Consider the following 72,089-nt stretch of genomic DNA (forward strand, 5'->3'; position numbering starts at 1 on the left):
TTAGTTAACACCCTTCCATTTTCCTCCAGAATGGGAAGTCTTCTTGTGAGGACATTGTGTCTCACCTCTGCTCTCATCAAGCTATTTCTACACTTGTAGTTTCCAAATACTCTATATTCCTTTAGAGACCCCCCCCCCATCACATGCTGTGTCATCAAGCTCACGTCAAAGGTACTTCTCTGAGACACCACCCTGACAAATCTCTGAACTAGATTCTCCTCTGTACTCTGTTTTAACTCACTTCCCGATCTAAGGCTGGGATTCTAAAGGGGAGAGCAGGCCTATCTTTTGAGTATGTTTTGAGTACCTCGGGCTTAGCACAACTTCAAACACAATGATCAGACCTGTGAATATCAGTAGGCAGTGAATAAAGGGGAGCTTTTCAACAAAGCCACCTCCCATGTGTTCTGTTCAGCCAAATGAAGACTGCCTAGAGGCCATGACAAGTCTTCCCTTGATGCCTCTATATAACAAACAGCCCCTCTTTCCTGTTTAATCATTCAACCAACTGTTGCACAGAATCAATCAATGGTGGGGGAACAATATTTGGAAAAAATTTGCATTTGTAGTAAACACATGAAGAAGCTTTGTCAGTATTTCTTAAACCATCCTATAATAACTATTTACAAACCACTTATTTTACAGTAGATAGTATAGGTAATCCAGAGAGCATTTATAGAATGATGCAATGCAAATCCTGTACCGTGTACATAAAGGATTTGAGTGCTATGAGTTTTGATGTCCTCAGAGGGTCCTGGAACCAGATCTCTAGTAAAAACCAAGGAGTGACTATATCGGAAATCCCTTAGCTATATGGGAAGTGTAGTTCTGTGATAGAGCCTATGCTTATCATGCACAAAACCCTGGGTTCATTCTTCAGCATGTGCACACCACACACACACACACACACACACACACACACACACACACACACACACACACACACATTCAACTTCACTCCATGCTTTCCTTTAAGGTAAATTCAAAGATGTATGAGCAGAGATGGTGCATAGAGTTCAGGAAAATGGTAGGAGGGAAAGAAGGGAGGGAAAAAAAGAGGGAGGGAGAGCTTTTCTTTCATACATCTACTTCAGTTAAAAGGATAGAGAGTATCCGTACTTTGTTCTGAGGCTTGTTCCACAGACAAAAAAAATGAGAAAAAGCTACTGAAACATATTGAGTTCCATGTATGAATTTAAAAGAGGAACATCTTTAGTTTCCAGTCTGACTGAAAGACACAGCTATTCTGGAGGCTCACGGGCATAGGAGAGTTGCATTAGGCAATGGAAAACAGACAAAATCGAATGCAAAGGGCCTGGTTAATTAGGCAGTTAGTTTCCCAATGCCTGCCCTAACATTGCTTGCAACACGTTAGAAATGATTAAGCTTTATTATTCACCTCACACGGACTCACATGCCTCACAGGTAGAGAAGCCTCCCATGGCAGGCGGGGAATCACTTCTCTGCTTCTCTCACTGTGGAAAGACTCATGGAAACAGTGAGGACCAGTATCCCCTCCCAGGATGTGGGGAAGACAGCAGGTGAGTGGCAGGTGGAGGGCTCAGCCAGGGCCCCACTGCCTGGAGAACATTTTCCCTCCCTGCAGGCAGGCTGTCTCTACTTGCTTTTCTCTCAGATTGCTCATCAGGTATGACTGGGGATTTTGAAAGCCTGCAGCTGTGTTTAGGAGTTCATGCACTGCCATCCCCCATATCCTTGGAGGATTTCATTGCAGGCCATTTAATCCACACTAATGAATGCTCTGGCAGTGTCTGAGCATGGGCTGGGTTTGTATGCCCTGATTCTTAATTACTGTCACCACTGTGAAGATAGGATAGGACGTATGTTCATCATCCTGTGTGTGTGTGTGTGTGTGTGTGTGTGTGTGTGTGTGTGTGTGTGTGTGTCTGTGTGTGTGTGTGTGTGTGGACTACTTCTGGAGCTTGAAGCCAGAGCTTGGTGCTATCCCATAGCTTTTTTCCACTCAAGGCTAAGTGCTCTACTACTTGAGCTACATCTCTATTTCCAGCTTTTTTGGTGACTAACTGGAGATAGGATTCTTAATTTCCTTCGCTGGTTGGCTTTGAACCACGATCCTAAGATCTCAGCTTTCTGAATAAGGATTACAGGTATGAGCCACTGGAGCTAGTCCTTACTTACTTTCTTTTTTGCCATATCCTTTCCATAGGACACATCCTATGCTCTGCTCAAACATGGAGAAACCCAGAAGGAGAATTACTGTTTTAATCCCCAAAATACACATTGCCTAGTTTTCTTCCTTTCCCTCCAACGACATGAACAAATCAATTCTTACTGCTAGTCATTATTTTTTTTAACAATTTTCTGATCTGTGCCCAGAAAATCAATTGAAATCAAGTTTCAAGGGGTTTCTGAACAGAACAGAGAATTATGGTATATGAAGTAAAAGAGCTGGTTATAAAACAGTATGAGTAAATGAGTTACATATGTACCTGTCTGTGATTTTGAAAATAATTTAATACATACATACATGTAATAAAGCTTATGTGACAGAATTTGGAATATTTTTCTATTTTCTTCTTTACATGTTTAAAATTTTCTATGTGGTTTAATAATTAAAAAATTAAGAAAATGAAATGTATATGTGTAAATAGGGAAAATAAATATCTCTGATATTTTTATCCTTGTCATCACTAACATTCTTTATTTTCTTGTTCTTTTAGGTATTTCTTTCCTGTGTTACCCATTTCCTACCCAGTGCTCTTTATTTCATTATTAGTTTTCTCTCTCTCTCCCTTTCTTCTTCCTCTCTCTCTCCCTCCCTCCCTCTCTCTCTTTCTTTCTTCCTTTCTTTCTGCTACTCAGCGTTGTTACACATGGTTTAAACTCGAGGAAAGCTGGTATTCTTCATGGTCTATACAATTTTCTCTCAAGCAGAGCAGCTTATGTTTGATACAAATCCAAACCATCCTGGCTCAATAGGTTGTTTCCTTACACATTACCTCTACAATGTGAAGGAGCTTGCAGGAATCTTTGAGTAGCAGATCATGGCCCAAGTAAAGATCCAAAGTGAATCCAGCTTCAGAGGAAGAATTCTTACACAATAAGCTATCTACATTTCAGTGAGTCATCCCAAGCTCTAGGAAACGGATTACAAAGCCAGCCAAGCATCCTGAATAATGTAGAAATTTAATAAATCTGAAAGTATAGTTAATAATAATGTCCATGGCTTTCTAACCCAGGTTTTGGCTTTTGTCCTTTGGGGTTATTTTCAACAACCAATGTGATCTTGTTAAATCCCAATTCCGCTCTTGAGCTAATGTTTTCTTATAGGATCTCAAAAGTCTGAGTTCTTCTAGTGACCTGTAAAACTGGGTGGTATAGTTGGGCACAGTGGCTCATGCCTAGCTACTCAGGAGGCTGAGATCTGAGGATCAAGGTTCAAAGCCAGCCCAGGCACAAAAGGACCTGAGACTCTTATCTCCAATTAACCACTAGAAAATGGAAAGTGGAGTTTGGCTCAAGGGTAGGGTGGTAGCCTTGAGCTGAAGAGCTCAGGGACAAGGCCCAGGCTGAATTCAGGCCCCGTGACCCACAAAAACCAACAGACCTACCAACAAACGAACCAAACAAAAAGGGTGCTATCTTCTTCTGCCTTCATACCTCTCCAAACTTCAGGACTACCTCTCTTCCTTGCTTACTGTACTTTAGCCAGGTTTTCTACTGGCTGCCCTAACAAGCCAGGCGTGCTGCTTTTCCCTCTGAGTCTTTTTTCTCTGTTCAAAGACCAATTCCTGCAGATAATCCCTACATTGTTCCTCAGATTGTCAGAGAAACTTTCCCAGGCTGCTGTCAACAATGGAGTCTCTAGTGTCAGATCAGCATATCCCTTAGAAATAACTAGAAAACTAGATAAGACATGTGACATTTATTTAAAAATATTAAAACTCTGGCTTCTGGAAACCATCTTGGGTAGGTGTACAAGGGAAGTGTCACTTAACAAAGCTTGAGCTGTGTCACTCCCTCCAAAAATCTCATTCCCCTTTGATCCAAACAGGATCCTTTAAAGACAATGGAAAGTAGAGACTACAAGATATGGATACTTGTCAGAAGCACATGTGAGGGGAGCAGAAACTTCTACATTCTTTAGGATGTAATATTCATAATGTCCTGCATTTTTTCATAAATCACCAGTCAGGCAAACTAATAACAAACTAGCCCATTTAATGTAGTGCCTAGTGACAAAAGCCATCAGAAAACTGATACTATGGTGGAGTACATGCTGGATTTAGAGAGAAAAAGGACATTGAGCCAAGTATCAGAGGCTTATGCCTATAATCCTGACTATTCAGGAGACTGAGATCTGAAGATGTGGTTTGAAGCCCACAAGGGCAAGGAAGTCTGAAACTCCAATCTCAACTAACCAGCAAAATGCTGGAAGTGAGGCTGCAGTTCACTAAGGGACAGTGTTCAGGACTTGAATTCAAGCTCTAGTACAGGCAAGCATCTATGTGCACACACAGAGAGAAACACACAGAGTGGACCTATATGTTTTAAGTGGTATATTATAGATTCATTAATTAAAGAACATTGACCCCCCCCACAGTATGAACAGATAGAAACTTTTAGCAAATCAAAGTCATCACAAGAAACAAATGGACATTGTAGAATGGCATGCTGACTGAAGGAAATCTCCCAGCGGGAGTTTACCAATGGGCTGAAGACGGCAGGAGTGAGGCTCACAAAACCTGGAGAGAAGCTGGGCACTAGTGGGTCACACCTGTCATTCTAGCTACTCAAGAGGCTGAGATCTGAGGATTGCGGTTCAAAGCCAGCCTGGGCACTGAAGACCATGAGACTCTTATCTCCAATTAACCACTAGAAAAGTGGAAGTGGCGCTGTGGCTCAAGGGGTAGGGCGGTAGCCTTGAACTGAGGAGCTCAGGGACAGAGTCCAGGCCCAGAGTTCAAGCCTCATGTCCGACCAAAGCAACAACAACAACAACAACAAAAAGTGGAGATAGATCAGCAGAAATGACCAAAGCTGAAAAGCAGAGAGAAAAGTTATTAGGAAAAATGACAGTGGCTTAGAACTCTATGGAATAACCCCAGAGTCTAACATTATGTGATGACTTGCAGGAGGAGTGAGTGAAAGGGAAAAGACCCGAAGAAACTATAGCCAATAATGTGCTAGATTCTTTGGAAGACAGCTTAAAAATCCACACATAAGCAGAGAAAAAAAAATAAACCTGATTTAGATGTAGCATGAAAAACTGCTGATATTAAAACATAAAGCCCAAAACTTGAAAGCAGCCAGAAAAGACACAGAGGAGGCTGTGAGCCAATGGAACATCATTCAAATGTTGAGTTTTAAAGCCTTTCATAGTGGGCTAGAATGTAACTAGTCAGAGAGTTGATGCTTAGCGTGTGTAAAGCCTGGGATTCAATCCCCAACAGCCTCCCCCACACCAAAGAATCATGTCCACAGAGAATGTTATATAGAATAAAAGTCAAGTGTTCAAATTTAAGGGCAAAATAAGGATGTTTTCAGATGAGTGAAATGTAAGATTTCTCCCCAGAATATGTGACCTAGAAGCAATTTTAAATTATTCTCTTCAGTCTAAAGGGAAATGATTCTCAAAAGAAAGTGCAGAAAGAATGAAGAAAAGTAAACACAAGACATTCTAGCATATTCATACAATAGACTACTATTCAGTAATAGAAACTAGTAACTACAGAGAAGTATGAGTATTGTTTATGTTGACCAAAAAAGATCAATTTATTCTGATCTTTCTACAGTCTGGGTAGCAAAAACCCAAACCAAAACAAAACCACACACACACACACACACACACACACACACACACACACGTGCAAACTAGCCAGGTGTGGTGGTGGGTCCTGCCTTATAATCACAGCTACTAGGGAGATTGACATTGGGAGAATTGTAGTTCATGGCCAACTTAGACAAAAGGTTCTGGAGAAACTCATCTCAAAAAACATGTCAGGCTTGTAGTGTAAGCATGTTCTCATAGCTCGGCATGGGCCATAGTAGAAGGAACTGTGGTTCCAGCAGACTCTGGCAAAACCATGAGATCTTATACATGGAAAAGGCCAAGGGCATGGCTCAAGGGGAGAGTAAGTGTAAGACCTTGACTTCAAACACCAATATCATAAAAAAATAAGCTATACCCAACACTGAAGAAACTAGCTGATCTTCCATTTTATCCTAGCATGTGCCTTTTTAAAAACACATTGGACATTTATCTTCCATGAGATGGCTTTCATGAGAGCCATGTACTTCTGCCTGGCATGCTCATAGCTATGATCCATCCTATATGCTTGCCACATAATACACACTCTGTAAATCTCACATGACTAAATGAGTGAAGGAATAAATACATTTACATTTTATTTTCTTTCCTACTATTAAATGTAAGCCTGAGTGGACAGGTTAAGGTTATGGAATCCAGAGCACTAGAGTTGAGTTTAAAATGTTAGAAGGCAAGAAAGTTGAGTAAAAAGAAATATATTTATATCTCTCTATATACTTATATGTATTTGTATATATATATTTATATAAAATAGCTAAGTACTAATGGCTCACACATGTAATGCTAGCTACTCAGAAGGTTGAGGTCCAGAGGATGGAGGTTCAAAGCCAGTCCAAGTTAAAAAAAAAAGTCTATGGGACTCCATCCAAAGTAAACAGCAGAAAGCTGGGATGGAGGCATGGTTCAAATTGTAACACCACCTGAACAAACAAGATGAGTGATTGTGAGATCTTGAGTGGAAATCATAATATCACCCCTCCATAAAAAGATATTACATGTAGATGGTAGGCCAGTAGTTGTCATATTGAGTTAGATACTTCAAGTAGACTGGGAGATGAATCATAGATATTTACACTAAATGTAACCAGAGATCGCCTGTGATTTTTCTTATCAGAAGAATAAACTGCACTGTAAGTGAATTAGAGTAATAAAAAGGAGAGAGAGCAGGGTTTAGCACAGCAACCTACTTGCTCCAGGGCCTGTTTTGCCTCATTCAGGCAATTAGTAAGTGTAAATTTGTTTCAAGTGTAGTGTCTCGAGACACTTGAGTCTGGCAAGTATCTGGTTACAAAAATAAACTGAGAAGCACTTGTAATAGATATAATATTGGATGCTGAATATGACCCCAGAGTTAGGCATATCATTTAGCATTGAATTCCAGATAGCTGAGAAAAACAATTCACCTGGCTCAAGGTGCTAAAGGTCCACCTTACTGGAAATGTTTATCCTGGAGAGAGAGGGGACTCGGGAGTGTAGACAAAATACCAACACATGGAAACACATTCCTGCCTTGAGTGTCACACACTTACAAAGAAAAGGGCAAATAGATGCCAGGCAAGGCAGGGCCATTCCAGGCAAATCATTGACAAAATAAGAATCTGAATGACAAAGCCCAGTGGGACCAGTTGTAGAACCCCAGTGCCTTTTCATCCAAGGTGACATATCTCCCATATCTCAGGCACTTAGAGGGCTTGTCCTACATTCCAACACAAGACCTGCGTGGCCCTGTGCCCAGCTGTTAACCAGTGCTGTACCATCTCCCAGCCCTGTCATGAACATCAGCTCTTCTTAGCTCTGAGGCCCCCTGTTCTCTTAGACTCTTTTTTTGTCTGCCCCATTTTCGAACAGTATTATAAGGATTTTCATTGTGTTATCTCTCTCTCTCTCTCTCTCTCTCTCCCTCTCTCTCTCTCTCTCTCTCTCTCTCTCTCTCTCTCTCTCTCTCTCTCTCTCTCTCTCTCTCTCTCCCTCCCTCCACAGACATTTTTTCTTGAATTTTGTTTTAATCATGACTGAAAACCTTCCTTTGCTTTCTTTATCATCTTTTCCTCTTTTCCGTACTTCTGCTTCTCCCAGTTAGAAATCCAATTTTTAAGGGAAAACATGAGAACTGGGACACGAGGTGGGAGAGGAAGGGACCCCCAGTATTCTCATTTTTCACTTATCAAGCCCTGCAGACTTCTAGAGTTCTAAGTACCAGCCCTCAGCCGCCCTTTCTATACAAAAGAGAGGAATCTGGGGGGGAATTCTTGGGAAATTAGAGACATTGAGAATGAGAAATTAGCAGACATTAAGATACAGAGGTGTTTCATTGTGATGATTTGAACAACTTCACTCCCTTTGTTCTCTTAGAATCTTTCTTGTTTGCCCCATTTCCAAGCACTATTTTGTAGATTTTATTGTGTTATCTCTCTCCCTACACACACACACACACACACACACACACACACACACACACACACACACATACAGGGCAGAGAGATAGATGTATATGTCATATATGTATTCCATGTGTAGTGGACTGAGAAGAAAAAGGTCTTTGTGTTTGAAATAGGATGACTGGGTGCCTACCCAAGCTTGGAAAGAGGGGCCGTGGTGAGAGGCGATGAAAGGGGCTGAAAGTGAGGATAAATATAAACCTGCAGGTAGGTTCTGAGGGAAGAAAGAGGAGAAGAAATCCACTGGAAGAACACTTAAGACTTCACAGGGGGCACTGGGAGGCGGCTGAGGGGAGAAGACAAGCTGATTGTTGCTTTAAACTTGAGCCAAGAAAACAGTAATGACAGACCAGGGTTACTTGTGAGTTGTTTTGACAGTATGCAGTTTTGGATAGTGGGGGGAATTTCAGGTTTGTGTTGAGGACAATAGCAGGTGACCTGGAAAGTTGAACACAGGGAGGTGTGTGTGTGGTGGTGGTGGTGGGGTCTGTGTGCAGGTGTACATGCTGCATTCGAAGATCTCAAAGGAGAAAGTCTCCTCTTGCCAACTTGAGCTCCCATGTGGAGCAGATAAGCACATGGCCACTGAGGACCGGGGTTGTATTTCCTTGAGAACCTCTGCTTGCCTAGCTCTTCTTTGTTCTATCCTCTGCCCCTAATTTCCAAGGAGATTTCCTGAATGAGGGATTGCTTTTGATCCCTTAAGCGTCTATAGTGGGCATTTGTCCGAATAGAAAGTTGCAAACATCAATAGAATATGAAGCAAGTGCGTTAGTGAGAAGTACACACATCTGAGATCAAAAGGCCATGTGTAGATGACAAATGAAGCAGAAACAACATGGAACCACTTTCCCTTGGCTCACAACCTGTGAGTCTGCTGGCCTACTTCCTGTTCCTCAAGTTCAACTTCTGCCCCTGTTCTGTTGACTTTTGGGCTCTGCCTCTCCATCCCCTCCCCCAAGTCCACTAAGATTTCCATTTCTAAAGGTTGCCCTACTGCATCTTCCAAAGGGTGATTCAGATCTTCTGTATCTATGCATTACTTTGACTAACCTGTATCTTATCTTATCCAACTTTCAAGACATCAGAGGGCTGATCTCTTTTCTTTCTGCACTTAGGACTGTGTCTGGCACATGGAAAATGTTTAATTAATGTTCACTGAAGGAATTAACCACACCTGTTAATGTCGTCTTGGTTTCTCTTACGTTACACAGAAGGAAGTTGTCTCTACTAGCTATCAACACAGCCTTCTCCCAGCCTTGCCACTCTATAGTATGACAGTAAAGTCTGCTTTTAAAAAACAAAGGAATGAAGGAGACCAAGGTGAGCAGTTAAAGAGCCACCCAATAGAGCAAAGCTCTAGGCTAAGGAAAACAGTGGAGACTTACTTTTGCTGTGTGGTTGTAAAAAGGCTCAAAGGCTCCCAGGTGAGTTCAAAGTCCCCTCTGTTTACTGGGCAGAATAAATCTTATTATAATGGACACACTAGAATTCACAGGCAAAGTGGATCTGGCTCTCTCTTTGACCACAGAGATGGGTATCTCTTGGAGGCTGTCCTGCACTGTCATGGGGAAGAAAGGGTTGAGCAGAGTGCTGGCTTTTCAGAGGTCAGCTTTTCAATCCTTTTTGACTTGCTTTGATCACTGTAGATGGCAGACCTGCACCTGGGCTCAGCAGGATCCCAGCTTTTGGGTGTTCATATGAAAACTCTTCACTGTGGGAGCACAAGATCAGCCAACCTCAGCCCAGAGATACGTCCTCAGGGCCAGCCTGACAGCTACTCTGTCAAGGGTGTGATTGATTTCCTGTTCCCCATCCTCACTTTGAGCTGAATTTCCATATTCCAATCCCTTCCCATTGCCTTTCCTGGGTGTCTCTACTGGACTCTGCTCATTCTCCACCTCACCTCATCTAGGGTCTCCTGTGTTTCTACCAGAAGACTAGGGGGCCGGAAACAGTAGGGCCAGGCAATCTATTTTCATCTTTATCTGCTGCAATGTTGAACAAGAATAGCATTTCTTTTCTTTTTTTTTTTTTTTGCCAGTCCTGGGCTTGAGCTCAGGGTCTGAGCACTGTCCTTGGACTTTCTCAAGGCTAGAGCTCTACCACTTGAGCCTCTGCTCCACTTCCGGCTTTTTTCTATGTATGTGGTACCGAGGAATCGAACCCAGGTCTTCATGCATGCTAGGCCAGCACTTTAACCACTAGGCCAAACTCCCGGCCTCAAGAATAGCATTTCTTTATTTGAAACTCTGGGATTAAAAAAAAAATAACACAACCCTGTCTAGATCAGAATATCCATTTGTTCCAAAGAGACAATGGATGTGTACAAAATGAAAGTCTTTCTTCTAGACTGTATTTCCAGTTTTTTAGAAGCTAGTTCAAGCAATAGTTTGATCTAATTGGTAATATACTAATTGCGACGACTTTTCATGAGCAATGGTTTCAAGGGTTTTGTCACATAGGCAACATGATTTCATTTATATCCAGCCTTCCTGTCTAAAACATGGTTGAAGATGAGGATGACAGCTGGCAGGCTGATCTACAGCACCATTTTGACAGTTGTGCTTTTGACCTGTGCACCAGGCTAATTCATACACACAAGGTCTCACCACCACTCAGCCTTCAGACCGGACCAAAGGTAGCTGCCACGACCTCCGTCATTGTTAAACAAGCCATTATTTTGCAATGCTTGCCTCATCACCATTGTTTTTCTCTTGGTCTAGTTTCTCTTTCAAATACTGATTACACGTTGCAGACCTGGGACAACCCCAAACTGAAGTCTCATCATCTGGGTTTGGCAACTTCCTCTGTGACTAACTGCGGGAACAGAAACTAGGCGTATAGGCCGGCAGAGTGAAGAGGATCTTAGATGTGGGGTCTGGCCTCTCTCAACATCTTCAATCAGTGCCACCTGATTAATGAGTCCCTATTCTGTGCCAGATGCTCTAGTAGGAACTGGAGAGGCTGTGACCTGTCACTAATCTCACAGGAAGGAGCTAATTAACAAATATTTGTGATGCCCTAATCATTATAGTGCAGCTGTGAGCTCAGATTTAGAGAAGGGAATGTCACTCCAGAGTTGAAAGGATCAGAAAGGCTTGTTGGGTAATAGGCAGAATCTTTTTTTCCATTCTCTTCTTTCTTGAGATGTACTTGACAAAAATCATGCACATTTAAGACCTAAACTTGATGTAGTGATATACATATATTACCAAACAATCTACACAATTGCTCCTGCCAGGCTCATTAATGCTCATTAATCCATCATGTCCCAAGGTAATCATTTGCTTTTGAGAAACTGAGCCTCGGAGGAAAAAGAGGAGTGAGTCAGGAGATCCAAAGATAGAAGGAAACATTTGTAACATGTGCATAAAAGCCATGGAGGGAAGGAAAGAGAAATAATGGGAAGATGGAGAGAGAGAAAGAGAGAGAGACAGAGACAGAGAGATACAGATAGACAGAGACAGACAGACAGACAGACAGACAGACACACACACACACACACACACACACACACACACACACACACAATGAACTTGAACCAAGTAAGGGGCTAAGAGATGACCAGAGTCAGGGGAATGTACTTGAGCTCCATAAATACTCAGAGAAGTGCCGGGAATATCCCGGCTGGAGTGTGAAGTTAAAGTAAGAAACAGCCTTCCAACACTAACTTACAATGTAATACAAGAAATACCAGGGAGATGAAACATATGTTTCCAGAGGATGATCAAGTCAAGAGGAGGAAAGGCAGACAAAGTGAGAGAAATATGGTGGGCAGATATAGTCATAATATTCCATGAACATATATGAAAATGGAACCAGGTAACTTAAGAAGGGTAGGGTTGGGAGAGCAGGGAGGATTATAGAAGGGATGACACTGGTCAAGCTGCACTGTACTCATAAACTTACATGCTGAATTAAAACTCTTTGTACAATGACTTAAAGATCATAATTTAAAAAACTTTAGAAGACACAAAGTAAGAAGTGGTAGATAGGCTGGAATGAGAACAGGAGCCAGATACAGAGCCTTGTACTCCTTGTTAAGAATTTAGGATTTCAGGAATTCTATGCTGCTGTCAGAGAGAACGACATTGCCCCATTTGTAAGGAAATGGAAAGACTTAGAAAAAATCATATTAAGTGAAGTAAGCCAGACTCAAAGGAACATAGGCCCAATAGTCTCCCTCATTTGTCATAATCAGTAGAAACCTTGGGCTCTCCTAGCAGAGATTTATAATAGAACAAAATCTAGAGACATTAGGCCAAACAGTTCGACACTAAATGAAAGGACCTCCAGGAGAAGGAAACAAAAAGCCATATAATGAGTGATTGTTGTCCTTAATGTACTGTTATCTCTCATCTCTTTTGCCATCCCTTGGTTATCTCATATTGTTACAATATTTCACCTTGTTATCTGATATATTTTATATGTGCTCAATTGGTTATTAGAAATTGGATAGGGAAGCGGGGAAATCAAGATAAGTGGGGGGGGGGAAGAAATGGGGACCATGTCATAAGAAAGGGTATCAATGTTTGTGAAGTTATGCACCTTCTATCTCGTGAATATAATGTAACCCTCCTATTAATCACAATAAAAAATAATTTAAAAAAAGAATTTAGGATTTCAGGGGCTGGAAATATGGCCTAGTGGTAGAGTGCTTGCCTAGCATGTACAAAGCCCTGGGTTCAATTCCTCAGTACCACATACACAGAAAATGCTGGAAGTGGTGCTATGGCTTAAGTGGTAAAGAGCTAGCCTTGAGAAAACTCAAGGACAGTGCTCAGGCCCTGAGTTCAAGCCCAGGACTGGCAAAAGAAAAAAAAAGAATGTAGGACTTCATCTTGGTGGGGTTCAGGACACGCTACTCCAAAAGGTAGGAACTTGGCACTTCAGAAAATAGCAGCAGCAAGGAGTTCACTTTTATCCCCTCCAAGTCTGAAGCAGGTCAGAGACCCTCATGTGAGGGATGCCCTTCCTGTACCTGGGGGAAAGCAATGTCCCCAATTTGAAAGTCATAGAGACCCAGAGAAGAATGTGTACAAGCAAGCTTTGCTAAATATCCTCAGGTCTTGTCATCTGGTCCCACCTCTGTCCAATCATATTTCCCCGCCACTGTCTATTTCATCAAGCTAAGGAATAGAAAAATATAGGTTCTTTTTTCTTTCCAGGCCAGGGGTTTGAATTCAGGGCCTGAGCACTGTCCTTGGACTTTCTCAAGGCTTGAGCTCTACCACTTGAGCCACGGCACCACTTCTGGCTTTTTTCTATCTATGTGGTACTGAGGAATTGAACCCCTGTCTTTGTGCCTGCTAGGCAAGCACTCTAACACTAGGCCAAATCCCAGCCTAGTTGCTTTGTTTTTCAGGTCCTCATTTCCTTTGGGAGGGTCCATGTCACATAAAACTTATATTAAATAAGTCGATACGATTTTCTTATGGTAGTCTATTTTCTGTTACGTTATTGCCATTAACTAGGTAATAAAAGAAGAAATGAACTCTTTCCTATTCCTATAATCTCAAAGACAATAAGGAAACTGCTCACTAGAGGATGGCAGGTGAGTCCTACCGTTTCTTCAGTGTTTCCAGTGGTACATAGTTATTTTTCCCCTATGAAGATAGAGCAGATCCAGTAGTGAAGAAAATGTATGTCTACACTAAGCCCAAAGTTGTCACTATAAGAAGATGAGAATGGCCTCTGCTCTTTCTCTAGCAATGTTCTTAACATTTGAAGATTCTAGGTTGCTTACTCTACCCCAATTTGCCTTTCTCTCATCTTTGATCAATCACCTTTACTACTCCTCTCAAGATACAGAGAAGTTAGATGACCAAAGGACAGCAAAAGAGATGAGAGATAACATAGCACATTAAGGACAACAATCACTCGTTATATGGCTTTTGTTTCTATATCCTGGAGGTCCTTTCATTTAGTGTCATACTATGTGGCCTTATGGATCTAGGTTTTGCTCTATTGTAAATCTCTGCTAGGAGAGCCCAATTGTTACAGTATTTTACCTTGTTATCTGATATATTGTACATATGCTTATTTGGTTATTTGAAATCCGATAGGGATGGGGGAAAACAAGATGAGGGGTGGGGGTGGGGGAGGCAAATAGGGACCAAGACATGAAAAAAGGTATCAATGTTTGTGAAGTAATGCACCTTCTATCTGGTGAATATAATGTAACCCTTCTATTAATTACAATACAAAATATATGAAAAAAAAAAGTTTTATGGTTGGATTTGAGGAAGAAGTCTATGGCCTGCCTAGGGGAAATCAGAAGGGTGACAGAGGGGAGGACAGGAAAATGGTCAGATAGAGACCACTTCTGAGGCTTCTTCCAAGACCTTCACTTTGGAGTAACATTCTCTGAGCCCTGACAGTGAACAGACAAGAAGTGGCAGCCATTAAAATATGAGCCTAATTACTCAGAGGCTCCATTTTCTCAGTGAGCATCGCACTAATTAGTTGGTAGTTATTTGAGGATCTGGTGTGATAAAGCATGAAAAGCACTCGGTAAGATCTTGACACATAAGCGTGTCCTTGCCTGTTTTCCTTGCAGAAGGCTGCCTTCCTCATTAGCGGAGGCCTTCCTGTTCTGCCCTTTCCTTCTATGCCAGATGCTTTCCCTGGGGGCTCAAGATTCTTCTGGGTAAACATCACCTGAGAATACTAGGATATCCCTTTTGGCTGTCCAAGATCCAGAAATCATTATTCTGTCCCTTGCTTTTTTCTTAGTCATTTTTTTCTCCTGGACATTATGAGGTAAACTGTGTTCAATGTCCACAACTGAAAGTATATGTGGTAGTTCTAATCTACAGTTGCTGTGAACGCAGCTTTACTAGGCATCAAGGGCTTTGCAAATTGCAGCAATGTAAGATGATGGAGTGACGGGGTCTTGTCTAATGCAGTGGGATTATTGTCCCTCCCAAGACCAGGAAAGAATGCAGTGTGGAGACAGAAATACCCAGGAAGAAGATGGCTGTGTGAAGGAGGCAAATTTTAAGGAGGTGCTAACACAAACCAAGGACTACCTCCAGCCATCAGGAGGTGGGCGACGAAGAAAGGCTCTTTTCCTAGAAGTTTCCGAGGGAGGATAGCCCTGCCTACAAACGGGCCTTTGCTCCCAGCCTCCACAATGGGAGGCTTTAGTCACAGCACTCTAGGTAACTAATGTTATAGTTCCATTACTAAAATACATGTGACTCAAAGGTCTATTTCTTTGTGAAATACACACTTCCAAAGCCCACCTTTATAATGGGCCGGCTGGTTGTCCCAAGTAGGAATATATTTTGTTAGTATGTGAGAAATAAAATAGGTAGGAGTTGGTGCAGCCTAGTATGGTGAGGCCCTGGGTTTAATTCCAGCATCAAGGAGTTGGGGATTGGTAAATAAAATAGGATGGAATAGGGCCAAATGATGAGTAGAAAGAAAATGGCTTCAAAAGACTGAAAACACATCATCTTCCTAATGGATAAGAGAACGCAACTTGTAAAGGTTGAAAAGGCCTTAATGAATGTTGGGGTGGGAAGAATCGCACAGGCCCATAATTCAAGGGTCTCAGAGGAGCCAGTAGGTTCATGCTGATTTAATCTAAGATTTCAGCTTTAACAAGGGATAAGGTTTATGGACTGAAAATTAGCCACAAGGTATAACTTTACTTGTGGCTTCACAGAAGGCTAGAAGAATAAAGTAAGCAGCTCTGTCAGAACTTGCCCAGCAAATACAAATGCTGTGGTTCGAACAAAGCAGAGTTGGCTTCTGTATGAATTACAGGAAGAAAAGAAGAAAAAGAAAGCGGCTTAGGGCTATTTATTCTTTTTTTCCCTGTGGGATGCATTGAAGAAAAGTCCAGATCACATGTCACATCCCCAGCTGGAAATCCCAGAGCCAACTAAAGACAAGGAGCATGAGTCACCTACCCCAACTTTCAGGAGCTTTCTGGGAGTTGTTCAAAGACCTATATCCTTACGCTGAGGGAGTCTCACTGCTTGTGTGACTTCTGACGGCTTCAGATAACTGTTTCATAGGTCTTAAAAATTAGACTTGACGATGGCCTTGAAGTCAGGCAGCTTGCTGGTTCAGGTTTCACTTGGCTGGGAATGGAGCAAGACAGGGGGCCATGCACTGTGAATCTGGGGTTGAGGCTCCACTTAAGTCCAAGTGAAAGTACCAGAATATCTGCTGTTTTCACTCACCCAGCATCTGTCTTGCTTTGCTGTCTAACTTTCTTCTGAGGACTCAATTTTCTCTTAATTCTCACTTCCTTTTTGTAGTTTAGGCAGATGGCCTAAGGACTGGCTAATCAAGGCAGCAGGAATTGATTTGGGGATGGGAACATGGTAGAAGTTAGCCCAAATATGGTTTGACATGGAAAACAAAAATCGAAATGGATGGCGCTTGAAATAGAGTTAGGAGGTCATTGTTAATCTGATCTCGTTCACTTTCTCAGCTGAACTTTTGTACTTGGCTGCACAGACTTGTTCACCTCTGGATCCCAATTAAGTTTAGCTTTCTGCATAACAAACCCCTTCCTTAAAACTGTAAATATTGAGATGTATCTAATCCCTTCTTATAAGACAATGTTCACTAGTACCAATCATAATTCCTGATGAATGGAGAGATTTCCAACTCCTTTTAAGATTCAAAGCCATAAACACAGCTGTCTTTCAAAACCTTGAAACATTTTTTAAGGCCACTCAAATCTTTATCTTCTCCAAGATTCCTCCATTCTAAGTAGCACCCACCCCAATAAATGTGCTTTTCTGTTTTTGTTGTTCTTGTTTTGATTAGGTTGATTTGTATCCCAGGTTAACAGGTTGGTCCTAGAAAGTTTTACAAGAGTTCTTTGGAATGGGAAAAGCCAGCTAGGCTGCTAAGCAGGAAGGGGTGTGCTGGGCCACTGGCAGCCATCTCGATAGCACCTAGAATCATGAATGATCTGAGGAAGGGGCAGATTATGCATCGATGGAACTGAGCCTCTGTATCTAGTTGTACCTGAATATACATTCTCCCTTTGTTTACAAAGGCCACTGGAAGCTAGGTTGTAATACTCAGATCTTGGTACGGATAAATACAATCACAAATAGCAGGGGAAAAAAACACATAGCAGCTAGAGAAAAGCTGTGATTTGTATGTGGGTAGCATATTGGGCATGAAGAGTTATAAGATAGAGACGACATGATCTCTAGGAAAGTCAGAGACCTGAAAACGAGATGGTGATATTATTCCTTTAAGTCCTGGAGTTAGGGAATTGGAACAAATTTTAAGAATAAGAGGAATCTGAAATGTTTATGCAGTAATATGCACAATGAAGAATGGTCCCTAGGTCTCTGAAAGCAAACTCTGAATCTGGGAAATGTCTGTTTTAAAACTGAACATCCTGTGTCCCAGGAATTCTGGATGGCTGGGTGTGTGCTATGCCAGCTTAGTTAGCTCGTTTTACTCTTTGGAGCCTCAGATTCTTCCTCAGTAAGTAGGAAACATGGGGCAAGAAGAGCATGCAGTGGTTTAGAGGAGCTCCAGATTGTCAGGAAAAGTTGTAATAGCCACTGCAGAAGGAGAATGGCTCTGAGCACCCTTTCTCTTCTGCAACAGCCAAGCGGGGTTTGGGAAGGGACACTTTCTTCCCTGTGTTTGAACAACTGGGCTTCGCTTGCGATTTGCTAGTGGCAACCCTGCTCTCAGAAGGACCTCCCTCTAGAATTGCATGGTTTCTTTTCTTTGTTAAGAGGCAAAAAAGACTCTTATAGACCCTTGGTTTCACACCTGGCTGATCCTAAGAGCTGCCTGGGGAACTTAAAACATGTACAGTCCTGGCTAACACACCTGCAAATTTGGGCTCCACCCAATTCTTGAGAAGTTAGGGATCTGTACTATACAAAAAAAAATCTTTGCAGGTGACATGCATATAAATTATTCACAAACGTTGTATGTTAACTATCATTAATAATACATTGCTTTTCCACACACCTCACAAATGCAAGGCACACCATTGTGTGAAACATCTTGTTCCAGCACCTCCAAACTTTCCATTGAAAAGAGCTTTCTATGGAAGAGAGTTAACAAGCTCTCTGCTTGTTAAAATGCAGAACTCAGGGGCCTACCTAAAGGGTTTATGTTACAGTAGGACTGTTACAGGTGGGTTCAGAAATTGGCACTTCTAAAATGCTATCTTTAGTGATATCATTCCTCTAAAATTTAAACCATAAAATCAATTTAGAGGTGTGTCTGGTTTCTCTAATCTGTGGTATGATTATAACATGCCCCCCCACCTTTTATATTCTAGTACTCAACACAGTACCAGCATAGTCCTAATAGAGGTACTAAGTATTCAGTATTGTATTTGTATATTAATAGTATTTACTCAATCTAGTATTTAGTACAATACTAGGATGTGCATTATTGCAATACACTCTTCTACTACACAGTAAATTACTGGTGAGTAAATGAATAGAGCTCAGTGGCAGACCCCTTGCCTATTACAAAGACAACTCTGAGTTGAACCTCAGCATCACCAATAAATAACTAAGAGTAGATAAATGTTTCGTTGGCCTCAATGACTGCCAAGTTTCTTTGTCATTAAATATTTTAAGATTCTCAATTGTCGAGCAATGGCTGTACATATTTATGAGGTATCTGTATACATCTTGTCAGGTCAGATTAAGATAACCTTTCTCATTCTGTTTGCAGCTGTTGACCTACTCCGTTTAGCCTAGGAGAAAGATAGAAATTGGCTGAGACACAACTGTCCCATGGGACCTTGTTTAAGGACATGGGTGGAAACAACAGGATTTCCTGCCCTTTGCTTTTGGGACTTTGTGCTAAACACAGTGTAGCCCCAGTAGATTTCTTTCCCCAAGGCGGTCAGCCAAGCCTGCTGGACTTTCTCAAAGACTCCATTTTGCTCTATTTTTCATTTCTTTAATGCAGGGAAGATTTACTTTTCAACCATTTCTGGCTTTATTTTTGTTTAGTTTGTTGTATTTACATTTTTAATTCATTTGCTAGGGTATTATGCGAATATTTGCTTGCTATAATTCCTTCATCTCCCCCCTCCCAAGGACAATCTTGTTGTTACCCTTCTGGAAGCCTGAAATGACCACTCTAATTTCTACTTGAACATTCTGGCATCCCCTTGGCTGGTTTTGTTCTCTGTCAGGGCTGGGACAGCTGGAGGCAGCTTGGCATTGGCTTCCCACCTCTTCATTAGTACAAGAAATGCTTCTTAGACTACAGAGAACTACTCATGGCCACAGCCCAGACCTCAAGGCCAGACACACCCCAAATAAAGTTAGAAAGGAAGAGAAACCACCGACCATTATTAGCCACTAAGTACGGAGTTCTTAGTCCAAGTTCTGGAGGAACACTCAAACAGCATTTAAGTGGCTTGGTGACTTTTATGTAACTATTTGAAACAGCATCCTGAAAATAAACCCAGAGAACAATAACAGGATTTTAAAAGAGATTCCTCCTCTTTATTGGAAATCCTGCTTCTGTCATGGTGACACAGATGGTCTGCTGTTTATACAAGAGAAAACAAAATGCATGTTGATTAGGCGGGGAAACAGAGGGCCTTCCTAATTCCTCTCTGGACGGTGGATTTGGTTCTGCCCAGAGCCAATGCTGATCCCTAAATGATCTCTTCTATAAGGTCTGCCTAAACCGAAATCAGTAGCAATGAGCAAAAGCAGCCATCTCTGCCCTTTTACCCAGAAGGGGCTTTCCTCTGGAAGTGATGTTTCAACAACTTAAGAGCAGTTGCATGGCTGTTATCTAACAATGGCCAAACACCCCTGTGCCCTAAATAGCAGGAATGCTGCCCTTACAAAACTATCCTCTAGTGCAAGGTAGACCAGAAGGCTTGGATATCTGCGCTTTAGAAAGTTCCAGAATCAGCCCGATGCAGGTGGCTCACACCTGTAATCCTAGTTACTCAGGAGGCAGAGATCTGAGAATAGGGGTTCAAAGCCAGTCCAGGCATGAAAGTCAGTGAAACTCTTATCTCCAATTAATCACTGGAAAACCAGAAATGGCTCTGTGGCTCAAAGTGGTAGAGCACTAGCCTTGAGCTGAAGAGCTCAGAGATAGCTCCCAGGCCCAACGTTCAAGTCCCATGACCACCACCACCACCACCACCAACAACAACAAAAGCCAGGAAAGTCCATGAGATTCTTTTCTCCAATTAACCACCAGAAAACCAGAGTGGTGCTGAGGCTCAAAGTGGTGGGTAGAGTGCTACCCCTGAGCAAAAGAACTCAGGGACAGTGCCCAGGCCCTGAGTTCAAGCTGCACTACACACACAAAAAAAGAAAAAAAGTCCTAGAATCTTTTTGCTGCTGCTGTGTTAAAATATTCATGTTTCAGATAACACTTCTGAGCATGTGAGGAGAAAATACCAGAAAATAATAAGTACAAAGGAACATTTGGAAAATTTTCTTCTTAGAAGCCAATTGGAGGGTTACCCTTCCTGGAAACTGGTGTGTTTGGAGGTAGGAGAGAAAATGACCTTTATGTCACTCTTAATAATTGCCTTGTACATTTTTTTGTTCTGATTTTAAAATATGTATGTGGCTCTAGGTATGAGAGATTCCGTGATGATGGGATGAGATGAGGTGTTGCAAGAAGAGATTTAACACCACTCCGCCATACCCAGAGGCTGAAAAAGTTGCATACTGAGAGGGAGGCCAAAGTCACACTTGTATGTGAGGGAGAACGAGGAAGCCAGATTTACTGGGTCTGTGGTACGTATTGTATCTAGGAGATTAAAAGCATGGCAGGCTTCAAAGCTCAGATGCAAGTATTCTGTAGGAGACATACTTGAGTATAAAAAGATTAAGGAGAACTTGTAAGACCTGTGTATAAAAAAGAGAATCGAAAATTCTCACCACAGAGAATGGTGAGACCCCTCTAGAATCTAAAGATTTGATTCGTTCCCAAGACAGAGTTGGTAAGAATTCCAGCTGCGATGAGGCCAAATTAATGGACCTCCAGGAAATGGAAACAAGAGCTTAGTTATAAATGACTGTTATTCTTAATGTATTATGTTTTTCTCTCTTCTCTTGTGTTGCCCTTTGGTTAATCTCATATTGGTACAGTATCCCACTTTGTTACCTAGTATATTGTATAGATGTATACTTGTTGATTTGAAATAGGATGGGAAAAATGAGGGGACGGGATGGGGGAAGGAAATGGGGACAAAAACATAAAAGGGATATCAATGTGTGAGAAGTAATGCGCTTTCTATCTGGTGAATATAACTGTAACCCCTTTCTACACTAAAATTAAAAAATTATTAAAAAAAGAATTCCAGCAGCAACTTGGTGAAGGGGTTTTATGGAGTGGGCATAGGCTTTCTATAAAGACTTCCGAATGTTTATTCCTGAAAGAATCCAGAAGCAAAGAGGCCATTTACTGTGTTTCCACTTCTCTGAGGAAGACATGGGAGGAAACTTTTACTGAATATTCTGGTGTAATAAAGGCAGACCCAAATGGCATTTCATTTTCAGTAAATTCACTCTATTAGAAGTAGCTATGTATGCTCCAGTTTAAAGTGATCTAGAAATAACTCCCACCCTGTACAAATCTCAGCATTGCTTAATGTCTTCTTCCATGCTGCAGTTGAAAGCATTACAATTGTTTCAATCTCTGCTAGGCAGAGCTGAAATTTTTCCTTTTCCATTATGTGACAAACTGCCACGTGCATGTACAAGTCTTCAGGAAGACCTACCATAGAAGATGGGTATCCATCCAAGCCTTTAAATAATGTCCTCCTTGTAGAAGTTGTTCTCTAGGTAAAGATCATTTTACATGTTGGTACACCCATTGATAGCAGATAGTTAATTTCCAGAGACACATATCATGCTAGTGAGGGATAGATGACATCTTGAAGCAATGTAGGTTGATAGTTACATCAAATACTCTTCTGTAATCACTGTCTGTATCATGACAGGAAGGGGTTGTCCTATTAGCAGAATTCAAAATAAATAACGATGATAACAGAGTTCTACAGTTTCTAAGTGCTAATGTGTGCCATTGTGTATAGAGGTGGTACTTCTTTGTAGCTCCACATTCTTTGGTTCCAGGTCACTGTCAATGGAACAGGATTAACAACCCCGACAAGGGAAAGTATGGGTATTATTAGGCCTGCCTGAAAGAAATGACTACTTCCCTTGGCTCTCTCCCCCTACACCCTGGAAATCCCACTAGTACCTGTAACCCTGGCAACTGGCATGCCTGGGGGCAGTGGGAGGTCCCCAGTCTGAGGTATTCCCCCATCCTCTGAGATGACATCCACTTCCAGTGTGGCCACACCCCTCCCCCTCTATAATCTCTCCCTTCCCTCCACAACCTCTCTTGCTCCACCCATCTTGGACGATGGGAGGTCTGCTCTCTCCTCACACAATAAACTCTCTTCTCCTAAACTCTGTGGAGTTTTCTTTCAGCAGACCTTACAGATATATCAAAAAGAAGTTGACTAGTGAAACTGGATTCAGGTTGCCGTGACAGCAGCCATCTTGAGTTATAACCACACAATTGTTCCAGAGTAACTATAGTTGATTTGGTTCTGCACAGTTTTCTTTCTTTCTTTCTTCCTTCCTTTCTTTCTTCCTTCCTTCCTTTCTTTCTTTCTTTCTTTCTTCCTTCCTTCCTTCCTTCCTTCCTTCCTTCCTTTCTTTCTTCTTTCTTTCTTTCTTGTCAGGGTATAGAGGGGTTACAGTTACATTTGTCAGGTTGTAGGTACATTACTTCTCACACATTGCCATCCCTTCTCATGCTGTTGTCCCTGTTTCCCTCTCCCCACCCCTCCCAATCATCTTGTTTCCCCCTCTTTCCTTTCCTATTTCAAATAAACAAATAATCATATATATATATATATAATATACCAGGTAACAAACTCAGATACAGCAACAACATGAGATTAGCCATAAGATTCCTCACAGTTTTGTAACAAACAATAAATAAACAAAATCACAACTGTGGTAACTACAACTTGACAACTGGACTCTGGTACCAGGAATTTAAATGACTCTTTGCTATTTTAAGATAAACTAGGTACACTGGTAACTTGAATGAACACACAGTTTTGCCCTATTACTCCTCCTGATTGAAACTGTAGGGACCTACATGGTCTTACTACTTACTACCCAGGCCCATACTTCTGTTTTTGTGTGTGCTAGTGCTGGGTTTTGAACTCAGTATAGAGGCAGAGGTCCTTAGATTTTCTCATGGCAGGCACTCTACCACGAGCCACAGCTGTATATCTGGCTTTTTGATGGTTAATTGGAGATAAGGGTCTCACAAACCATGCTTCTCAAATCTCAGCCTCCTGAGTAGGTAGAATTACAGATATAAGCCACTGGTGCCCAGCTCAGAATCATACCTTTATCAGTAAAGCCCCTAATATACTGTACTCGATACAATCCTGAATATCTGCCTCTTTTCCTTTGATATTCTGATTCGTTCTCATTCCCTGCAACTAGCTTATTCCAGAAGACCCCCTCATGATGAGGTATGCATGACACATGAAGAACAATGCATTAGAGACTGGAGTGGGTTGGAGTGCTCATGAAAAGATCTCAGGAAAGAGAAGATTACAAGCTGGGCCTGGCATGCTGTGCAGGAAGTAGAAATTAATTTAATCAAAGGTAGTAGCACAGACAGCAAGGAATATAGAGGAGGTTCATTAGGGGAATAGTGTTCATGAGCTGTGTCTGTTGCTGCAATGAACGAAATCTTTGCGCACATACCCCACAGCTCCACTTCCATCTTTTTGGTAGTTAATTAGAGATAAAAGCCTCACAGATTTTCCAGCCTAAGCTGGCTTCAAACTATGGTTCTCATACCTCAGCCTTCTGAGTAGTGAGGATTACAGGCAGAGCTATGCAAGCCTGGCTCATTAAGTTTTATAAGCCACCCAATCTGTAGTATTTGCTATAGCAGTCTGAATAAACCAAGATATGAGGGTTATTCAATTTTCATTCCTCTTTTTTTCTCTTTTCTCTGTTGTCCTTCTTGCTTCTCCTTTGCTTGTCTTAAGGCATTGAGCAGCCACCAAGGGCTTAGTTACGAACAAACCATGCATTGACCTTTACGGCCTATGAGCTCAGATAGGTCATATTTCTTTTAGATATTCTTATTCTTCAAATTATAACATGAAATAACTTTAGCCACATTATTCTTTCATTATAGCTCCCTACACTTATTTCCTGTTCTCACTAGACAAGGCAAATTTGTGTAGGTGTCAGGATCCGGCAGTGAGCTGTCTGTATCATCCAGGAAATAGCCACCTACTCGCTTGGGCTACGTCATCAACCACCAAACTCAAAGATGAATTGCTTTATTAAATGGAAATCATTAGCATTTGGGTGTTAATAGAACAGAGATTATTATTGGCCATCTCTACTGATGATGTGCTTTACAATTTTTTAACTGTAGAGCATTCTTTCATCTCTTCTTCCATTTTTAACTCCACCACCCTTCTGCCTAAAAGATTGTTCTCAGTGGCTAGAATCAGTGAGTTTTTCCGCAGTGAAGAGATTTCTGGGATATAAGTGAATTGACTGGCATGACACTTGTTCTAGAGCACATTTGTGGCTAGCTGTTGAGTATTTTGGCTGCCCATTGATATAAGCAAAGCCCTGCAAACCTAGTGACAGATGAGAAGATGTAACTCCATGATTGAAAAGAGATTGATTAACTGATTCCCATGGAAACCAGTGGGCAGAGGAAAGTTCTTTGTCAGAAAAAAATGTTAAGCCTAAATATGACACATAGTTGAATTATTTCAAAACTCCTGCAAATATTTCCTCCCTAGATCTTACAAAAGGAAATTCTTAGGGAGTTTTGGACACATACTTTGAAAAATAATAGGTGTCAAGAAAGCATGCTTCTGGATTTAGTGTGTCCTTGTTTCTGGACATTTATCTCATATTGTTACAGTATTTTACCTTGTTATCTGATATGCTGTATATATGCTTATTTGGTTATTTGAAATAGGCTAGGAAAGGGGGGAAAACAAGATGAGGGGTGGGGGTGGGGGAGGGAAATGGGGACCAAGACATGAGAAAGGGTAGCAATGTTTGTGAAGTCATGCACCTTTTATCTGGTGAATATAATGTAACCCTTCTATTAATTACAATAAAAATATATGAAAAAAAGAAAGCATGCTTCTCCTGAGTAGGAAAGAAAGATGGTCCAGAGACCAAAATAGGCTCCTGTGGGGGTATTGAAATAGTTGACCATGAATATATTCTAAGAGTAGGTTTACACAATGAAAATCCTTCACTGTAATGTGATTGCACACAGCTTCAAGAAGCTAGAGTTCAATAAAGTTATACCTTTAAAGGTTCTACCAACTGATAACGTGAGAAGTGAAGATCAACCATATCCATTGTTCAGGTTGTGATTTGAAGAAGGACAGTTTATTTATGCTAGGTCAGGCAGATGGGAATTCCGAAGCTATTTTGACAGTATTTGTTTCTGTAGTTATCCTAAGTCTCTGTATTTCTGCTTCCACCTAATACGAATGAGTAAAACTCTGTTAAGGTTTTCCAAGTGTGGAACAAAGTTGGAAGCAAACAATGGACACCTATTATTATACTACATCTACCATCACAACAACCTAAGGAGGCAGTGCATAGAAAGAGTTAACATGACTGGCCTGACTGCTGTCTTCAGAAAGGTCTTCTTGCAAGGTGGGATCTTAGCCAGAGAATTCCCACTCTTCTAGTGCAAGAATGTGTCCTGTGTCTTCATTGTGGTTTATGTTGAATACCTGCCTTCTGAGAGTCCACAATGTGCTGGAATGAGGCTGCCCACATGGACAGCCCCAATCAGACCCAGACAGTGAATTTCCAGTGAGCTCCCCTGTAAGATATCATTTCATCCTGGTCATAAGCCAGTCTCTTGCTGAAAGAGACTCAAACATCTCACGTGACTCTCCTGGGATAGGGTTGTCTAGTGCCTCAGGGCTGGTTTCCTACCTTTGTGAAGCCTGACTTGTAACAGAACTTCACTGTGGTATATCTACATGCTGACTCCTGTGGGTCCCCCAACTGACTCAATGGACCAGATAGATGTCCACTTAGGAATTATTTCCCAACACGTGCACTTTCCCACTGTTACTATCTTCACTTTAATGGTGATTCATAGAAAGGTAAAGAAGCTATCCCAAGGTTGTACAGCAGGTCTTTGGCACAAGCAGAGTCTGAACTCCTAAGAAATGGTTCCACAGCCAAAGTTTCTAACCTTGCATGGAGACTCCACAATTAAGGTGACATGACCTCCTCTCACCCTGGGTGGTTGTGAATCAAAGGATGTGTGTTTGTTTAAAATATCCTAGATGCTCTATGCTCTGTTATTAGATTCTTATGCATAGCCCCAATTCCTCCCACTTACTAACAGAAAAATGGATCCAACATTTTCCACAGTAACAAGCACAATGTCCCTGAGGCTTTGGGATATTTAAGAGAAAAGTTGAGGATGGGGAGTTTGGCTGAGGGATAGAGTATTTGCCGAGGATGCACAAAGACCTGGGTTTGAATTGAACCACACACATAGAAAAAGCTGGAAGTGGTGCTGTGGCTCAAGTGGTAGAACTCTAGCCTTGAAAAAGTTTAAGGACAGTGCTCAGGCCCTGAGTTAATGCCCCAGGACGGGACAAAAAAATAAATAACCATTAAGAGCAATGGTATGGAATTCCCCCTCATTCATGTTTCACAATTATATCTGTTATGGTACCTTTGATATGTAAGACAAATGGATCATCTATATTTTTCTCTTTTCTTTCTTGGTTTGCTTGTCTCCAGCTTGGAAAGCCCACTTGCATCATAGGTGATCATGATAAGCGCAACAGGCTGGGTGTTTAGACCTGACGGGGGCAGAATTAGGAGATGGGAAGGGCAGTTTATAAGGAGCCCCTCTCATTACAGAGGCTATTTTCTATTATTCATCTACCCACTGGGAACACATCGCTTTGCATCAGAATTGACATTCTGTGAATTGACATTCTGTTTTCGGAAATTATCATTTCTCAATCACACTCACCCCCTTACTACTTTTAAAGCTTTCTAGAGAAAACAGAAACAATCTGGTTTTTTTCCCCCATGGAAGAAATCAAGTGATTATGGAATTTCATAGACATATCCTGGAAGAACTACTTCCGAAGAAAAGAATAAAGGTGGCTTCTCCTTAAGTATACAAGTCATAGCTGAGTAGATCAAGATATTCTACTTGGGTAGAGACCATAGTCTCTATGTAGTAGAATAGAGGAAAATGAGAAGAATGGAAGATATCCCTCATTCAAAACTTCATAGCTATTCTAGTTTTTTAAAATTCCCATCAGTAGGCAAGCAAAGCTTCTTGTTCACTCTATGAAATTAAAATAGAAATTGTAGGAAAATTATGGCTTAGAGTTACACTCATTGAAATCAAATTGTTAATTATTTTTCTTGACAGAACTGAACTTTCAATTTAATGTCTTGAGCTAGTTAAGCTGAAATACTATCACCACCTGAACCACATTTCTAGCCCAGCTGTTTTTTGTTTTTTTTTTTTTGCTGGTTAACTAGCGATGGAATCTCGTGGACTTTTTCACCTGGCCAGGCTTTGAATCATGATTCTCCTGATCTTGGCTCCTTGTACATGAGATAAGAGGTAAGAGAGCCACTAGCAACTGGCTTAAATTCTAGTTTTAATAAAAACAAAATGGAATGGAGCCTGTGGTTTATTAGGTGCTTGAGAAGAAGCCCCCATCCTAATAAGCTCCAAAACAAAGAGAAAGTAGGATTTAGGAAGAAGAATTGGAGGCTCCAAAAGCTCACTTCAGACATTTCACACATCTACTGGATAATCCTTGGCTTGTCAGCACTTGTATCACAGTGTGTGTGTGTGTGTGTGTGTGTGTGTGTGTGTGTGTGTGCGTGCGCGCGTGCACCCTCTTCTGTCTTGAAATAAAATGCATTTGAGTCTGAGGAGAGCCTGTCTTCATCATCAAAGGCATGAATGGTGCCAGTACCCACTCAAGAACTCATGCCTCATTGGAAAGAATCCTTTAAGGAAAGAAAGTACTTGGCCCAAAGACCTGGGTTTTATTATGTCATTTCAAAATAAGGATACTGGATCGAATTGGCACCATCTTGGCCACGTGGTGGATGATAGGAGTTGAGCTTAACTGGCACCATCTTGTCTTGGTGTCTTAAGGGGAAGTCTCACCCTCAGGTGATGGGCAGGCCTGAATTACCAGAAGCAGGGGCAGGGACTTGGATGATAGGTTACTGGACCTGCCAGTCCTGTGCTTTGAGCTTGGGAAACTCTCAGCTCCCTGTTACCCTGCCCCCCTGACCAGGACCCTATTTAGGCCCAGACCAGCTCAGGCATCATTAACCCATGTCTCATGTCTTCTGGCTCTCCTTTGGTCACCATAGCATCCCACTTCAGCTCTCCTTTGGAGTTGCTCTGGTTTGTTGGTATTGTTTTTCTGCTTTTTCCTCTCCTAGTCTTGTGGCTCAGTTTTCTTTTTGCCAGTTCTGGACTTGAGCTCAGGGCCTGAGCACTGTCCTTGGACTTTCTCAAGGCTAGAGCTCTACCACTTGAGCCTCAGCACCACTTCTATTTTTTTCTATGTATGTGGTACCAAGGAATCGAACCCAGGTCTTCGTGCATGCTAGGCAAGCACGGTACCACTAGGTCATGGCTCAGTTTTCTAACAGTGTTAAGCGTATTGAGGGCCTGCAAGTCTTAGAGACAGGAGTCCACATGTTGTCACTGGCTTTCAAATAAAGATTCCCAATTCGAGCTCTCAATATGGGGCTTCTCTTTCTCACGACCGAGTTTTGCATACAACAATTTGATCAGTGCCTGCCTGTGTACCTATGTCACCTCAGTCTTTTAGATTTCATTGTCTCTAGACTAAGGGTTAGAATAAATACTCCCTAAGACTAAGGCAAAAATTAAATGAAATGCTAAGGGTGAATGTGTTGAGTGAGTTGTAAATTAATATTTGCAAGTTGATTCTGTTTTATGTTTGATTTTCACCTAATGGTGATGTTTGCTAGCACCGGGATTGAAAAGAAAATTCATACATGAAATAGAATCCTAGTTTTCACTGTAGTAAACCTTAAAAAAGGAGGGCTACCCAAAGTGAAGAGCCTAATAAAACTAAATTGCAGATTTTCCATCTGTAATAAACACACTGTAATAAACACACTGCTTGATTGGTCAGAATATCAGCCTCCTCTGACCACAGTAGCCTTAATCTTTCCTCCTTGGTTGGTCTAGCTAAAATCATGTTCAGTGGTCTAACCAGGCAGTGGACATCTATTAAGATTTAGGTCAGAGACACTAGAAGTAGCCAATGGTTTAGTTTCTGGGATAAAGGAAATGAAGACAGATCCTTCCTGAGAGATGTATAAGAATAACATTCCTTTCTATTATGATCATCCTCATCAAGGAAATGTTTGAAATGTAGGTTGTACTGAGTATCTGTTGAAGCTATTACATATTTAAATTTTTGAAAACTTTACTAGCACAAATGTGTTTTAATAATATTCTTTATAGTGTGGTAAGAATCTTGGAGAAAAGTCTGACTCTGTCTGATTCAGTTCACTCCTAAATGGGTCTCCATTGTAAAGGGGCCCATCATATCTGCGAGCTTCACATCTGTTGAGAGATCCCCCATTTAATGGTGCTTTCTCCATAAACGCAGCAGAATGGCATTCAATTTAGAGTGATCTGCAATTAGCAAGTCTGTCAACTTCTCTTAGAAGGAATTTGATTTTCCATGGAAGTTTTTATAATGGTTCCTGTCTGAGTTTTAACTCTTTCTTGGAGACCAATCTCTCAGTGATTCTACCCATGAATGATACTTTTCTGAACCAAGGGATCATGACCATTTCCTCAATTTAGCTACTAGCTGCTTTGGCACCTTCTGCCTAGCTCCTCCTTCCAAATAAAATCTGGGCAAGCAGTGAGATTCTAGCTTTCCTGTGAAAACTCTCAAGACTAATCTTGGCTCTCACAGGGCTTCTGGGTGTGATCTGGAGTAGTAGGCAAAAGCCTCAGAGTCCCAAGGACTCTGTTCACACTTGTTTTAGTGGGAGAGAAAGGCGAAATATTTGTTGAGGTCAAGCAGGTCAACCACCAAGGGTCTGTTAGAATGTACTGTGGACAGCCTGACACTTCCCCTTCTTGTGGTCTCTGATCAGTGTTTGCAAGTTGAGAGAAAAAGATATGTAGAAATGCAAATGGATGACAAAGGGTTTAAACTTAAGAGGCAAGGCGATGAGGATTTATTTAATTGAGAATAGAATGAATGTAATTGAATCTAACAGTTAAATTTATTCCCATGATTCCTCATTAGGACAGAAAAATCAGGAGTTCTCAGCATGGAGTGAATATTACAATGATTTTCTTTCCCTTTTTACTTTTGATTCTCACTGAAACAACTCTAATACTTGGGTAGAAATCAGCACACTACCAAACAAATGATATCACTGGTTTTCTAGCTTTAAAGGCACTGAAGAAGAGCTCAGTGGGGGAGGACTATTCCTGTGTTTTGTCTCATCACTGCTCAGCACACTGGAGGAAATGGGTAGATACTTGGTGACCAAAGGCTGATAGGCAGGTTGATCTACATGAGAACAAAAGCGGGACACATCTTTTACCATTAATACCTATACCATTTGCTCTAGTTCATCACCTACGTATCAGAATGTCACTGTGACTTTATAGTGGTCGAGCTAAATTACACAGGTTGGTTGAGTTCACTGTGAAAGCCAAGTGTCTGGTTTGGTTTTTGCTTTTCTATCCTTTTCTGGAATTCCATTCTCTTGTCAATCCTGTTTACTCGTTAGCCTCCCACATCTTTTAAAATATTTAAAAAATTACAATTTTTGTAAATGCTACTCATTATTATATAACTATACTATGCACTCGTCAATTACTCTTTCTTTGCACCCCTTTTTATAACAAAAATGTTTCATTCTATTTTCATGGTCTACAGGAGAACAAAAGCTATAAACATCCTCCTTTACTTGGTGCTAATACCTATACCATTTGCTCTGGTTTATCTCTCTCTCTCTCTCTCTCTCTCTCTCTCTCTCTCTCTCACACACACACACACACACACACACACACACACACACACACGATGGTTTTTTTTTTTTATCATATTACCTGTATCCATCACCCTCTGCTCATCTCCCCCATTTTGGTCTTCCTCCTAGAGTCCCTCTTCTACATTCATGTCCTCATTTTTATTTGTTTTGACTTGTTGAGGTTTAGATTTCACATATGAGAGAAAATATGTGATACTTGTCTTTTTATGTGTGGCTGATTTAGCTATAACAGGATGATGCCCAGCTCCATCCATTTTCTGACAAAGGTAGCTCTTTCTCTTCCCTGTCTTCTTCCTCCTCCTACCAGGCAACATGAGTTGGGTACTTAATGTGCCAGATATAGGCAGGCTGCTTTGTGTCTATTGACCGTCTATGAAATTGTTAATGTCTATGGACTCATAAAACCTCCATATCCACCCAGGGAGGTAGGACTCCCTTGTTATCTTCTTTGTATAGATGCAAAGGTAAGTTGCTCAGAACATAACACTGGGATTTGAACCCAAGTCTGGGATGTGAACGCAGGCAGGTGGCCCAGAGAAACTTTCTAATCACTATACTCGTTTCTCCATTTTACTTGGATCTGCCACTTCCTTTGCTTCCATGGTGACTGCACCTCCCATTTTTCTTGTTGCAAATTGCTTTGTGATGCTTCTCATATTGCAGAGGATGGTAGGCTAATTCCTTTTCACATTTCCTAGAAGATATTCCCACTTAGCTTTTTAGTTTCAGTAATTGTTTGTCTTAAATGGGCTAGCTAAGCAAACAAACCAAAGCAAAACCAACTGGGGGGCAAGCTTTGTGAAGAAAGAAATATTGTTTGAGTTATAATGATCTTAAAACACATTTGTGATACAAATTTTAATAACAGCTCCCTATTCCTCCAACCACTGCAGAATCTACTACATAGTATCAAATGTACAGAACTACACACCAAACACACACACACACACACACACACCACAATATGGTAGTAAAAGATGTATATAGCTGAGCAACATAATCACAAAAGCAACATCAACTCATTTGGAAATACCCAAAGATGAATAATGTCTACTATGTCTTTCCTTTTGTGATAACTTCATCTCAAGAGATAAAACACTTTTTACAGTTAAATAGCTTACTGACTGTATTTCTCTACATTTTTATTTTACAAGAAGATAATTGAAAATGACACATTTCTTGTTTTTTTTTTTACCTACCCTCCCCCCAAACAACAACAACAACAGTAACAATATAAAACCCTAGGCCCAAATGGTATGTCTTAATTGCATGTGATTTGGAATACAGCTTTCTCTATCATGGTGTAGCAATCTTCCTTATTCTTTTTTTTTTAAACAGTAGCATGGTATTACAGTGTGGACTGCCAAAATATAATACTTATTAGAATCTACTCATAGACATTCAGATCTTGTTGATATTTTCATATCATACCCAACTGAATTTCATATAGCCCTGAAAGAGGGAAACCTAGGCTAGTTTGAACTCCAAGGGGGAATTTTGACCCAAGTATTTCTCCTATGTTGCTAAGGAATAAATTACTCAACAGGGAAAAAATATGACATGAAAGATAGCAAACCAGCTGGACGCCAGTGACAAATGTCTGAGCTCTGAGGATCATGGTTTGAAGTCAGCCTGAGCAGGACATCCAGGAGACTTTTATCTCTAATTAACCACCAGACAACTTGAAGAGGAGAAGTGGCTCAAACTGGTAGAGTACTAGACATGAGTGAAAAAGTTCAGGTATGGTATCTAGGCTCTGAGTTTAGGATTTATGACTGACCACCCTTCCCCTCTCCCCAAAGAATAAAAGGATAACAAACCTTCTATGAGTCCTCGGGGAATATTGTTCAAAATGTTAAATACTATAAGGGTTTTTTTTCTCTCTGCTACACAATTTAGGGACATTTAGACACATTTTCCCACTAAATAGTCCTTACAGGGGTCCACAAGATCAGTCTTACAGCCCCGGCCAGCTTAAAGTGAGACTACATGAAATATTACTCCAGTTTCCCTATGGCCTAAGGAAGCACCCAGCAACATTTTCTTTGAAAAGTGTTTAGGCCAAAAATATTCTTTGTTCTTCTATGTCCAGTAGAACTCTGTGTTTCTATCAAGTTGTTATTCAAACACAGGAGCAGAGCCAAGCTTACTTTCTTGAGGAAAAGTCTGTATTGGTGTATCATGCATGTGGCAGGAGGGAGGGAGTTTCCCCCCTCTCACAGCCACTGCAGAGCCTCTCCCCTTCATGCTGTGGGGGGAGGGGGATGGCCCTGCCTCCCTCAACCCCTGCCTGACTGTAGTTCAGCCTGAAGGATGGTCTTGCAAGCTCCTCAAAGTGCAGCCATCCTTCCTTCCCTTACCACCTCCTCTCTGCCTTGGGCTGTCCCCTTCCGAGCAGGGAACCTTCACTCTTGCTTCTCAGCCCCAGTGTCCAACAGTCATTTATGTGCCTATCCATCCATCCAACCATCCCACCCATTCTATGGGTACCTCCTGAGCATTCCTTCATACCAGACACATAGTGAGGAGCAAAACAGAACCTGGGTCCTACAGAACTCATGGTCCAGGGGAGGAAAGGGGCCACAGCCAATGTATATAGACATTTACTCTGTCATTTGGTGTGAAGTTCAAACATTACAGGAGAGGGTGTGAGGTGGGGAGATGGCCATAACATGGGAAGGAAGGCTGACAAGAGTAAAGTTCTAAGAGGAAGGGAAGGGGACAGGCAGGCTTCCTCAGGAGGTCCTTTCCGGGATAAAGAAACCAAAAGTGCCCAAGTCCTGAGTAGGTATGCTTGTGGCCTTTTAAAGGATCACAGAAGAGGTGGTTTAGTTTTTGTCTTTAACCTGTTTTATGCTCACTAGAGCCTTGCTGGGAAGGTACAAAGGTTTCCCATGTGCTTTCTGCTGGCCCTGATTGGCTGATGGAATGTTTGTTACCAATGAAGGGAATCTACATTGGCCTACCATTGGTACCCCAAGTCTCCTGTTTATATTAGGGTTCAGTCTTGGGTTGAACAGGTGTGTAAGGATGTATCCACCGTGACATTAGACTTTCTTCCTTCTCTACCCTGGCCACCACTGAGTTTTTACTATTCACAAGGTTTTGCTTTTTCTAGAATGTCATCTATTTGGGATCATAAAAGAAGTAGCCTTTTCAGTGTTGCCTATTTCACTTAGCAATATGCCTGTGCCCTCTGAAAACTTACTCTTTGTTTTGGAAGCATACGCTCTCCGTCTTCTCCAGAGTTTATATATTGGAGATAGGCAGTCACACATCCAATGCAAAATTCCACTCTGAAATACACCAGTATTTCACACTACATAATATTCCTCCCTGTGGTGCTAAAACGTTGTGCTAGTCTACTTTCCTTCATTGTGACAAAATACACATAGAATGAATTTACAAGAAAGAAAGGTTCTTTCCCTTCACTGTTACAGTCCAGAGTTAGTTCGTCCTCTGGCCTCTGGGGTATGTTGAAGCCATACCCCATGACTGTGGAGCCTGTGACAGAGCAAAACCACTAGGCTCAAGGGCAAGAAGCAAGAGGAAGAAGTATCTAGGGTCCCAGTATCCCCTTTTAGGATGTATATAGTGTCCTCACTTTCTACAACCTGTTACCTCGCAAGGGCATTGTGTCTGCCTTAACCCATGAACCTTTGAGAGACACTTACTATAAATCACTTACTACAATAAATACAATGACCTGTAGCTTGTGACACTCACACATTCTGATAAAAGCTGGTGTTCTATTACTACAATCCAATGCCTGTGGTAACATGGATTACTTACTAGCAAGCTGGCACCAGCACACTTGTTTTACAAAAATCAATTCTCAGCTCTGAATATAAGCTACGGCCTCTCACTTCTGCTGCCCAAAACACAGTGACAATGTCACAGATAAAATAAACAACAATACAATTAACCTACCTAGCCATTTCTACATTTTCTCAAAGCAGTCCTAAAATCATAACACCTCTAAATAAGCCAATCGATATGATTTATTGACCACAATCCATCTCTCTCACCACAGATACAATGACCCAACTCATGACAGACCAACGACCCAACCTGGAGTCAGCTCTTGTGACTGTGAGAAGCTCTTCTGCTTCTCCACATGGGTTGGAGGAACTGGCTCCATTATTTCCTTGGCATTCAATTTCTTTGTTTTTTGGCTGTACTGGGGTTTGAACTCAGGGCCTTGTGCTTCTTGGACAGGTACTATACCACTTAAGCCACAACTTTAACTCTTCTTGCTTTAGTTCTTTTCCAGATAGGATCTGAAGCTTTTTTTTTTTTTGCCAGAATCTGGCCTTTGACTTCAATCTTCCCATCACCACTTCCCAAGTATCTGGCATTGCAGATATGAGCTACTGCATCTGGCAGCATTCATTTCTTGTGAACTATAAGCTCCTGCATGAGAAAGAGGTACTTATGATGTGAGGTCTGGCTCCCCCAGACTTCCCATGGTGATACTGGTCCCCAATAGTTTCATTTCCTCTAAAGATTTCCACGCCCTATGAGTGAGGCTGTGGGTGGGGAATTCCGAGGTCATGGAAACAAGCTGAAAGGTTGCTGGAGGTTCGCTGACACTGCTGCTGGATGACTCGAAGCTACTTAGACCTGGGCATAGACAAGACATTTGTGGGAAGCTTAGGGGTGAACACTACAGAATGGTCGGTTCTCCTTAGGATGGAACAGAGTAAGTCACACTGGAGGAGACCCGTCTGCTGGTCTGGAGGGTGACAATTCTGCGAGTGAAGTATCCATGTAGATGGTTTATGCACTAGAGAAAGTGGATGGTAAAGGTAAAAGCCTTCATTCCTTCAGTCAGCATGAGCTAGCCAGGCCTAATTTTTACCTCTTCAAGCTGATACCAGATGTGGGGAGTGGACCCTCCCTGACCTCAGCCACTGAAGAGAGAGAATGGATATCAAAATATAGATTTCAAGGGCTGTTGATTGCTGGAGAGCCAGACACTAAATAGTGGAGTCACATGCAGCATAACATTTCAAAAACAGGCCACATATACATAGTGGTTCTCTAAGATGAAAATGGAGCTGAAATTTCCTATTCTCAGTGACATCCTATCTGTCATAACATCATGGCACAACAAACCTATCAGGGTACCAATGGGACGAAAACATAGCAAACCCAGTAATAAAGGACGGCCTTTCTGCTTTATGTGTTTACTGTGCTTTTTATTGTTATTCTAAAAGGGTGCACCTTCCCTTACAGTAAAACCATTGCAGTGAGACACAGCAAGGTCACTTATCCCTGTTCCCTTCATCTCTGGATTGGATCAAGAGACACCACCACAACAACGACGACAACGACAATGACATACACTTGATGATACTTGGTTTAATCTTGTCTTGTTCACCATGGCCCTGGGAGTGATGAGCTCTAACAAGCATGTATACACACACACACACACACACACACACACACACACACACACACACACACACAGCCTAGGGTTTGTGTAAATGTACTTCATGATGGTCACATAAGGACATTTCCAAAGACACTTCCCCAGAACACCTGCAAGTCATCCAAGTACCACTAGCTCTGTGTAGCACTCATTCATCCCAGAAGATTCTGACACAGGATTTGAGGACATGCAGCTTAAGAAATAGTTTGAAGAAATAGTTCTGGAGATTTGGGGTTCAGAAGTAAAGGAAGCCATAGAAAATGACCACAGTAAGCTCCTGGAGACTACTCCCACGTGGAGAAGCCTGAGACAAGGTGATACACAGCCCTGCTAACTACACCGCCTCGTGACTCAGGACCCCAGGAGTGCATCTCAGCATCTTTAATTCACTAATCACACTTGGCCCTGCCAGAGAAAAGCTAAAGGGAAGAGGCCCTAGGCAGAGCAGGGTTGCATCTACAGGCGTCTACAGGCACAGTTATCAGAGCTCATCCCTACCATAATCTGTCAGTGGGGTGCTTTCCCTTATTTACATAAGTAGGACGAGGAACCAGGAGGTCACACACAAAGCCTGGTTACTCCTTCCTAATCCTTTACTATCCTTCCTTCCTTCCTTCCTTCCTTCCTTCCTTCCTTCCTTCCTTCCTTCCTTCCTTCCTCTTTTTCTCTCTTTTCCCTCTTTTCTTCCTCTTTTGTTTTTTAAAGTTTTTTGTTTTGTTACTGTGGTTTAAACTCAGTGCCTTGCACTTACTCGGCGAGTACTCTAGCACTTGAGATGCACCCCTAGTCTTCTTTCTTTCTTTCTTCTTCTTTTTTTTTTTGCTTTAGTTTATTTCTCAGGTTGGCTCTTGTGGTTTGTTTTGCCAGAGTTGGCTGCAAACTGCCATCCTTTCATCTTCACCTCCTGTGTAGCTGGGACTACCTGATAGCCACCAATCTGCTTTCTATTTAATTTACTTGTATTGGAGATTTTATATTAATGGAATCCTATGACCTTCTGGGACAGGATCTTCTTGCTTAGTGCACTTGCTTTCCAGGTTTATGCATGGAGTAACACGCCTCGCCCCTTCACTCTTTTAAATGGCTGAATTCTGCTTCATTATAGAGCTATTCCATCATTGGTTGTTCCACTTATCTGTTCATAAGCATTGACGCTTTGTGGACTCTTCTACTATTGTGAGCAGTGCAACAATGAAGCTAGGACGTACTTGAGTCTCTGTTTTCAATTCTTTTGGATATATAGGTGTCCCTTGGGAGACTGTATGCACGGGAAATTGGTGCTGTGACCCAAGTCTGACAGTACTCAAATCCATAATCTAAAGTGGCATACATGTTCATAAAGCCTTTGAACATTCTCCTGTACACTTTATTTTTTATTTTTATTTTTATTTTTTGTATTTTTTTTTTTTTGCCAGTCCTGGGCTTGAGCTCAGGGCCTGAGCACTGTCCTTGGACTTTCTCAAGGCTAGAGCTCTACCACTTGAGCTTCAGCACCGCTTCCGGCTATTTTTTCTATGTATGTGGTACCGAGGAATCGAACCCGGGTATTCATGCATGCTAGGCAAGCACTTTAACCACTAGGCCAAACTCCCAGCCCTCCTGTACACTTTAAATCACCACCAGATGACTTTTAATAGTAAAGTCAATGCAAATGCCCGGTGAGTTGTTGTATATTGTGCTGTTTAGAAGACGAAGTCACGGAAAAATTTGTATATATTAATTGTGGAAGCAATTCTTGAAATGTCTCTCTTCTTTCCTTCCTTCCCTTCCTCCCTTTCTCCCTTCACATTCCCTCTCTTCTTCATTTCCTTTCCTTTTTTGTCACCACCTCCCTGCTTCCTTCTCTTCCTTCTTTCCGTCCCTCCTCAGGGAAAAGTCTCACTATGTTGTCCAGGATGGTCTTGAATTCTTTTTTTTTTTGCCAGTCCTGGGCTTGGGCTCAGGGCCTGAGCACTGTCCTTGGACATTTTCAAGGCTAGAGCTCAGCACCACTTTCGGCTTTTTTCTATATATGCGGAACCGAGGAATTGAACCCAGGTCTTTGTGCATGCTAGGTAAGCACTCTACCACTAGGCCAAACTCCAGAGCCCTTGTCTTGAATTCTTAAGCTGGAGTAATACTTCTGTCTCAGCCTTTCAGGTAGCTGGACTAGGACTATAACTGAATGCCATCATATCTAGGTCTCCACATTTTTTATTCAAGTTGGGCAAATCTGCAAGTGTGAAGCCCAAATATAGATAGTCCAAATATATCTACACAGAATAACTAAGACTGAAATGTATGGAGAATATGTACAATGTTTAACTCTTAAAGAAATTACCTCTCCTCTCCCTCTAAATATTAACATGGCTTGAAGTTCTATTATTCTAAGTAGCCTTCTCCTTGCTCATTTTCATTGGGTTTCCACGTGCAAGGGTTTCTCCCTCTCCCCACTAAGAGGAGGAAGGCTAAAGCAATAATAACTTTAATCCATGGAGAAGGCCCGTCCCCCATGTAAAGCTGTATTATAACACCAAATAAAAGGGAAGCTTCTTTTTGCAGTTCAAGCTCATATGTAAGCTTCAATCAGCCAGCCATGTCTTTGAGTCTCAGAATTTTATATAGCTATAGTTTATTTTTCTTTGATTAATCTTTCTTAAGTCCACGTAATTCATAATCCAGTACTTTTTCCTTCCCTGTATTAATTGATTAATATCTGTCTCACACTTGAACCAAGAACAAGGGGAATGGGACAGGGTGATAGCCAGTTTTGTTCCCTTGACTATATTTTTTGACTTAGAGTGACTGCTGCCAGGTGTGTACTCTCTCACTAGCTATTAAATAAATTAACTTGTTAATGAGAAATTATGCAACTGGGCTAATTGTCTTCCCTTCCCACGGGTCACTTTTCACCATCAGATGGGGGTGTCCTTGAAAATAACCAAGCTTTCAAGGAAACAGAAGAAAGGAGGAAACCCATTTGGCTGGGTCCCAGAATTCCATCAAGGACAGTGACAGTTACAGATGGGAAATCCATGAATTGGAGGGGGGAGTGATATAAAACAGGACTAAAGCACCTATTCTCACTGTCCCTGTGGCACAGTAGAAGCGCTTGTCAGTCCCCTCAAATTATGCACTCTGCATTGGAAGCAATTCGTCAAGAAAAAGGGTTATTTCAAACTTCTTCTGTAAAGAAGGTAAGTAAATGAATCAATGAGTTAAGTGAAGATACACTCATAGAGAAAAGTCAAGATAGAACAGTTAGGATGGCGTGGCGTGAACAGGCAGAACACTGTACAATTTGTCCCCAGTCCCTTAGATTAGATGGTGCTAATGCTAGGTTCTTTTTGTGTGTGTGCCAGTCACAGGGCTTGAACTCTGTGCCTGAGCCCTTTGCCTAAGCGTCTTTGGCTCAAGGCTTTCTCTCTAGCACTTGAGTCACAGCACCACTGATGGCTTTTTGTAAGTAGTTTACTGGAGATGAGAGTCTTACAGACTTTCTTGCCTGGACTGGCTTCCCAGACCATGATCCTCAGATCTCAGTCTCTTAAATAGCTAGGATTACAGGTGTGACCCACCTGCGCCTATAGTGCCAGGTTCTTTGTAGAGCTGGGGGATTGCACAGGAAGTCACCATTTTTTGAGCTCCCCCTACTCCCACCAACCAGGAGTCAGACCCAGAGATGCTGAAAACTACATAAATGTGAATGACTGTAATCCACATCTGTAAGTAGTGAAGCAGTTTAAGCAAAGCAGCTTAGCTCCTCACAAGTACGTTCTGTGAGGGGAGCAGGAAGAGAGAAGGAGCATTTAGTCTGCACCAGGAAGCATCCGTACCAGATGATTTTACAGTGGCAGTCATGGGGCGTTCTAAATCACCTTAGGTTCCACCAGAACCAGTTTCCCCAAAGAAGAGCTGGAGTTCCTCCTTCCCACTTCAGGACATGTTGAACCCTTCTAGCCCCAGTTAAGGGGTGGAATTAACGGTTGGGAGACATCTAGGGATGTCTGACACAGCTAAGAAGTAAGTTGGAGAGAGATTTTTGCCCTCACCCCAGGCCACAGCAAAGTGGCTGCAACTCACCAAAAGGCAGAACCACAGTGGATGGACCATGTCGTATCCCTGGTCTTTTTTGCTGTCTCTCTGGGCAGAGAGATGGGAGGTGACAGCTAGTCTTACTGCATTATTATGCTTGTCTTTCTCTGTATCTACTGGCTCTGCTTCTAAAAGCAACTGCAAGTTTTTCTGAGCACAGAAACCGCACCCTTACTGTGTGAGTGGCTATGGATGTGTGGGGTTTTCCTTCCTGTTTCTGAGGTGATGTTGTCTCAGTTCATTTCCTCTCTGTGCCTCTTCTGGTGTGTGTGTGTGTGTGTGTGTGTGTGTGTGTGTGTGTGTGTGTGTGTGTGTGTGTGTGTGTGTGTGTGTGTGTGCGCGCATGCGTGAGTTTCTGTCAGACTTTCTGATAGGCTGAAGATGCTTCACAGCCTAGGAACAGGTAAGACATTTAATACTTTTGGATCCCATTTGCTATTGTTAGAGAGATGGTTGATCTTTAAAATAGGAAAAATGGAAGTTTGTTGGCATATCTGTTTTTCTTAATAGTATGATCTTTCTCAGGTGTTTTAAGAAAAAATATAGGATATTTGAAAAACAAATGAATTGAATTTTAAAAAAATTGTTGGTGGACCCAATTTGTTACAAAGGATTCTAATACAGATTGACATACACACACACACACACACACACACACACACACACACACACACATACACACACACACACATTATAACAATGAACTCAAAGCTTGTTCAATTAAGACATATAAATACATCAGAAGCACTAATCATCAAGCATGTATTTTAATTCATAATTAAAATGAGCTATATCTATTAAAGTATTTTGTTGTTCCTTTCTCTCCTTAAAACATCTTCCTTGGCCGGGAGTTTGACCTAGTGGTAGAGTGCTTATCTAGCATTCACAAAGACCTGGGTTCAATTCCTCGGTACCACATACGTAGAAAAAAAGCCAGAAGTGATGCTGTGGCTCAAGTGGTAGAGTTCTAGCCTTGATAAAGTCCAAGGACAGTGCTCAGGCCCTGAGTTCAAGGCCCAAGACTGGCAAAAACAAAAACAAAACCAATAAAAAAAATACCTTCCTTATATACATGCTCTGGATCAGGATCTCTTCTAGGTTTTATGTAGCATTATTCTAAGTTTTTATTTTATAGTTTCATCATGATAATAAGTGAATGAATGCAGATGAAAAGTCTATATAGGAGACATTTCATCTCAGTCTCCCTCTGTGTATTTTCCATGATAGCTTATCAGATAAGGTTTTTTCTTCTTCATCCAGCATTGAAGCTTGAAATATAATTTAAATAGGTACAGAAGAATATAATTTACAATTTTATAGTATACCTCAAAATCATAAGCACTGTCTAATTACCTTGGCGAGTTAAAGATGTTCTGTATATGCTAAATAGTCTCAGCTTGGATTCCTTTTATGGAAGGTACTAGTATTTACAACTTCAGTGTACTTAATTCTGCTCCTCCTCTTCTTCTTCTTCTTCTCTTCTTCTTCTTCTTCTTCTTCTTCTTCTTCTTCTTCTTCTTCTTCTTCTTCTTCTTCTCCTTCTCCTTCTCCTCCTCCTCCTCCTCCTCCTCCTCCTCCTCCTCCTCCTCCTCCTCCTCCTCCTCCTCCTCTTCTTCTTCTTCTTCTTCTTCTTCTTCTTCTTCTTCTTCTTCTTCTTCTTCTTCTTCTTCTTCTTCTTCTTCTTCTTCTTCTTCTTCAGCACTCCAACTTGCCTGATTCTCTTACTGCTGATTTTCATTTTTTGTACTGAAGTCAGCATGTCTTTTAAGACAATGAAAAGCGGATACTTTGTCCAAGACCAAATTAGAATTATTTTACAAGCATAAATTAAATCCTTTCACATTTGGAAAATGGGGGAAATGTCTGTTGCCTTGTATAGTCTTGGATTTTTCTTCTTTTTTTTTTGCATTGTTTTCTCTCTTTTCTATTTGATTAGTAGCAGGTTATATTGCTTGTCAAGATTTTTGATGAATCACAGGTAGTTCTGAGCAATAAACAACTGTAATTTCTAATCACTCTGTCCAAGGAAGGCTATGTTTACATTTTTACTTCATTTAAACAATCATTTTGACTGTTTTAATTAGCTTATTTATGCCATCTCAGTTGTCTGGAATCTTGGTTAGCACCACAAAATGGTTTATAACTACCTGTTAAACAGTGGCCAAACCTCAGGCAACTGCTTTGAATTTGTCATGGATATTTGGCCTAAGGAGCAACCATTGCATAGGTTGGGGGTAGGGAAAAGAGAGACAGATAAAACAATTAGAAAAACCATTTGTGACTCAAGTTTACATGTGTGTCTATGATTCCATACGTTTGACTCATTTCCTTCCATGTCTGAATAGTATTCAGCATTCCAATAAGGTCTCTCAGGAGTGGCTCTAGCATATTTTAAGAGACAAATTCTCTAGTATTTTGAAGGATATCTCATCCCTTCTTAGGAACTGAAGTTAGTCTTGTGATTTTCATTTTTAGATGAGTTAGTCAGAACTCAACAAGATAATAGTTCATGTACTAATTCAATGATTCTGTCTGTCTCCAAATGCCTTGGAACATCCCTGAGCTTTCTTGATTCATCAGTCCACAAGACACAAGTCCACCCCTGAAATTTTGTAACTTAGTGAGGAGCCAACCAAGGGAAATAACTATTTTCATTCACAACTTTGCTTTTGATTTTGTGTGTGCCATAGTGGAGCTTGAACTCAGAACCTGGGCACTGTTCCTTAGTGTGAAGTCAGTCCAGGCAGGAAAGTCTAGAGACTCTTACTCAGAAAAAATCAGAAGTGTAACTGCCTTGTTAGGTAGGTGCCTTACTGATTGAGCAACACCCCTAGCCAAGCCAAGTACTTCAAAATACTTACACTCCAAGACTTCTTTATTGGTTGATCACCATCTTTGACTCCCTACCCCATTCCAAATCACATACTAAGTATTCATGTTCATTTTTCTACACATCTGTACAAAATAATTATCTCTTATAAAAAGCAGTATGGCAGTTTCTCAAAAGACTAAACATAGAGCTCCTCTATGACCCAGCTATTCCACTACTTGGCATTTACCCAATCATCCAGAAACACGGGCATACTAAATCCACTAGCACAACAATGTTCATTGCAGCACTATTTACCATAGCAAAGATATGGAACCAACCAACCCAGATGCCCCTCACTTGATGAGTGGATCAACAAGATGTGGTATTTATACACAATGGAATTCTATGCTGCTGTCAGAAAGAATGACATTGCCCCATTTGTAAGGAAATGGAAAGACTTAGAAAAAATCATATTAAGTGAAGTAAGCCAGACTCCAAGGAACACAGGCTCAATGGTTTCCCTCATTTGTCATAATCAGTAGAAACCTTGGGCTCTACTAGCAGAGATTTACAATAGAACAAAACCTAGATACAAAAGGCCATATAGGATGATGCTAAATGAAAGGACCTCCAGGATATAGAAACAAAAGCCATATAATGAGTGATTGTTGTTCTTAATGTATTATATTATCTCTCATCTCTTTTGCTGTCCCTTGGCTATCTCATATTGTTACAGTATTTCACCTTGTTATCTGATATATTGTATATATGAGTATTGGGTTATTTGAAATCAGATAGGGAAGGGGGGAAAACAAGATGAGGGGTGGGGGTGGTGGGAGGGAAATGGGGACCAAGACATGAGAAAGTGTATCAATGTATGCGAAGTAATGTACCCTCTATCTAGTGAATATAGTGTAACCCTTCTATTAATTACAATAAAAGTATATGAAAAAAGAGAAAAAATGGCTAATATCGCAAGTCAAGCTAAATATCATCAGCCCAAATGCCAGTTCCTCTCTTTTGCTTTGTTAACATCAAACCATACTATCTGTTTGTAATGTCTACTAATGCATGTAACCACTGTCCATGTGCAGTTCTGTACATGTGCATTCTTGCCTTTGAACGTGGCTTGCACACAGAGGTTAAGACTGAAACTACTGCACCTAGTTTCTGAAGGAACTCCACAAACTGCTATTCTGGTTTCACATGAAATAGCCACCTGAAAACATCATCTGATTTATGAACATAGAAAACATCGAGATGGCTTTCCTGCTTTCCGTAGTTATCAAGATAGATTATTGAGCTCACCTGACTTTTTGCTCATTTACTTTCTGAATATTCAGAGGGACAAATACACATCCAGCTGGCTGTTATTTTAGTAAAGATAATCAGACCAAATGTCAAATGTCCATCCCCATTTGATAAGGTGAATTTTTAGTTCCTGTTTTTGCCTTCATGATAACTGAGCCAAAACATCAAGTCAAATCACACTTGACCTTAGATACATAATTATGGTGACTACAAGTCACAGGGAGATACCAGAGTTCTCAGATTATTTACCTCTATATTTTTTCTCCACAATGGCTGATATACACATTCTCTTCCATTAATCTTATCACAGAGTAGGAGAAGATCTTCACCAACCATACAACAGACAAAGGCCTCATATCTAAAATATATCAACAGCTCAAAAAATTGAATCAATCCAAAACTAATCTCCAAAGTAACAACCATTCCATTAAAAGATGGGCCAAAGACTTAAAGAGAGTCTTCTCTGAAGAAGAAACAAAAATGGCCTATAGACACATGAAGAAATGCTCAACATCTCTGGTCATAAAAGAAATGCAAATCAAAACAACTCTAAGATTCCACCTCACTCCAGTTAGAATGGCCAGGATCAAGAAAACTAATAACAACAGATGCTGGAGGGGATGTGGCCAGGAGGGATCACTACTACACTGTTGGTGGGAGTGCAAACTCGTTCAACCACTATGGAAAGCAGTATGGCAGTTCCTCAAAAGACTAAACATAGAGCTCCCCTATGACCCAGCAATTCCACTACTTGGCATTTACCCAATCATCCAGAAACAAGGACTTACTAAATCCACCAGCACAACAATGTTCATTGCAGCACTATTCACCATAGCAAAGATATGGAACCAACCTAATTGTCCCTAATGTGAATTAATGCACCTTCTATCTGGCAAATATCATGTAACCCTTTTACTAATTACCATAAAAAAATCTATGATGGGAAAAAAAAAGAAAGAATGACATTGCCCCATTTGTTAGGAAATGGAAAGACTTAGAAAAAATCATATTAAGTGAAGTAAGCCAGACTCAAAGGAACTTAGGCTCAATGGTTTCCCTCATTTGTCATAATCAGTAGAAACCTTGGGCTCTCCTAGCAGAGATTTGCAATAGAGCAAAACCTTGTTACAAAAGGCCATATAGTAGGACGCTAAATGAAAGGATCTCTAGGATATAGAAACAAAAGCCATATAATGAATGATTGTTGTTCTTAATGTACTATGTTATCTCTCATCTCTTTTGCTGTCCCTTGGTTATCTCATATTGTTACAGTATCTCACTTTGTTACCTGATATATCGGATATATTTGTATTTGGTTATTTGAAATTTGATAGGGAAGGGGGGAAAACCAAGAGGGGTGAGGGGTGTGGGGGGGAGGGAAATGGGTACCAAGACATGTGAAAGGGTATCAATGTATGGGAATTAATGCACCATCTATCTGGCAAATATCATGTAACCCTTCTATTAATTACAATAAAAATATATTTAAAAAAGAGAAAAAAACAGAGAAAGATTATTTTTTTTCCTGTCATACCTGGCTCATTTTCCAGAGCCTCACTCTGTCCCTTCCATACCTCATGCTAAACTTTATACACTTAGGATTTTCCTGTTGGAGATCACATGTTTTCACTCTGCTGTTCTCCAGGTGCCCTCATCTCATTCAGATCACAGACAAGCTTCCTCTTGCATGAGCACTGTCCATTAATGCCATTACCAGGTGCTTGGTCCTGCTGAAAGCAATTCAGACATCTCTCTATACCCATCTCAAATCTAACCCATGACCAAATTCTGCTTCTCTTTCAAATGATTAACTATCAAATAGGATTGACCCATTGAGGTTCTCTGAGCCTATTTCCTGCCTGTACTTCACTTTAGACTTTAATATTTGGAACATTGAAGTGGTTAAAAACAGTGATGGTTCTCTTCTAATATGAAATATTATCAGAGAGGCACGTGGCTGACAGGGTAGCACAAATGTGCTCTTCACAAATTTATAGGTCAAAGTTTAATCTCCAATGGGATCAGCTTTATAGGGGTAGACCTTTGGGGAGGCACACAGCCTGTGGGGACTCCATCCTTGTGAGAGGAATCTCATCAGCACCATCTATGAGGCTGGGAATGATCAGCACTCAGATCCTCCCTTGAACTGCCAAGTCCTGCTTACCTCAGCAGCTGGTTGCTCCTGGGTAACTCTTGGGCAGTGGATGCTGGAGAACAAATCCATAATGTCCACAAATTTTTGAGGAATACAGAAATAGTTTAAAATAAAAACAAGTACTAAGATCTCTACTCCTAAAATTTGTTCTGTTTTCCTTCATTCCTCTGGTCTGTAGTTTAGCTGAGGACAGGCCCAGGTATTCAGCCCAGCATAGATCAAAGCCATCTAATGGGAACCAGCTTTGCATTATTTGCTAACCAAGTCATGCACACTCTCTATTGTCCTGTCCAAATGCCAAATGGCACTAGGGTTATTCAAAGTCCATAAGATGGTTGGCTGTGATAAGAACTAAGAAATTCTTGCTTAAGTGGGAACTGGTATTTGCAAGCATACTCTGCAATTTTAATCAGGAAAGCCAAGTTCTTAAGGGTAAGTAGGTCACGAGTATTGTGTAAAGAGCAGCACTGGTGGATGCTTTGGCGGCTTACCACTGATGCAGAGAACTCTAGTACCCCTTAACAGTCTGCCCTTGTTGAGACTGGTTCCTCTTTACCACTCAGATTTCCTTCTAGCTTCCATCCATTGCCTCCCCACCAATGAATCCCCTGGATTCTGCACCCCACTGTCATTTGTATTTCTCTCTCTATATCGCCTGAAAGCTCTCTGAAAGCAAGAATCTAATACAGAGCACCAAACTTCTCTGTTGAATAGAAATGACCCACTGGGTATCTTGCTGGATGATGGACAGCTCATGAATATCAATGTTCAAAAACAACTGATTAGCTAGTTCTGCCAGTGGGAATCATGGGATCAAATGGGTCATCTGCTTATGAGAAACTGAGTTGTAGTTTGGTAAGAGAGTGTGACTTCAGTGACAGAGCTAGTGTGAGACCATGAATTCTAACCCCAGTACCACAGAAGAAGGAAGGAAGAGAGGGAAGAAGAGAGAGGGAGGGAGAGAGAGAGGGAGGGAAAAGTAGCTATAGTTATTTAGATAAAATAGAGGTTGTAAGCACACAACGATGAGAAGGAAAAAGACGGTTACTATAATGATGAAGGGGTCAGTTCAACAAAAGAGTATAATCTACCCACTCAAAATCAGAGCATCTAAATATACAAGACAAACATTAATAAGTCTAAAGAGAGAAGCTGTGATATAATTATTGCAAGGACTTCAACACTTGACTGTCAACAATGCGCCATCTTCCAGACAAGCAGCCAACGAAGGGCCATGTACTTTAAACTACATTGTTATCTCCAAGGATCACACGATCACATGAATACATGTGATCACAGAATAGGGCAATTTCTTCCCAGCACACCCCGACATGTACTGAAGTTGAGCCATAGCTGGGAATATCACTTTTATCAGTAACTGGAACTCCAAGTTTCTCCCATAGACCACATTTGGCCTTATGCAAGCAAGTTTTGGAAGGAGAACCCCAGAAGGAAAGTGGCCTCGTTCACTAGGAGAGAATGAGTCTCAGCAAGGTTCAGAAGGAGCTAACCTCCTCAGGGAGACCTTCCCCACCCCCTTCCTAGTGGGAGAATATGGCTGCAGAAGTTTCTTCTGATATTTCCCACAAAAATGTGTGCTGTGGTCACAGCTCAGAGATGCCAGTGGAAGTCTCAATGTAGGCTGACTCAGAATCCATTATGGGATGTCTTTATTTTGAACTTTAGTAACCGGAGACACAAATCTGTTTGCAATTTTAATTAATTATGTGGGAGAAAATGGCGGAAAGAAGTCATGGCACAGAATGTCCCTGGTGGTACCCTGCCGCAGTGTGGAAAGGCTGCTTCATTATGTGTGACCAGGAATTCATCTATGTGCCATGCAATATTTCAATATTTTCTCCCCCTGTTATGCTTTTAATATGTGCATGTGAGAGAGAGAGAAAGAAAGAGAGAGAGAGAGAGAGAGAGAGAGAGAGAGAGAGAGAGAGAGAGAGAGAAAGAACCAAAAAAAAGAGAGGAAAAGAGAGACAAACAGAATCACAGAGGCTAGGAATCAAACTCAAGGACTCTGTATACCAGTGCTCTAACCACTAAGTTATATGCCCATTCCCCCACTGTGCACCTAGATAGAATTCCAAAGCTGTGTTGTCTCTCATGTTTTTTATTCTTTGTAAGAATGAGTGGAAGCCATTCATTTTGACTGAAATATGTAACTGTCATTGTATAGGTGATCAAAACACTTTTACTGAGCAATTATCCCAGTGTAATTTGCTAGGGATAGACTGGTAAGAAAAAATATCCGTAGTGTAGTGTAGTAATGGGCAATGGGTAAATGAAATCTCTTGATTCCAAATAACTGAAAAAATAAACTACAGAATGGATTAAACATTGGATAATTGTTATAGCACTCAGCAAAAATTTCAGATGGGGTAATGTGGTCCCAGGATTGGTTAATTCACAAGTACCATAAGAGTCTTCATTCCAGCTTTCTTAAGCTATCACTGCCCTCATCAGTACAAAGTGGCTACAAGATCTCTAAGCAGCACATTCTCAACCACATTTAAATGAAAATAAACATATGCATACAGAGAAAAGCAATATCTTCCTTCTCCTTGGGTCCCGGTGTCTTTCTGCAGATAATTTTTTATCTCATTCTCATTCTCTAGGAAATTTGTCCTTAAGTTGTAAGAGGCTAAATTATATCATAGCCTGTTTCTAACCCAATCTACAACAAAGCACACTAAGTGGTCATAATTGGCTTTGGCCAGTTGAATTTTGCTTCCTAGAGTTGAGGAAGAGTTTGGCTTCTCCGGAAGCACACAGAAACGGTGCCATCCAGAAGGGGCATTCAGTCGCATAGGAGGGTACAGAAGAAATTGCTGCCAAAGCCAGCTGAAAAATTTAAGATAATCTGAGGTAAGGCATCTACCCTCATTTGTATTTTTATATAAATGCGTTTCAGATTCTTCTTGTGAGAAGATTCTGGAAGGGAAACTGGATATTTAGGTCCCAGAGTGAAGAGTTAAAGGGCTTGTGGGAACAGGATGAGGAAGGGGAAGAAGATGATTTCCTTCATCCATTTGCTCATTCCCACCCTGAATAAAGAAGAAAACTGGCTTTATAACTACATTCTCTAGTCATGAACAGATTCTAATGGAAGCTTTGCAGTGGAATAGCTGCCTTAAAGAATGTATTTATACACAATGGAATTCTATGCTGCCCTCAGAAAAAAGTGACATCGCCACATTCATAAGGAAATGGAAAGACTTGGAAAAAATCATTTTAAGTGAAGTAAGCCAGACCCAAAGAAGCATAGTCTCCATGGTTTTCCTCATTTGTAATAATTTGTATATGTCTAGGATACTCCTAGCCGTGGATCACAATAACTCAATAGCTTTGTGCATATGAGTTTATAAGATGATATTAATTGAAAAGAACTGCAGGATATGGACAGAAGATGCCTGTCTCTGTGGTTGTTTTTTTTTTTTAATGTATTGTGGGAAGTTATTTCTTTTTTCCTTTGTTTTATTTTCCCCCTTATATTCCCCTGTTGTTACTGCATCTGACTTTGGTACCTAGTGTATTGTATATATGTCTATTAGTTTATTTGAATTAGGGAAGGGAAGGGGGAAAAAAGATGATGTGACAAAGAACAAGGGGTGAACTAATATAACAGCAATACTCACAAGACAATATGTTGAAAATGAATTTTACAACTTGGGATGGTTGGGGGGAAGGAAAGTGGGAGAAAAACACATGAAGGGGTGACAATGCTCAAGCAGAGATGTACTCACTACCTCACATATGTAATTGTAACCCCTCTATACATCACCCTGACAATAAAATAAAATAAAAAGAACTTTTTTGTGTGGGGGTCATGTGACTTGAACTCGGCCAGGGTGCTGTCCCTGAGCTCTCCAGCTCAAGGCTACCACCCTATCCTTGAGCCACTTCACATTTTCTAGAGGTTAATTGGAGATAAGAGTCTCAGGTCCTTTTGTTCCCTGGGCTGGCTTTCAACCTTGATCCTCAGATCTCAGCCTCCTGAGTAGCTAGGATTACAGGTGTGCGCCACTGTGCCTGGCTAAGAATGTATTTTTTTTAAAGGGAAATTCTGACTTGCATTAAAAAAAAAGACCACATATCATTGGTGTAGATGCTGCGCTGTGGCCTACCATCTTTAGACCAGAAAAGCTTTGCAAGGTCCAGAGAAGCTACTAGGCATAGCAGGAAGATTTATGCACTTCAGATCCAATTTCTTAGAAACAGGGAGAGGAAGGAAGGAAGGAAGGCAAAGAAGGGAAGGAAGGGAGGGGGGAGGAAGGGAGGTAGGTAGGTCATGTCATCACTCATTCAATACCAACTGTGGATCCAGTCCTGCTTGTCATCTCCTACACAGATTCTTTTAGGGTCCTCAGATTCTCCTCTAGTGTTTCTTGGAATCTCCCAGAATGCAGATGGGTTCTAAGAGCAAGAACACCTTTTGTCAAGTCATTGGTGAGTGGTAGTACAACCCAATATCTACCACTGAAAAGTTAAAATGTTTGGTAGATTAGAGAGTAGAAGATGTTGGCCTGGCATGCAGATACCAGACTTCATTCCTCTAAGAATTATGAGAACAGCCTAATCCAAATCAATCATAGCATCCTGAGTACCAGATTGCAAAGTCTGATTCATAGACATAGCACAAGAGCTCCGTTGGACCAATGCAATATTTTCTCTCAACCTGAATGAGCAAAAGAGATATTTTTATACTCTCAATCCAAAAACTATGAGACTTTAAATTCAGAGTTGTGGATAAGCTTATTCTCTTGGTTGGAATTACATTGGCTTGAAAGAATGAAAATAGTTTATATAGAGAAAAACAGAAGAATGATCTTTTCTGTGGTTATGTTGTTGCTAGATATAGAATATAAAGCTAGGGAGTAGAGCAGAAAGAGAGGGAGAGAGAGAGAGAGAGAGAGAGAGAGAGAGAGAGAGAGAGAGAGAGAGAGAGAGAGAGAGAGACAGAGAGAGAGAGAGAGAGAGAGAGAGAGGATGGAAGGCAGAAAGAAAAAACAGAAGAGAGATAAAGGAAAGGAGTTAAAAAGAGGAAAAGGAAAAAATGGGGTTAGATTGTTGAGATCCAGCACTAGCACTAGGGAAGCGTTCCTAAGGAAATTAGGGGAAATGCTTCAAGTTGGGAAAAGGGGTCAAATTATTGAAGGAAAAACTTGCGTAGTGAAATGTATCAGAGGACCAAAAGTACATGGCGGCCAACTGGAAACGTACAATTATATCGATGACAGCATAGACATCATTGTTGTCTTTAGCACACATAATTTCTGCTAAGTAGAAGCATCAGAATGTCTCTTAGGTGAGGATGTAAAAAGACTTCCTAGGAAAACAATACTTTGGGAATCCTAGCCATAAAAGAAGAAAATGGAAAGACTGGTAGCTAGAGAAGACACTCATGAAATGATAATGTTTCTGTTTTGGTTTCTTTTGGGGAGGAAAGGGAATAAAATTATGTTTATAGATCTATCAGAGCACACGGGAAGAAGCACCTTCCTACAAGAATTGAGATAGGTGTTGCATTTCTTTATCACATGTATACATTGTCCTTATTTCTTGTTTTCATCCATTACTTCCCTCTGACTATCTCACCGCTTGCAATCTTGTTTTATCTTCTGATATACATATAATTTTTAATTTTGTTTCATCTTCATATATATATATATATATAATTTTTTTCCAGTCCTGGAACTTGAATGCAGGGCTTAGGCACTGGTTCCTGAGCTTTTTATGCTTGAGGCTAGCTGGCACTCTACCACTTGATCCAAAGTTCCACTTCTAAATTTTTGGTGGTTAATTGGAATTACGAATCTCATGGCCTCTCCTGCCCAGGCCAGCTTGAGACCTTGATTCTCAGCTCTCAACCTCTTGAATATATAGGTTTGAGCCACTGGCTCCTTGCTAGTATTCATTTTGTTAACAGACGGGATGGGAGGGAATGATGGAAGGAGTGAATGACCAGGAAGGATTAGTTACTTTGGTGGACGTATTTAGTTGTAATCCCCTCTGTACAACCTTTTGAAGTTCAGAATAAGTAAAATAAAATGCCACTGATCTTCCTCTACCTAAATATCTTCCCTTAAAAGAAAAAAAACAGAATAGGTTTCCTTAAGAATTTTGAGCTGAGTGTTGAATATGAGTTCAGCTTTTCCAGCAAAAGAAAGAAATGGATGATCTAAGTAAAAGCAGTTGTATATCTGGAGCTTGGCCGGTGACTGCCGACAGTTGGTCTATCTTTAATACTTTCCAAAGTCAATAATCCAAGACAGCCATTTCCTGAAATGTTTGCTTCATTCTAGCTGTTGAGAAGCTCCTAGAAGGTTAGATGCTTCGCCTAAAGTGCTCCACTTATAGTGAAAAAAAATCATAAATTATATGTGAGGTCTACCGTGTTTTATTGTAAAAGTGCATGTGCACTTTTATTATTCTTTAATATTTATAAGTTTTTTTTAAATAACCAAAGTACTTTATTGGTCCTTCAGGAAGACAGGACAGCTTCACGTTTTAGATCTTGGCTGCTCCCTGCAGAAACTTGGAGCAAGAATGAAAGTCTGTGCCTGGCACCTTTCCCCTAATTTCTTTACTCACCCATTCACTGCTGGCTTCCCAGAGGCAGATCTGAACTCCAGCCCTGTGCAGAATCAAGACGTGGTAGAAGCGGAGGATAGGAGTAGCTTCGCTCAATTAGTTGATCTTTATAAATGCTCTGAGCCTAAGGGAATTTTAATTCTATTATGAGACTTAGCATCTTAGCTTCTCAATATTATTCATATGTACTTGGTTCTATGAATTTTTTAAAGAGTAAGAGATATAGTTGAAATAAAAAATACCACGCAGATTAGTTGAATTTGTAGCAAAAGACTAGCAAAATGTCCTAGAATTGACGGAACAAGTTCTTTTCAGACAATCTTGCTCTAAAACATGCTGTCTCCTCTATGAAAGGGTTCATTACACATACTGCACACTACCCTAGCCTTGTCCTTTTAGAAAATCTCCATGTTTCCTTTTTATTATGTAATAAAACAAAAATGAGCAGTCTCCCAGTACTCTTTTGGAAGCATTCCTCAATTGAAAGCTCTTTTTCTGTCTGCTTCTAACTACATGTTTGCCTTTATATAAGCCCTTTTTATAACCTGAAGACATTAGAAATAGTTCTTTCCACCATTCATTTAATATTTTAGTTGTTCCCATTTTTAGCCTGTGAGCTCACCCTTATTCTTCATTAGACTTCAACTATGTTAATGTTTTTTTCCTTTGTGACAAAGCAGAGGACTGCCACTTTATATGGCATTGGAAGTGGAGAAAGAAGATTAAGCCACTGGCTGTTACTGCGATCTGCCTTTGTGATAAGAGATCTGCCAGTGATTAGAATGCTCACCTAGTTAGTCTTAAAATGAATGAGTCTCCATGGTGCCAATAGGAATTAAGGGTCTGGAGCAAACACAATACCAGCCTTTTGGATGCTCTTAATCTCCAGGCAAATGAAAGAAATTGGGCTTTTGGAGACCTAGTTACAGATTCCCTAGTGATTATAGTACAAAAAACTGGTGACTCAAAATGACTGTTTATCAGATACTAGAAAGGTCCTTGAAATCATTAAAGGATTACAAAAGTCTGCTTGAAAGTCCCTTGTTATTGAAAATAACAGGAGTTATAAAGTCACTTACTTCTCTGACTCCAACTACTGACATTTTAATAACCTTTCTCATATGACATGACTTTGTCACACACATATACGTACACACACACACAGACACATTTGGAAGGAAAGACCAATTTATTTCTCCTAGAATGCATGACTTGGGTAGAGGTGTGTTTCCTTTACGTGTCTCATTTGCTTTGGTTCTGGATCTTCTTCTCTATCCATCTTGAACAAATTTCAGGATCTACTGCAAATGTTCATAAGAACATTTGCTTCTTCGTGTCTAGTAGCTGAGAATTTGGTACTAGAGTTGAAGCACTTTCTTGTTAAATAGACTCAGGACAATCTAGAGGCCCGCTGTACCTACTAGGTCTTACATTGTTCTGTATTGTCCTTATATTGCCCTAGATTGTTCCTTATTAGATTTTTCTGATGTCAAAATGATTACAGCTAGTCTTCAGCTTTCAGTTTGAATCCTTTATATGATTATGTCATTTGATAGGATCCACTTAGGTTGACTTTCCATCATTCATGATGCTTCAATATGGATGAAGGTTCTCCAGGATTTTGACATGGAGAAGTGTGGATGACATGGGCTGCTGTGAGTGCTAATACAGAAAGATGATCTAATGGTAGAAATGAAGTCCTGACTTTGCAGAATGTGACAGTTGTGCATGGTTGTGGTCTTGTCCTCATTCTGGAAATGAGTATACTTCCTTCAAAGGAAAGCTTTCAAACTTTGAAGCACCATTTCTGCAAATATGAATGGATTATAGAGCATATTGAAGGGATCTTTAACCACTTTTGAGGGCTCCATCTTGTGGGCATGCTCCAATTTACATCCATGTGGGGTAATTCAAATTGCTGCCATCAAGATGTCTGTGTGTGAGAAAATGGAATCAGGAAAGTTGAGAGAATGGGTGAGAGGGCTCGAGAGCTCTGAAAGGTGCAGCATTGATCGAGATGCATTGTACTCATGAACTGATACATTGAATTGAAACCCTTCTAATCAAGTAAAGATCATTTAAAAAATAAAATTAATTAATTAATTTGGTATACCTGTAAGCCTAGCTAGAGGTCAGGAACAACACCCAGGCCCGAGGTAGGGAAGTAGCCTTGAGCTGAAGAGCTCAGGGACAGTTCAAGCCCTACGAGTCACGCCACTAAGAAAACCAAACCAAACCAAAACAAAAATAACCAAAAATTCCTGTGGCTTATTACAGATTTGATTCTTGAGGCTGAGCCAGTGTAAAAGTTTTCTCTGAGTGTATTTATCTACTTTTGTGTATTGTCACACTTTATCAAAATAAATCATAAAATTCAAATTAAAAAAAGTTTTCTCTGAGATCATAATGTCCATGTTGTCATCTTTCCTTGTGATATCTTTATCTAATTTGGCATAGACTGACGCCTTCATTTTTGTTCTTTGGAGGAGTTATTTAGGACTAGGGTTCATCAGGGAACCACTTGGATCTACTTGTCCTTTTGGAAATCATTTTTGTAGTATGTGTGTGTTGATAAAGAAGTATAATGTTAGCTGTTGTTCATGTGCCTCTGGAAAGTGACTGTTTGTCTAGTAATTGCTAAGGTTCACAAGGTTTCTTTCGGGGGTAATAAAAAACATTTTATTATTAGCCTGTGGTGATAGTTGCACAACCATGTAAATATATTAAAAACCACTGAAATTGTTCATTACAAACAGTCATCTAACTTTTCTTGTTGAGTACCTAGTCTATATGAATGCTCATTCTGGATTCAGATCTGTTTGTATCATTTTCTTGCTTATTCATATTGTACCTGTTGTTCTTATTTGAAGCAAGAAAAGCCATACAAAGCATTGAGTTACTACTATAACCTTTATGCCTTCCTTATCATGAGACCTGCTCAGAGAACTGCTCTGAAAATTCTTTGAGACCAATTGAAGTACCAGATCCTTTAAGAACACAGAAACAGACATATATTTAGTGTATGTGAACATGCTTTTGGCCTCAGTCACTGGGCCAGCACCCATGGACATAGTCTCAAACATGCCCTCTGCCAGGCACTGTCCCTGGATTCCAGTGGCCTCTGCCCAGACCAGTTTCTTTTCTTTTGTTTCCTCCTCGTCCTCCTCCTCCTCCTCCTCCTCCTCCTCCTCCTCCTCCTCCTCCTCCTCCTCCTCCTCCTCCTCCTCTTCTTCTTCTTCTTCTTCTTCTTCTTCTTCTTCTTCTTCTTCTTCTTCTTCTTCTTCTTCTTCTTCTTCTTCCTCCTCTTCCTCTTCTTCTTCTTCCTCTTCTTCTTCCTCCTCTTCTTCCTCTTCTTCTTCCTCCTCTTCTTCTTCTTCTTCTTCTTCTTCTTCTTCTTCTTCTTCTTCTTCTTCTTCTTCTTCTTCTTCTTCTTCTTCCTCCTCTTCTTCCTCTTCTTCCTCCTCCTCCTCCTCCTCCTCTTCCTCTTCCTCTTCCTCTTCCTCTTCCTCTTCCTCTTCTTCTTCTTCTTCTTCTTCTTCCTCTTCCTCTTCCTCTTCCTCTCCTCCTCCTCCTCCTCCTCCTCCTCCTCCTCCTCCTCCTCCTCCTCCTCCTTCTTCTTCTTCTTCTTCTTCTTCTTCTTGCCAGTTCTGCTACTTGAACTCAGGACTGTCCTTGAGATTTCTCAAGGTTAACACTCTGCCACTTAAGCCACAGAACCACTTTTTGCTTCTTCCATGTATGTGGTACTGAGGAATTGAACCCAGGGATTCATGCATGCTAGGCAAATACACTACTACTAGGTCACATTCCTAGCCCCCAGACCAATTTCTGTGGACCTAGCACCTACCATGGCCTCAGAAGAGATGCTCAAGTAAGTTCTTCAAGCTGAAAGGAAAGGATGTTAATTAGAGACAGAAAAATGCACAACAGTTAAAGTGACGTATGCAGCTAAACTCAGAATACTAATGTACTGGAATGGCAAATCACAACTATTCAGTATGAAGATTTAAAGACAAACTAATTAGAAATAATAATAGGATCAGCAACTTATTAAGAAACATTCAAAATAGAAAGATATAAATTGTGACATTCAAAATATAATATCAGAAAGAGAGAGAAGCATAAAAATCACACAGTGCTAGATTAAAAAACCATCTAATCACAAAAGAATATAGAAAGGAAAGAAGAAAGGAGCAAGCAAGCTACAAACAAGCCAGGAAATAATAAAACAAACAAACCAACAGACAAATTTAGCATTAGTAAATCCTGATGTATCAATAATCACTTAAAATATTAATGATTTAATGACATAAAGTAATTAAATAAAATTTAAAAACAGTAAAGACTCAAGTCCCCCTATACTTTTAAGAGAACCCCTCACTTATAAGGGCATACTTAGAGTGAGAGTGAAAAGATGGAAAGAGTTATTTCATGATGCTAAAAACTAAAACATAGCAGAGGCAGCTGTATTTACATAAAATAGATTTTTAGGTCAGAAAACATTGTCTTTGTACTTACTTAAGCATTTCAAATATTAGAAATATTACATAAGCCACACATGTACTTTTTATTTTCCATCAGCTACACTAAAAATATAAAAGGAAATAGGTACAATTAAGAGTCTTCATTTAACATGTGAAAGGGTATCAATGTATGTGAATTAATGCACCTTCTATCTGACAAATATCATGTAACCCTTTTACTAATTACAATAAAAATTATTAATAAAAAAGTCTTCATTTAACCAAATATTGCCTATATACTATCATTTCAAAATGGTATTAAGATACTTTAATGTAACCTTCTAGTGTTTATTTCATCTTACTAGGTATCCAAATGTGGACTACTCATATTTCAAATGGTCAATGGTCACATATGCCAATTTCTGTATTGGAAGATGCTAATTTGGGCCTTTCACAAATCAATAATCATTTTTACTGTGTTAGATCTGATTTCACAATTTTGTTCTGATAATTTAGACACATAGAACAGAAGCTATTGCATAGCCTCAAAAGCGATTATATTCTATACTCTAATTATAATGTTGAGAAAAAAATCATGAAGTCATATATGTACACATTTATAAGAAAAATAAGACCCCTCATATTATCGAATTCCAGAGAACTAGCTTCTTCAGAATTTTTCTTTTAAAGTTCTGGTTTCTCCCAAGTGACATGTCATGGCAATATGGAAGGTTTCAGGATGGTTATTTCCTTCATTACTTAAGTATTAATTATTGAAACTTCATTTATTACCAAAACTATTTTTAAAGTACTGGAAAAAGGCTAGAAGGGAGTGAGAAGTGGCAACTATGATATAACTTTACAGTTTTGTATGAAATTATTTTGTTTAGCTTTCCACTTCTAAATGAAAGGCTCTTTGGAGAGTTCTAACAGTGGTTTTCACAGACTGCAATCGGATGCTCAGCTATCTCAGGAAATGAGATAAGATCTGTTTAGATGCAAGAACTCCTAGTCTTCTATCCACGTATTAACAGATTTTGCTACTTCTGTGAAAAGTATTCCTTTTGATGTATGTTTTGCTGGTATTTAATCACTTGTTTTCCAAAGCACAGGACCACTTTGTCTGTAGAATTCTTTTCTAAGCTGCCCATTTAGACAGCTTAAAAACATTGATAATTCATCAACTTCCTGATTTTGTGGCCAATCCTTGGGCTTGCTAATTTGTCATGTCTTTGGAAAATTATTGCTTCATTGGTAGTGGTCTCCCCTGGTAATTCCCAATCATGTCTTATTTAGTGAAAACAACACCAGCAATCACCTTGGTACATACATACCCCTTTCCTCATGGGAATACCCAAATAGTTTCCAGATTGATGGCAGTTTGCAAAACCTCCTCATGAAGAAATAAGGGAAGGGATTTCAATCGCAATTAAGGTAGGAGTAATTAAGGCTCATTGGATCAAATCAATACCCAGCATCATCCAGTCCATCTGTATGACAACACATCCCATCTGACTACATTTTTCCAATAAGTTGAAATACACCTATTTGGCAAGGACTTCTCTTATGTTGTCTGGTAGAACCATCATGCTGTCATCACAGGTGGCTGTGACAAGTCACAGGAATTTAGATATTGTTTTCGACACAATGAGAAACATGTTTATGTCCTGTCAACAGAAATACATTATTTTCTTGTACATTGTACTGTCCTACCATTGGTTCTTGTTTTAGGATTTATTTTTTTCTTTATGACACTTGTGGTGGGCTTGGTCCTCAGAGTGGTTCTGTTAGGAGATGGTGGGGCCTAATTCCCAATAGGGACTCCATGGGGTAGAGCCTGGTGAGATGTCTTTGTGTCACTGGGTATGCCCTTGCAGGGCATTGTGGGACCTGGGTCCTTCTTCCTTTGTACTCTCTGTCTACGAGGTGAGCATTTTGCACACACTTGCCACTCTTACTACCTAGCACACCCAGCAGACACCTACAAGCAACAAGTCATGGATCAGAGCCTTCAAACCATGAAACTAAGGAAAGGTTTTCTTGTTATGAGTTAATTCCCTCAAGTATGTTCTGACAGTGACAGGACACAGACGAATACAACATTTAGCACTTTGTCTTTTCTGTCTGTCCACCAGCACGTAATCTTCACGAAAGCTATGGCTTGTTTAGGTACGTTGGTGTTTCTATACAAGGCAGTTAACAGGTGTGCAACAAATATTTATTGATGGAAGAATTTACATATAAGAACCATATCTTCTTTCAAACAATTAGGTAGAGTTAAAGAAACATAGATGAACACCAGGATCTTGAGTAAAATTGCTCACCCCCTCTGGTTTTTAGGTGGGTTCTTTTTTTTATGTCGAAATGGATATACCCTAAGGACTGAGGAATTAGATTATGTCTGTGGAATATTCAACTGAGTATTGGCTATTGGAAAGAGTTTTTGAATAATGACTTTACTCTCTCAGTGGTTCCTTATTTGCAAAGTTAGGACTCGGTGCCCTCTCTTCAATCACAAAGGTTGAAGATCCAGACTAAGTCACACTGTACAAAATCCTGAAAGTTTGGACCTGCATTCTGGGATTTGGAAGTCAATAGGTTCCCAGCAAATCTGAACATCATCTTCAAGACTGTCTTGCTCCATAAACAGGGGCCATACATGTGCTTCATAATACAACCCAACTGGGACATTTTTCTGAGTGGCTGCGGGGGGGTGCAGGGGGAGCATTTCCTGACATTCCACAGCATATAGTTTTCAACTCAATAGGGGAAAAGGTTGGTTGAGGTTGCTGTATTTGAAGGTTGCCCACTTGGTGTTTCTCCCTTATTGGTCAGAGTGGGAAATTAGAGGGGCAGCTGCATTCTCTCACCTCCTGATGACTAGCAATTTCCCATTCTTAGTGTTAGAATAGCAGCTTTAGTGTGAAAACAGCTGATAGACTTGGTCTAGTTCCTGGACTTCAGAAGCAAAGGAGATGCTAGATTATTCTGGCTTCTCTTCCCTGGGTGTACTGGAAGACGCATTCTGAAAGTGAGTGCTAAGTACAGAGTCTAATCAGCTTCTTGGAGTACTGTTGGATTATTTTACCAGGTTTTTTAAAGTTAATGGCATTTAAAAAATGCAATACTAAGGTGATAAGTATTCCTCACACCTCAAGGAGTTAGGTGTGTGTTTGAGGTACGTAGAACATCTCCAACAAGTTAATGATATAAGGTCATAAAGGAGGAAAAGATATGAACACCTTTTAAATTTTAGACATGGGAAATATTTCCGTCATTACTAATGCCTAATCTTTTAGATTAAGGAGAAGGTAAATGGATTTCAAGGACAGGGCATGCAAATAAAGATTACTGTTGAAATGCACATGTGAATGCAGGCCTGCATTTGTATATACACACACATATATACAAACTTGTCCTTTAGATTCTGCACAGAGAGAATGACCATATGGGAAGTTCTGTGGCCACAAACTGCTTTCCCAGCCTGGCCTTTTGGCTTCCTCATTCAAGAATGCTTGGAATATCCTCCCTCCATTCCCAACTCTCCCACCTACCCAAATCCTGGGCTTTTGTTTTAAAGACTGAATGAGTACATGAATCTCTTTCACTTTATTCTACCCACTGTCCCTCCCTCCAATAAGGTAGAGAGTGTATATGTGGCTCTTGCCCAGAAAAGTTAAAATTCTGATTTCTACCTCAAAGAACATTTTGAAATGCCTCAACAGATAGAAAAGCAGCTTCCTGAGCTTTGTTAGTAGAGTCATCTATGGTTGAAAGTCCTGAATGATCCTGAATTTTCTCAGCTGACCTTCATTTCATTTATCTCATCTCATCTTATCTTCTTTTATCTTGTCTTTGTGGTGCTGAGGTCTGAACTCTGGGCCTTATCCTTGCTAAACAGACATTATACTTGAGCCAGGCTTCTAGCCTCTCCTGCTTTATTTACTTTTCAGATAGTATTTTTCACATTTTGCCTAGGCTGACCCAGGACTATAACTCTCTTACCTAACCTAAATAACTAGGATTTCAGGCATACACCACCACACCCTGCCTAATCATGACTAACATAATTTAAGAAAACAAAAGTCTAGGAACCAGAGTTCAGCCTAGAGTCCATGAGAGGCTGACCAGAATTGCAGGATGCATTAGAAGGAGTGGGTGACATGAACACATATTTTTTTTAGTGCATTAATATAAAACATGAATTCCTTAGGAGATAATAGTACCATATTCAGAAGGCCTAGAATATGTTGTGTTAAGTAAGCATGTTTATTTTATTTATTTATTTATTTTTTTGCCAGTCCTGGGCTTGAGCTCAGGGCCTGACCACTGTCCTTGGACTTTCTCAAGGCTAGAGCTCTACCACTTGAGCCTCAGCACCACTTCTATGTATGTGGTACCGAGGAATTGAACCCGGGTCTTCATGCATGCTAGGCAAGCACTTTAACCACTAGGCCAAACTCCCAGCCCATGTTTATTTGTTGATAGTGATATATGTCACATAGTTTCAAAACTTCCTAGCTTCTTTTGCAAGGTGCATGTGCACATACGCGCATGCACACACACATATACACAAGCACATACACACATACTCCTTTGGTTGTCTGTAAGATACTAAGTTCCTCTTCTGCACCTATGATGATAGGATGGTCCCCAATGAGATTTTACTTCAGGGTTCTCTGAGAACTTTCAGAGAAGTTCATAGAGCAGTGTACAGTGTAAATTGCCTTTCTGTGTAAAAGAAATCAGCTCCTACCCTCCAGGAACCCCTGCTTTCTCTGAGGTAAGAGACTTGACCAAGGCCAAGTCTCAGGGTTGTACAGTGAAGAAAGGAGAGGAAGAAGGGCTGGTTGGTCCAATTTAGATGAATAATAGGATTACAACATCGAAAATGAAGGCTAAGTATAGAAAAAAATTCTTCTGCCTGCAATATAAATAATTTCCTGTAACTATCTCATTGAGAAACCTAACCTCATGTGGGTTTGTAAGTATGGGGTGCGTGCGTGTGTGTGTGTGTGTGTGTGTGTGTGTGTGTGTGTGTGTGTGTGTGCTGTCTCTCCTGGCCAATTTTTTTTTAAACCATCCTTAAGATTATTGAACTTCGCTGAAGATCATGTATTTCCAAAGAGATGACAAGAGAAGATTTATGTCTCCCCCAACTCAACCTGCTTGGGAGAAACTCAATGTAGTTTGGGCCTTGTGTTTCTTTTGGTCTTGTCTTTGCCCTATGGAGGACTGAGTTTAAGATATAAGCAGACATAGAAAAAAGCATCCTGATTTATGACATGCATGAAGAATTCAGAGGGAGGCCAGCACCCAATAAACCAATGAGATTTTTGAAACTTCAATGCCTGCTTCATAGGGGACAGAGAAATGAATGAGGAAGAATATGTAATTTTTTAGGAGAATTAATAGACCCTAGGGAAAACAATAGCCTACGATAAAGTTCCTTGGGGCTCTGAGTATGATATTGAACTTCCAATCTCTGCTGCAAGATGATTTGGATCTTCTTCAGTGAATGGCATTTTATTAAGAAGTTAGAAGGCCACTATAGATCTGGGATGTAGGCAATAAGAGAACATCAGAAAAAGCTTTCCTTGGCAATTCCTGCTTGGCAGATTTATGTCTAGGAGGAAACACATGGAAGTGTCATTTTCTGAACAGCATTCTTTCTTCAACCATACAGAACTTGGACACTTCCCCCCCCCCCCGCCCCACCATTTCATGTTATGAAGTCCTGTAAAGCAAAGGCATGTGCCTACCAAGTTCCAGAGACCCCCCCTCCCCCCCCCACACACAGAGCACACAGGGCACACTGTGTGGTGAGGTCCTGCAATACAAAGATCTGTGCCTACCAGGTCCTTCCTAGCCACTCAGCTCATGGCCTGACTGAAGAGAGGGAAGTTGGGATTTGTTTCCCTCCGATGAGTCCTGATAGCTAAGAGTAGCCCTTGGGATTTTTGAGACCTCGTCTTCATATATGCACATCCAAATTGGCTGTGGACAAAATGATCCCATGACTCACTTGGAAGAGTGCATAGCAAGTCAGGTGTTTTATTATTTTTCCAAAGGTTAAAATTAGGCAGGAAGGAACTCAATGTCACTTTAGCGGGCCTCAATGGGAAGGAAACACCCAGCCCTCCTGAGGCTCCATCTGGGTTGCTGTGAATTTCTTCCTGGCCACACCTCTCCAGTTTTCCATAGTTCTGTTTCCTGCATACATGGTGAGAATTGTGACTACAGTGTTGGAGGTGATTTCGCAGGCCGTTTTCAGCCAGCACACTTTCTCCCAGGTAATGTGACTCCAATCCACCTCTTTCAGCCTTTCCTTCACTTCTGCCATTCTTCAGTCTCCTGATACAACTCACTTAGGGCTACTAACTTGAAGAAAGAAGGTCCCCCCTGTCCCTTGACTCTTCACATCCAGTACATGCACCCAGTCCAACTCCTTTTTGAAAGGCTAACGAAAATGTCATCCCCTTGAAGAAAACTCCCCACTCCACTAAGCTAGGGGTGTCATTTCTCAGCTTAGACATAATATATGTTCCTCAAGATTTGCTGATCTGATTCATTTTGTGTTTGACAAATATTTGCTGAACACCTAGAATTTACTAAATAAACATTATTGTAGGTGTGGGAGATAGAGTGATGAGAGAAACTCCAAGAATAAGTAGGTCTTCTGTCCTGTGACCTGGTTATAGACTCTCTCTCTCTCTCTCTCTCTCTCACCAGTCCTGGGGCTTGAACTTAGTGCCTTGGCATTATCCTTGAGCTTTCTCAAGGCTAGTGTTCTACCACTTGAGCCACAGCACCAGTTCTGGCCTTTTCTGTGTATGTGGTATCGAGGAATCAAACCCAGGGCTTTGTGCAACTAGACCACACTCCCAGCCCTGGTTATTGATTCTTTGTAGAGCCTAAGTCTTCTTTGAAACCCCCAGAAGATAATGAGTAAATCCTCCATAGAATTACTAGTCTGGTTAACTAATGAATGCATTTTTTCCCCATGTAAAGCTTGAATCCAAAATGACCTCTTTAAATAATGAGGCTGTGTGTGGAAAGAAGAGGAAAATATTTAGTTCACATTATAAATATCAAGTGATTGTTTTCTGCATCCAATTTAGAATTCCGGTATTACCAAACATATCTCAGAGAAACAGCCCAGCCCCCAAACCAGACAGCAGTGGTAAACATCTTCTCTTCCTGTTTAAAGAATTCCAGAGGCTGATCTGTGAAAAAACAGCTCTCCTCTCCCTCTGGTGGGATGTAAACTAAGTCCCAAGTGAGTTGGTCTGTCAAGGCCCTGGTGCTGCCAAGGACTGGACCAGCAGTGAGCCCAGCCCACAAACCACTAGGCTAGAAGTCGAAAACAAGACAGACACACTTGGAGCAAAGGAAACACAATTGCTCAACGGCCCGGAATCTTAATCCTACAAGCCAACTTATGGTTAACCACATCACCTCACTACTGAACTTGTTCTTGGGTACATATATTCTTCCTTGTACATTGTGTCTCTTTCTTTCTCTAACCAATCTCCTTGCTGCCAACAGAGTTTTTGTTAGAAGAGGACAAATGGCATAGATAACTGATATTTTCCTATGATTTAAGACACCCTCAAGGCTCTTGCTGACTTAAAAGAAAAACAAATGACATCAACTACTTCCTCCTTGATTAAAGTAATACTGAATTTTTGGTTTACAAAATCACACTGACACTGGGCGTGGTGGCTCACACCTGTAATCCTAGCTACTCAGGAGGCTGCGATCTGAGGATCAAGGTTTAAAGCCAGCCCAGGCACAAAAGGACCTGAGACTCTTATCTCCAATTAACCTCTAGAAAATGGGCAGTGGGACTTGGCTCAAGGGTAGGTGTTGGGGGCCGAGTAACGCCATGCCTAATAACTTTCTGCTGAGGCTTGTAGTAGGGATAAAACACGTGGATCTCGTTGTCCTGTCCATCTTGTATACTGATGGGCTCCCTCACCCAATATAAGGAGGAGGGATTTAGGGAATAAAGGGAGAGAGATTTTCCTGCCTTGATGAGGCTTCGTGGCGTCTCTGTTCGTGCTCCGGGGAAAGAAGGCTGGGTGCGGGGGGACATTGGGCCCCTTCCTCTCAAGGCGTGGCCTGGTCGGGGTGTGTTTTTCCCCTTCCCCCTACTAGTAGAGGGGGACAGGGGACAAAGGACCCCGACAGGTAGGGTGGTAGCCTTGAGCTGAAGAGCTCAGGGACAATGCCCAGCCCATGCCAAGTTCAAGCCCCATGATGCTCAAAAAAGAATGAAAAAAAGAAAATCACACTAACATGGAAATGGGGGTGAACAAATGCAGCAGTGATACTCACCAGACCCTATGTTAAAAATGAACTATATAACTTGTGGGTGGAGATGGGAAGAAAAAACTGGGAGAGAGCAAGGGATGAGGTGATATTGCTCATAGAGAATTGTATTCTTTACCTGACTTACATACCTGTAACTTCTTTGTACGTCACCTTATTATAATAATAATAAAAATTTAAACATATGAATAACCATGTAAATATTGATTCCTATTTCTGCCATATTTTGCTTTATGCAGACTCAGAATTTTCAACCCTTGAACTTTTTTTTTGGTATTTTGTTGTTGGGGTAACATATAGAGGGTTACAGTTACATTCGTCAGGTAGTGGGTGCATTACTTCTTGAACATTTATTCCCCTTCTCATGTTTTTGTCCCACTTTCCCTCCTCTACCCCCTTCCAATCATCTTGTTTTTCCCCCATCCCTATTTCAAATAAACAAATAAACATATATACAATATACCAGGTAACAAAGTCAGATACAGTACCAACATGAGATAAACCAGAGGGAGAAAAAAAAGAAAAGAAATAACTTCACACAGTACATTAAGAACAGCAATCACAAAGATAAACCTCTTGTTTCCATATCCTAGAGTTCATTTTGCTTAGCTTTTCTGCTATCGTGATCTTCTGCTAGGAGAATCCTAGATGTGGACTAATTATTACCAATGAGGGAAACCATGGAGCCTATGTTCCTTTTGCAGCCCTTGAGCTTTTACACTTACTCAAAGGGCAGGCTGTATTCTTTAAGGTGTTAAAGTGGGCAATGGAGTGGAGAAATAGATTTCCTGTCTTAAATTAGCATTGGAGCATAAGAATCTGGTGAGTGAGGGGTGTAACATTAAATGACTAGAGGGATGGACATGGAAATCAGTGACCTTCCTGAATCATATGGCAATAAGAAAGAAATTGAACAATTCTGAAATCTAGTACTGTGATTGCTAATATAAATATTAGGGAAGAGCTGTGTCACCCACTATAGTCCTAAGCTGGAAAAGTCAGTGGACTTCTAGAGAAACCTCTGCATGACAAAATAATCCCAGACTGCCCTCAGATGAGTCTGTCCTTCACTGTGCATCAAGCCATTATTAGATCCCTGCCGAATGATCGTGAGTTTGCTTGAGTAAGAGCAGTCTTGTGGTTTATGGTGAGCCAGTCTATGGGCATCTGTGGACATGCTTGTGATTATAGAGTGTATATGTATTGTTTTCTTCCTCCTCTTCCTCTTCTCCTCCTCTTCCTTCTCCTCCTCCTTCTCTTCCTCCTCCTCCTTCATGTTCTTGTTCTTTCTTCTTCTTCTTTCTCCCCCTCCTCTTTCTCTTCTTCCTCTTGTTTCTCTTCTCCTCTTCCTCCCCTTCCCTTTTCACCTCTTGTCCACCTCCTCTTCCACTCTTCTTATGTATTGCAGAGGGCTTCATATTGGCTTGGCAAGCACTGTACCGCTTGAGAATTGCCACCAGTCCTTTTGCTTTTAGTGTGCTTCTCAAATAGTATCTCAGGTGGCCTTCGACATGTTGTAATCCAAGTGGCACAGATGACAAGTGAGTACCACATGCCTAGCCTCATGTTCTCCTCTTCACAACAGCGAAGTCTGTCCTGTTAGCTGAACACCAATGCCAAGTTGCTCCTCAGGTTCATATACAGAAGTCTCAGAGGACAGGAGAGAAGTACAGAACAGATTCTCCACCGTAGCCTCCCCCACCCCCCCCCACCACCTGCCTTTTGGGCTTTCAGTCTCTAGAACTATAAAAAGCTCATTTCTGTCAGGTGCCAATGGTTCATACCTGTCATCCTAGCTACTCAGGAGGCAGAGATCTGAGGATCCCAGTTCAAAGGCTGCCCAGGCACAGAAGTCTGTGAGAATCTTATCCCCAATTAGCCACCAGAAAACCAGAAGTGGCACTGTGGCTTAATGTGGTAAGAGCACTAGCCTTGAGCTGAAGAGCTTAGGGGCAGTGACCAGATCCAGAGTTCAAGCCCCATGACCAATAACAACAAAAAAGTATATTTCTGTTGCTTTAACCACTCAGTCCCTGGTGCTTTGCCATAACAACTCTAGCAAACTCCCCCACTAGATTCTTTTTTTTTTCTTTTTTTTTTGCCAGTCCTAGGGATTGATCTCAGGCCCTGTGCACTGATATTTTTTGCTCAAGGCTAGCACTCTGCCACTTGAGCCACAGCACCAAGTCTGGCTTTTTCTGGGTATATGGTACTGATGAATCAAACCCAGGGCTTCATGCATGGTAGGCAAGCACCCTACTGCTAGGCCACCCTCGAGGTCCACCCCCCACCCACCACTAGATTCTTTACAACACCTGTAGACACTGAGTTAGAGCTATTTGCCATGAAACTTCTAGCACATGACGAACTCAATAGACATTTGTAGAGAAGGCTGATATATCACAAGAGAGTTCTTCTTGTAAGGACTTTAAGTTGAAGAGTATGGACTATAGTGACAGCAGGTAGAAAAAGGAGAGGATGCAACTGGAATCAACTAAAATTCTGCCCAGGCATCCACCCTTGACCCCTGGCTTCCCCACGTCATGGTTAGAATGAGCCCAATGAAAGATTAAGATCCAGGAAGGCCATCTGTTAACAGAAGGAGGATACCCTGTCCTTACTCTGGGCTCCATCTACTCCCTAAATTGGGGATTAGATTCTCAACAATTTCATAGGGGAATTGCATTTCTTATACTTATTTCTGGTAACAAAAGCAAGCCAACTCAGAAAAGCTGAGCTTGAGTAACTGTTTCATCTTAGGTTAGCTTCCAATTCCAGAATTTCCACAAACTTTAAATGTCAGTGATAGGCTTATGTGGGTCCCTAACCAATATAGATATTTGTAATAATAATAATAATAATAGTAATAATAATAATAATAGAAAAGGCAGAAGAGTCTCAGAATATTTTCCCTTTTAGTCAGCTGAAAATTAAACCAGATAGGCAATTACCAAAGTTTTGTCATAATATATACTATTGGAACACTACATTTATGGCACATTACATATTACATGGTTATTATTCTGAAATTTTCATCCCATCATCTTATTACTTCTGGTATTTTTATGTGGTGAGTGACTACAAGCTGAAAGTCAAGAGAAAAGGTCATTGGTGGAAAAATAAAGAACAGATTTAATAAAGGAAAACCTATTAAAATGTTACCACCACTGGAGTGGACCACAGTTGGGGGTGTTACCATGAACTCTTGAAAACTGAAAAAGTATTAAAGCAAAGAAACACCAAATTTAATATGCACTTGCTGCTTTGAACCATTCTGTAATTCATGGTATTTTCAGGCACATTTCTAAGGCTCTCTAGACTTAAGTAGAAAAAAAATCATTTGAAAAGAGAGAATCATTTAAAAATAGAATTCAGAATGTGTTGAAATATACTTTTTAGGCCCTGGTAATTGTCATTGTATATTCTGATCCATTCTTAGTTATAAAAAGGAAGTGATTCTATTAATAATACTAGATGCAAACTTGGATTCATTTGGAGAGCCCATTCAACTGATTTTCTAGGCTCCAAGTCACATGTTGTTTTGGTATTTGGTGTCATTTTCTGGGCACTAAATTTCTGTTTTTGGTAGGTCAGACACAATGGATTTTAGTAAATGAGCTGCTAGTCAGATAGTGTTTTGTTCTATTCCACCCTTCCCCCCTCCACTACCCCCGCCTGGGTGACCAGTCTATTTTATCTTCTTTTTTCCATTCGTTGAAGTCCTTCCTTCCTTTTACTTTCTTTTAATTCCTTCTTTTCTCTTTTGGAATGAATGTCAGCTATCACCACTATGGAGTCTGGAGTTTTCCATTTTGAAGATTGATTTCTGTCATTCAGCCAAGCACATCTGAATGTACCTGCTTAAGGGCATAGAAACTTACATGCAAGTTATCATTATTGTGATTACATATTCAACCATATATTCAGACTTGAAGAACTAAAACATGGGTACACACATGTTAAGACTGATTATGATCTGATTTATTCAACACTAGTAAAATGACAAATCAATCTGTTACAAGACACAACTTCTTTTATAATGGCTATTACCACAAACAAGTTAAACTTAGCACATAGAACCAATATTTTCTGTGCTGTTGCAAAATGTCAATTTCTATTTTTTTTTCTGTGTGCTGGTCCTAGGTCTTGAACTCCGGTCCTGGCTGCTGTTCTTGAGCTTTTGTGTTCAAGGCTAGTGCTCTACCACTTGAGCCACAGCTCCAATTCCAGTTAATGTCTAATTCATATTGTAACCTCAAAGGTTATACTGAATTAAATCATAGGAATAAACCCACAATCAAAACTGAGTATATAATTGCCTAGTAAAGTAGGCTTCTCCCTCCCTACTACACTTCCCTTGAGTTAAGGTACATCTTTACAATACAGTTTAGTCTTTTCTTGGGAAGAGACTAAACTGAGTTAACTTTGTATCTTTTTCCAGCCAGTTGTAATACTCTGAAGTTGGTGATTGTGTTTTTTACTTCTTGGTGTCAAGTGGCTAAGCAGAGTTTGCTTCGCTAGCAGCTCATCAAGAAAATTAGCTAGACTGGAAAGATAGAAGAGAAAAAAATGAAAAGGCATTGCCGAAGAGCCATTCATTGCTTTGCAATTCTGGAATGTGGCAATGAATTACAAGACCTTGGCTGTTTTCTCAGCAGCCGAGGCCTGATTTCAAGTAGGCATATTCCCTAAGCAGCAATGACGAAATGCCTCTGAGAATTCCTTGTCACTTGAGAGTAACTTGGTGAAGAGCCCAGGCACTTGATTGGGGTCCTTCATTTACTTATCACTCACTGTAAACAGTGAGGAAATCACTGCCTCTGTGTTGCTTTAGCAAACAGAGCTTGTGTATGCATGGTGTCCTGGGAGGTTAACAAAAGCAACTCAGTTCCCAGTGGCTGCTAGGATCAGAACCACAAATGTGGTTGACCAGAAGAGATCCAAAGGACTCACTTTTTTTTGGGGGGGGGGTCAAAAACAAATACATTCTTATGCATGAAGCAATGTATGGCTGAGAGCCACCAGCTAGATTCTTCTACCCTCTCCTTGATGGTACAATGCTTGGTGTGGAAATTCCCTAGTCTGGATTCCTGAACATCAGGGCATAGCCAGGGCATTGGATGCCAGGTCAGTTAGAGAACCTTGCCATCCTTAGACATCAAGAGAGGAAGGTATAGAGATGTCAAATTTAAACAGGTGCTGTTCCAGGGAACTTGACTCTATATAATAGCAGAAATAAAGTGGTCCCAGGTCAGAATGTTGTTTGAACATTGGCTCCTACTGGCCCTTGGGAGGCTATCTAAAAAAATATAACTGATATTTACTCCCTCTAGGATGGTCTGTATTTTACATTTGTTCTCTCTGCAGCAGAACTGAAGAGACTTTTTTTTGAACATTCATTTCCTTATCTATCAATGGAAAATTATACTTAGCTCATGAAGTGCTACTGTTATGGGTTAAATGGGTTTAGGTAAAAACAAGTCTCAGGATAATCCCCAGAGTTCAGTAAACCAAGCAAAAAATAATCCTTCCTTCC

At 40.7% G+C, this 72,089-nt stretch overlaps 1 long non-coding RNA gene across 1 annotated transcript; it reads left to right on the top strand.

The window, feature by feature from the left end:
- The first annotated feature begins 1,422 nt into the window (after positions 1-1,422).
- On the top strand, positions 1,423-22,603 carry LOC150048491 (uncharacterized). Its single transcript, XR_016539262.1, has 3 exons — positions 1,423-1,541; positions 20,830-20,993; positions 22,335-22,603. It is a non-coding gene; the product is annotated as an uncharacterized LOC150048491 (long non-coding RNA).
- The last annotated feature ends 49,486 nt before the right edge of the window (positions 22,604-72,089 follow it).

This window comes from Megascapheus bottae, chromosome 22 (assembly GCF_031878675.1).
Source record: "Megascapheus bottae isolate mThoBot1 chromosome 22, mThoBot2.hap1, whole genome shotgun sequence".
NCBI lineage: Eukaryota > Metazoa > Chordata > Mammalia > Rodentia > Geomyidae > Megascapheus > Megascapheus bottae.